Below are 68,056 nucleotides of genomic sequence, written 5' to 3' on the forward strand. Positions count from 1 at the left end.
TGATTTAGGATTAGAGGGTTAGGGTTAGGGTTAGGGTTAGAGGTTAGTGTTAGGGGTTAGGATTAGGGTTAGGGTCAATGTTAAGCTATAGGTTAGGTTTAGAGGGCTAGGGTTAGGTTTAGGATTAGGATTAGCGTTAGGGATAGGGTTAGGGTTAGGGTTAGTGGTTAGTGTTAGGGTTAGCGTTAGGTTTAGGATAAGGGTTTTATTGGTTAGGGTTAGAGTTATGGTTATTGTTATAGTTACGGCTAGGCTTAGGGTTATTGGTAAGGTTATGGTGAGTGTTACAGTTAGGGTTAGGGATAGCGTTAGGATTAGAGTTAGGGTAGAGATTAGAGTTAGTGTTAGGGTTATGTTTAGGGTTAGGGTTACAATAAGGGTTAGCTATTAGGTTTAGCATTAGGGTTAGTGTTAGGGTTAGCGTTAGTGTTAGGGTTAGTTATAGGTTAGGGTTAGGGTTAGAGTTAGAGTTAGGGTTAGGTTTAGGTTTAGGTTTAGGGGTTATGGTTAGTATTAGTGTTAGGGTTAGCGTTAGGCTTAGGGTTAGAAGATTAGGGTTAGGGTTAGGGTTAGGTTTAAAGTTAATTTTAGAGATTAGGGTTGGTGTTAGTGTTAGCATTAGGTTTAGTGTTTGGCTTAGGGTTAGGTTTAGGGTTAGGGTAAGGATCAGGTTTAGGGTTATGGTTAGTGTTATGGTTAGTTATAGGTTTAGGATTAAAGGATCTGGTTTTGGGCTATGGTTAGGTTTAGGGTTAGGGTTAGCATTAGGTTTAGTGTTTAGCTAGGGTTAGGTTTAGGGTTAGCGTTAGACAGGGTTAGGTTAGGTTTAGGGTTAGGTTTAGTGTTGGGTTTAGGCTTAAGTTTAGAGTTAGTTTTAGGTTTAGACAAGGTTAGAGTTAGGGTTAGGGTTAGGGATATGTTTTGGTTTGGGGTTAGCATTAGGGTTAGTGTTAGGATTAGGGTTAGTGTTATGGTTTTGGTTTAGGGTTTGTGTTACTTTTAGGGTTATGTTTAGTGTTAGGTTTAGGTTTAGGGTTAGTTTTACATTTAGAGCTTAGGGTTAGGGTTTTGGTTAGGGTTATGTTTAAGTTTTGGTTTAGGGTAAGTGTTGGGGATAAGGGTTAGGGTTAGGTTTAGGGTTATGGTTTGAGTTAGGCTAAGGGTTAGTGTTAGACAAGGTTAGGGTTGGGGTTAGGTTTAGGGTTAGGTTTATGGATAGGGTTATGTTTAGGATTGCGGTTTGGTTTAGGGGTTAGCGTTAGGATTAGAGTTAGATTTAGGGTTAGGACTTAGGTGTTAAGGATAGGCTAAGGGTTATACTTCAGGTTAAGTTTAGTGTTAGGGTAAGGATTAGGTTTATTCTTAGGGCAAGGTTTACGTTAGGTCTAGGATTAGGGTTAGAGTTTGTGTTCGGTTTACTGTTAGGTTTAGGAATTAGGTATTAGGGATAGGGTTAGGGTTAGTGTTAGGGTTAAGTTTAGTGTTAGTGTTAGTTTTCATGTTAGGGTTAGGGTTAATTTTAAGGTTTTGTGTTAGGGTTAGCCTTAGAGTTAGGTTTAGGTTTAGGGTTCGCGTTAGGTTTAGGGTTAGAGGTTAGGCTTAGTTTTAGTTTTAGGTTTAGTGTTTGGGTTAGGGTTATGTTAGAGTTTAGGGATAGGTTTGGGTTTAGGGTTAGTTATAGGTTTAGGACTAAAGTTAGGGTTAGGTTTAGGGTTAGGTGTTAGGCTTTGGGTTAGTGTTAGGATTAGGGATAGGGTTAGGTTTAGGGGTAAAATTAGAGGGTTAGGGCTAGGGTTAGGGTAAGTGGTAGGATTAGGGTTAGACATTAGGGTTAACGTTAGGGATATTGTTAGGGTTAGGTTTAGTGTTAGGGTTAGGTGTTAGTGTTACGATTAGGATTAGTGTTAGGGTTACAGTTATGGTTAGGCTTAGGGTTAGGAATAGGTTAAGGGTTAGGATTATGGTTAGAGTTTTAGGTTAGGGTTAGTGATATTGTTAGGGTTAGGTCTAGGGTTAGTGTTAGGGTATGGGTTAGTTGTAGAGGGTTAGGGTTATGGTTAGGATTAGGTTTAGGGTTAGTTTAAGGTTAGGGTTAGTGTTAGGTTTAGTGTTAGAATTAGTTTTAGGGTTAGGGTTAGGTTTCGGTTGAGGGTTATTGTTAGGGTATTGGTTAGGTTTAGATGTTTAAGTTTATGGTTAGGAATAGGTTTAGGGTTAGCATTAAGGTTGGGGTTAGGGTTAGGTTTAGTTTTAGGATTAGTGTTAGGGTTAGGGTTAGGGCTAGGTTCAGATTTAGGTTTAGGGTTAGGGTAAGGTTTAACATTAGACGTTAGTTTTAGGGTCAGGGTTAGTGTTAATTTTAGGGTTAGTGTTAGGTTTAGAGGTTAGGATTAGGGTTAGTGTCAGGGGTAGGGTTCCAATTAGTGTTTATATTTAGGGTTAGGTTTAGGTTTACTGTTAGGGTTAGGGTTAGGATTCTGCTTAGAGGGTAGTTTTTGGTTTAGGGTGACAGTTAGGGTTAAGATTAGAGGGTTAGGGTTAGAGTTATGTTTAAGGTTAGCATTTGGCTGAGGTTTAGAAGTTAGCGTTAGAGTTAGAGTTAGGGTTATGTTTAGCAGTAGGTTTAGTGTTAGTGTTAAAGTTAGGTTTAGTGTTGGGGTTAGTGTTAGATGTATGGGTTAGGGTTTGGGTTATGTTTCGGTGAGTTTTAGATTTAGGTTTAGGTATAGGGTTAGTGTTAGAGGTATGCATTAGGGTTAGGGTAGGGTTAGGATGAGGGAAAGGATTAGGGTTAAGGTTAGTGGTACAAATTTGGGTTAGTGCTAGGTTTAGGGTTAAGGTCAGGGTCAGTGTTAGGGCGAAGTTTACCATTAGGTTAGGGTTAGGGTTACGGTTATGTTTAGGGAGAGGTTTAAGTTTAGCGTTAGGGTTAGGGTTAGGGTTAGGGTTCTGGTTAGTGTTAGACAAGGTTAGGGTTAGGGTAGGGTTCGGGATGGGGTTAGGGTTAGGGTTAGGTTTAAGGTTAGTGTTACGGTTAGGTTTACGGTTAGTGTTAGTGTTATGGTTAGGGTTACGGTAGGGTTAGGGTTAGGGTTGGTTTTGGGTTAGGGTTCGGGTTTTGGTTTAGGGTTAGGGTTCTTGTATAGAGTTAGGGTTAGGGTTAGGGTTAGATTTAGGTTTAGTATTAGGTTTAGGGGCAGGGTTACAGTTAGGGTTGTGTTTAGCGTTGGGGATTGGAGTTAGGTTTAGTTTTATGGTTAGGGTGAGGATTTTTGTGTTAGGGATAGGGTTAGGGTTGGGTTAGGGTTGTTGTTAGGTTTAGGTTTAGGGTTAGGGTTTGATTTAGTGTAAGGGTTAGGGTTAGGGTTTAGCGGTAGGGATTGTGTTAGGGTTATGTTTATGGTTATGTTCAGGGTTAAGTTGAGGTTTAGAGTTAGGGTTAGTGTTAGGGTTAGGGTTAGGTTTAGGGATAGAGGTTAGAGTTAGGGTTCTGTTTAGGGTTAAAGTTAGGGTAGGGTTAGGATTAGCTTTAGAATTAGTGGATTAGGGTTAGGGTTAGTGTTAGGGTTAGAGGTTAGGTTTAGTTTTAGCGTTAGGTGTTAGGAATAGGGTTAGGGTTAAGTGTAGGGATAGTTTTAGGTTATGGGTTAGTTCTAGGTTTAGGGTTAGGGTTAAGATTAGGGTTAGGTTTAGCCTTAGGGATAGGGTTAGGGTTAGTGGTTAGGGATTCGGTTAGCGTTAGGTTTAGGGTTAGGGTTATTGGTTAGGGTTAGGGTTATGCTTATGGTTAGGATTACGTTAAGTGTTAGGGTTATGGTTAAGGTTATGGTGAGTGTTACAGTTCGGGTTAGGGATAGCGTTAATTTTAGGGTTAGGGTAGGGATTAGGGTTAGTGTTAAGGTTATTTTTAGGGTTAGGGTTACGATTATGTTTAGGGTTAGGGTTAGGGTTAGTGTTAGTTTTAGGCTTAGTTATGGGTTAGTGTTAGTTTTAGGGTTAGGGTTAGTGGTTAAGGTTAGGGTTAGTGTTAGCCTTAGGGTTAGGTTTAGAGGATTGGGGTTAGGTTTAGTGTTAGCGTTAGACAGGGTTAGGTTTAGGTTTAGGGTTAGGGTTAGGGTTAGGGTTAGGGTTAGACTTAGTGTTGGGGTTAGGCTTAAGGTTAGGTTTAGTTTTAGGTTTAGACAATGTTAGAGTTAGGGTTAGGGTTAGGGATATGGTTTGGTTTGGTGTTAGCATTAGGCTTAGTGTTACGATTAGGGTTAGTTTTAGGATTTGGGTTTTGGATGTGTGTTACTGTTAGGGTTAGGTTTAGTGTTAAGTTTAGGTTTAGGGTTAGGATTAGTTTTACATTTAGAGGTTAGGGTTAGGGTTTTGGTTAGGTTTATGTTTAGGGTTTGGGTTAGTGTTAGAGTAAGGGTTAGGGAAAAGGGTTAGGGTTAGTTTTAGGGTTATGTTTTGGGTTAGGCTAAGGGTTAGGTTTAGACAAGGTTAGGGTTGAGGTTAGGGTTAGGGTTAGGTTTATGGATAGGGTTACGTTTAGGGTTGTGGTTTGGGTTTAGGGGTTAGGGTTAGAGTTAGATTTTGGGTTACGGCTTAAGTGTTATGGATAGGCTTAGGGTTATACTTCAGGTTAAGGTTAGGGTTAGGGTAAGGATTCGGTTTATTCTTAGGGTAAGGTTTATGTTATGTCTAGGATTAGGTTTAGGTTTAGTGTTCGGTTTACTGTTAGGTTTAGGAATTAGGTATTAGGGATAGGGTTAGGGTTAGTGTTAGGGATAAGTTTAGGGTTAGTGTTAGGTTTCGTGTTAGGGTTAGTGTTAATTTTAGGGTTTAGTGTTAGGGTTAGCATTAGAGTTAGGTTTAGGTTTAGGGTTAGAGGTTATGCTTAGTTTTACTGTAAGATTTATTGTTTGGGTTAGGGTTATGGTTAGAGTTTAGGGTTAGTTTTAGGATTAGGGTTAGGGTCAGGTTTAGGGTTATGGTTAGGGTTAGGGTTAGTTATAGGTTTAGGATTAAAGTTAGGGTTAGATTTAGGGTTAGGTGTTAGGCTTTGGTTTAGTGTTAGGATTAGGGATAGGATTAGGTTTAGTGGTAGAGTTAAAGGGTTAGAGCTAGGATTAGGGTAATTGGTAGGATTAGGGTTAGAGATTAGTGTTAATGTTAGGGATATTGTTAGGGTTAGGTTTAGTGATAGGGTTAGGTGTTAGTGTTACGTTTAGGATTAGTGTTAGGGTTACAGTTATGGTTAGGCTTAGGGTTAGGAATAGGTTAAGGGTTAGGATTATAGTTAGAAGTTAAGGTTAGGGTTAGTGATATTGTTAGGGTTAGGTTTAGGGTTAGTGTTAGAGTATGGGTTAGCTGTAGAGGGTTAGGGTTATGGTTAGGATTAGGTTTAGGGTTAGTTTAAGGTTGGGGTTAGTGTTAGGTTTAGTGTTAGGATTAGTTTTAGGGTTAGGGTTAGGGATATGTTTAGGTTGAGGGTTAGTGTTAGGGTATGGGTTAGGTTTAGAGGGTTAAGTTTATGGTTAGGATTAGGTTTAGGGTTAGAATTAAGGTTGGGGTTAGGGTTAGGTTTAGTTTTAGGATTAGTGTTAGGGTTAGGGTTAGGGCTAGGTTCAGATTTAGGTTTAGGGTTAGGGTAAGGTTTAACATTAGACATTAGTTTTAGCATCAGTGTTAGTGTTAGTGTTAGGGTTAGTGTTAGGTTTAGAGGTTAGGATTAGGGTTAGTGTCAGGGGTAGGGTTCCAATTAGTGTTTATATTTAGAGTTAGGTTTAGGTTTAGGTTTATGGTTAGGGTTAGGGTTAGGATTCTGCTTAGAGGGTAGTTTTAGGTTTAGGGTGACAGTTAGGGTTAGGATTAGAGGGTTATGGTTAGAGTTATGTTTAAGTTTAGGGTTTGGGTTAGGTTTAGAAGTTAGCATTAGGCTTAGAGTTAGGGTTATGGTAAGAAGTAGGTTTACTGTTAGTGTTAAGGTTAGGTTTTGGGTTAGGGTTAGTGTTAGATGTATGGGTTAGGGTTTGCTTTAGGTTTTGGTGAGGTTTACGATTAGATATAGGGTTAGTGTTAGAGGGTTAGGGTTAGGGTTTAGGATAGGGTTAGGGTGAGGGATAGGATTAGGGTTAAGCTTAGTTGTACAAATTTGTGTTAGTGCTAGGGTTAGGGTTAGGTTAGGGTCTGGTTTAGGGTGTAGTTTACCGTTAGGTCAGGTTAGGGTTAGGGTTAGGGTTAGTGTTAGTGTTACGGTTATGTTTAGGGATAACTTTAAGGTTAGGTTTAGGTTTAGGGTTAGGGTTAGGGTTCTGGTTAGTGTTAGACAAGGTTAGGGTTAGGGAAGGGTTCGGGATGGGGTTAGGGTTATGGTTAGGTTTAAAGTTAGGGTTACGGTTAGGTTTACGGTTAGTGTTAGTGTTTTGGTTAGGGTTACGGTAGTTTTAGGGTTAGGGATGGTTTTGGGTTAGGGTTAGGGTTTAGCTTTAGGGTTAGGGTTCTTGTATTGGGTTAGGGTTAGAGTTAGGTTTAGTATTAGGTTTAGGGTGAGGGTTACGGTTAGGGTTGTGTTTAGCTTTGGTGATTGGGGTTAGGGTTAGTTTTAGGGTTAGTGTGAGGGTTTAGGTGTTAGGGATAGGGTTAGGAGTTGTGTTAGGGTTGTTGTTAGGTTTAGGTTTAGGGTTAGGGTTTGATTTAGTGTAAGTGTTAGGGTTAGGATTTACCATTAGGGATTGTATTAATGTTATGGTTATGGTTATGTTCAGGTTTAGGTTGAGGTTTAGTGTTAAGGTTAGTGTTAGGGTTAGTGTTAGTTTAGGGTTAGAGGTTAGCGTTAGGGTTCTGTTTAGGGTTACAGTTAGAGCTAGGGTTAGGTTTAGGATTAGAATATTAGGGTTAGGGTTATGGTTAGAGGTTAGGTTTTGAGTTAGTGGTTAGGTATTAGGAATAGGGATAGGGTTAGGTTTAATTATAGTTTTAGGGTATGGTTTACTTTTAGGTTTAGGGTTAGGGTTAGGGTTAGGGTTAGGGTCAGTGTTAGGGTTAGGGTTAGGTTTAGCGTTAGGGATAGGTTTAGGGTTAGTGGTTAGGCATACTGTTAACGTTAGGATTAGGGTTAGGGTTATTGGTTAGTGTTAGGTTTATGGTTATGCTTCGGGTTACTGCTAGTGTTAGAGTTACGGTTAAGGTTACGTTGAGTATTACAGTTCGGGTTAGGGTTAGCATTAGGTTTAGGGTTAGGGTAGGGATTTGGGTTAGGGTTAGGGTTAGGATTAGGGTTAGAGTTAGGGTGAGTGTTCGGAGTTAGGATTAGTTTTAGGGATAGGGTTAGGTTTAGGGGTTGGTTTAGAAGATTATGGTTAGGGTTAGGGTAAGGGTAAGCATTAGTGTTAGGGGTCAGTGTTAGGGTTAGGGATATTGTTAGGGTTAGGTTTAGTGTTAGGGCATGGTGTTAGTGTTACTGTTAGGATTAGGGTTAGGATTACAGTTATGGTTGCGGTTCATGTTAGGAATAGGGTAAGGGTTAGAATTAGGGTTAGAGGTTAGGTTTAGGGTTAGGGATATTTTTAGGGTTAGGGTTAGTGTCAGGGTATGGGTTAATTTTAGAGTGTTAAGATCAGGGTTCGGATTAGGTTTAGAGTTAGGGTTAAGGTCAGTGTTAGGGTTAGGTTTAGTGTTTGGATTAGGGTTAGATTCAGGGGTTGGTTTACAGTTAGTGTTTATATTTAGTGTTAGGCTTAGGGTTAGGTTTACAATTAGGGTTAGTGTTAGGGTTCTGGTTAGAGGGTTTCGTTAGAATTAGGGTTACAGTTAGGGTTAGGGTTAGAGGTTTTGGTTAGGGTTATGTTTAGGGTTAGGTTTTGGGTTAGGGTTAGAAGTTAGCGTTAGGGCTAGAGTTTGGGTTATGGTTAGCAGTAGGGTTAGTGTTAGTGTTAAGGTTAGGTTTAGGGTTAGGGTTAGTGTTAGAGGTAAGGGTTAGAGTATGGGTTAGTATTAGGGTTAGGTTTAGGGTTAGTGTTAGAAGTATGCGTTACGGTTAGTGATAGGGTTAAGATGAGGAATAAGATTAGTTTTAAGGTTAGTGGTACAGGTTAGGGTTAGGGTTAGGGTTAGGGTTAGGGTCAGAGATAGTGTGAAGGTTAACATTAGGTCAGGTTTAGGGTTAGGTTTAGGGTTACGGTTATGGTTAGGGATTGGTTTAGGGTTAGGGTTAGGGTTAGGATTGGAGATAGTGTTTGGGTTATTGTTAGACAGGGTTAGGGTTAGGGTATGGTTCGGGAAGCGGTTAGGGTTATGTTTAGGGTTAGGGTTAGGGTTAGCCCTGGGGTTATGGTTAGTGTTAGATTTAGGGTAAGGGCTTAAATGTTAGGGATATCATTAGCGGTCGGGTTAGGGTTAGGGTTATTGTTAGGTTTAGTTTTAGGTTTAGGGTTTGAGTTAGTATAAGTGTTAGGTTTAGGGTTAGGGTTTAGCGTTAGGGCTTATGTTAGGGTTAGGGTTATGGTTAGGTTTAGGCTTAGGTTGAGGTTTAGGGTTAGATTTTGGGTTATGCCTAGTGTTAGTGTTACTGTTAGGATTAGGTTTAGTGTTAGGGTTAGTGTTAAGGTTAGGGTTAGGGTTAGGATTAATGTTTAGGGTTAAGATTTAGGTTTAGTTTTAGTGCTAGTGTTAGGGTTAAGTTTATGTTTACAGTTAGTGTTAGTGTTAATGTTACTGTGAGGGTTACAGTTAGGGTTAGTTTTAGGTTTACGGTAGGGATTTTGTTTAGGGTTAGGGTGAGTGTTAGGGTTCAGATTAGGATTTTTGCTTAGGGTTAGGGTTAGGGATTAGGGTTAGAGTTAGCATTAGGTTTAAGGTTAGGTTTAGTGTTTGTGTTAGGTTTAGGGTTAGGGTTAGTGTTTCTGGTTAGGGTTAGTGTTAGTGTTAGGGATTAGGGATTGGCTTAGGTTTAGTGTTAGCGTTAGGTTTAGGATTAGCGTTAGGGATTATGGTTAGGGATGGGTTAGGGCTATGTTTGGGTGTAGGTTTCGTGTTAGGGTTAGAGCTAGAGATATGGTTAGGGATAGTGTTAGGGTTCGGGTTAGGTTTAAGGATTAGTGTTAGGGTTAAGGTTAGTGTTAGGGCTCAGTGTTAGCATTAGGGTTAGCATTAGGCTTAGCATTAGGGTTAGCTTTAGAGTTAGGGTTCTGGTTAGGGTTACAGGTAAGGGTTATGTTTAATGATAGTGTTAGGGTTAGGGTAGGGTTAGGTTTAAGGCTCGGTTTGGGATACGGTTAGGGTGTAAGGTTAGAGTTAGGGTTATGGTTAGTGTTAGGGTTAGTATTAGGTTTTGGTTAAGGTTAGGGTTAGGGTTAGCATTGTGGTTTAGGGTTAGGGTTAGGTTTATATTTGGTGTTAGGTTTAGGGTAAGGGGTTAGGTTTTATGGATGCGGTTATGGGTAGGGTTAGTGATAGGGTTATTGTTAGGTGTTGGTTTAGGGTTAGGGTTTGATTTAGGGTAAGGGTTCGGGTTAATGTTAGGGTTTATTGTTAGGGTTTGGGTTAGGATTAGCGTTATGGTTAGGTTTAGGGTTAGGTTGAGGTTTAGGTTGAGTGTTAGGGTTAGTGTTAGTGTTAGAGGTTAGAGTTAGGATTCTGTTTAGGTTTACGTTTAGGGTTAGTGTTATGTTTAGGATTAGAGTGTTAGGGTTAGGTTTAGAATTAGAGGTTAGGGTTAGGTTTAGGTTTTGGGTTAGGTTTATGTTTTGGTTTACGGATAGGGATAGCCTTAGGTTTAGGGTTACAGTTAGGTTTAGAGGTTAGGGTTAATTTTGAGTTAGTGTTAGGCTTAGGTTTATGTTAGTGATAGGGTTAGAGTTACTGATAGCGTTAGGGTTAGGGGTAGGTTTAGTATTAGGTTTAGTTTTAGGGTTAGAGTTAGAGGTATGGTTTAGGGTTAAGGATAGGGTTAGGTTTATAGGTTAGTGTTAGGGTTAGGGTTAGTGTTAGGGTTAGGGTTAGGCTTAGGATTACGGTAGGGGTTGGCGTTCGGTTTAGGTTTAGTGTTAGTGTTAGGGTTAGGATCAGGGTTTGGCATTAGGGGTTAGGATTAGAGTTATGGTTAGGTTTATGGTAAGGGTTAGTGTTCGGATTAGGATTAGGATTATGGTTAGGTTTACGGTAGGGTTAGAGGGTTAGGGTTAGGGTTAAGGTTAGGGTTAGGGTTAGGTTTAGGTTTAAGGTTTGTGTAGGGTTAGCCTTAGCCTTAGTGTTATGGTTAGGTTTCAGGTTCGGGTTAGGGTTAGGGTTAGTCTTAGTGTTAGCATTAGTTTTAGGATTAGGATTATGGTTTGGGTTTAGGTGATAGGGTTTAGGGTTAGGGTTAAGTTTAGGGTTTAGTGTTATGGTTAGGTTTTAAGTTAATGTTAGTATTATTGATAGGGTTACTGTTTAGGTTTAGTGTTAGGTTTAAGGTTAGAGGGTTAGGGTAAGGCTTAGGTTTAGGGTTGGCGTTTAGGGTTAGGATTAGTGTTAGGGTAAGGGGTTAGGTGTTAGAGATAGTGTTAGGGGTAGTGTTGGGTTAGGGTTATTGTTAGGTTTAGCTTTAGGGTTAGGGCTTGAGTTAGTATGTTAGGGTTAGGATTAGGGTTTTTTGTTCGGGTTTGGGTTAGGGTTAGTGTTAGGATTATGGTTATGGTTATGTTTAGGTTTAGGATGAGGTTTAGGGTTAGTGTTATGGTTATGGTTAGGGTTAGGGTTAGGTTTAGAAGTTAGATTTAGTGTTAGGTTTAGGTTAATAGAGTTAGTGTTAAGGTTAGGGTTAAAGGTTAGAGTTAATGTTTGGTTTAGGTTTATGGTTAGGGTTATCGTTAGGTTAAGGATTAGAGGCTTAGGGTTACGGTTAGAGGTAAGGGTTAGGGTTAGGGGCTAGGTTTTAGGGATAGGGTTATGCTTAGGGTTATGGTTAGGGTTAGGGTTAAGTTTAGGGTTACTGATAGGGTTAGCGTTAGGGAACGGGTTTATGTTAGGGTTAGAGATTAGGGTTAGGTTTAGGGTTATATTTCAGGATTCGATTAAGGGGTTAGCATTAGGGTTAGGGATAGGTTTGTGGTTAGGAATTAGAGTTAGGATTAGGCTCAGGTTTATGGTAAGGGTTAGGGTTAGAGTTAGCTTTAGGGTTAAGATTAGCGGTAGGTTTAGTGTTAGGTTTACTTTTAGGTTTAGAGTTAGAGGTATGGGTTAGGGTTAGTATTAGGGTTAGAGGTTACTGTTAGGGTTAGGGTTAGTGTTAGGGTTGGTTTTAGACAGGGTTAGTGTTAGGGTTAGGGTTGCGGTTGGGGTTGGGGTTAGGATTAGGGTTAGTGTTAGTTTTAGTGTTAGGATTAGGGTTTGGTGTTAGTGGTTAGGATTAGAGTTAGGGCTAGGGTTAGGGTTAGTGTTAGGGTTGGGATTAGTGTTAGGGTTAGGGTTCTGGTTTTTGTTAGAGGGTTAGGGTTAAGGTTAGGGTTAGGATTAGGGTTAGGGGTCAGGTTACGGTTAGCCTGAGGGTTATGATTAGGGTTGTGGTTCGAGTTAGGTTTAGGGTTAGAGGTTCGGCTTATGTTTTGGGTGTGGGTTAGGGTTAGGGTTAGGGTTAGAGTTTAGAGATAGTGTTAGGTTTTGTGTAAGGTTTAGGTTTAGTGTTAGGGTTAGGATTAGGGTTAGACAAGTTTAGGTTTAGGGTTGGGGTTACTGTTAGGGTTAGGGTCAGGGTTAGAGTTAAGCATACCTTTAGGTTTAGGGTTAGGGTTAGGGTTAGGTTTAGGTTTACACGGTTAGGGTTAGTGTTAGGGTTAGAATTTGACGTTAGAGTTAGGTTTAGGGTTAGTGTTCAAGTTAGGGTTAGGGGTTAGGTTTTAGGGATAGGGTTAGTTTTACGGTTACGTTTATGGTTAGGTTTACATTTAGGCTTATGGATAGGGTTAGGGATAGGCTTAGGGTTAGAGTTAGGGTTAAGGAAAAGGGTTAGGTTGAGAGGTTTCAGGTTACTATTAGGGGTTAGGGTTGGGGTTAGGTTCAGGGTTAGGGTTAAGTTTATGGTTAGGGTTAGGGTTAGGATTAGGGTTAATGTTAGTCTTATGTTTAGGGTTAGGTTTAGGGTTAGGGTTAGGTTCGGGTTAGAGGTTAGCTTAAGATTTATGATTAAGGTTATGGTTAGGTTTAGGGACAGTGTAAAGTTTAGGATTAGAGTTAGGGATAGGCTTAGGTTAAGTGTTAGGTTTAGGGTTAGGGTTAGGTTTATGGTTAGACGTTAGCATTAGATTTAGGGTAAGGGTTAGAGGTTAGCATTAGTGTTAAGGTTAGAGTTAGTGTTAGGGTTAGTGTTAGGGTTAGAGGTTAGCGTTAGTGTTAGGGTTAGGGTGAATTTTATGGTTAGGGTTAAGTTTAGGGTTAGGTTTAGTTTTAGGGTTTGGGTTATGGTTAGGTTTAGTATTAGTGTTAGGGTTAGGCTTTGGATTAGGATTAGGTTTTGTGGTTAGGTGTTAGGGTTTAGGGTTAGGGTTAAGGTTAGTGTTTAGTGTTAGGGTTAGGTTTAGTTAGGGTTAGGGTTATGCTTAGGTGTAGTGTTTAAGGTTACGGTCAGCTTTAGGGTTAGAGAGTTAGAGTTAGGTTTAGTGCTGGGGTTTAGTGTTAGGGTTAGGGTTAGTGTTAAGTTTAGGGTAAGGTGTTAGGTGTTAGTGATAGGGTTGTGTAGGTTTATTGTTAGGGTTATTGTTAGGTTAAGTTTAGGTTTAGGGTTTGAATTAGTGTAAGTGTTAGTTTTAGGGTTAGGGTTTAGTGTTCAGGTTTGGGTTAGGGTTAAGGTTATGGTTAAGTTTCGGGTTAGGTTGAGATTTAGGGTTAGGGTAAGGGTTAAGGTTAGGTTTAGTGTTAGACGTTACATTTAATGTTAGGGTTAGGGTAAGGGTTAGAGTTAGTGTTAGGGTTAGGGTTAGAGGTTAGTGTTAATGTTCGAATTAGCGTTACGGTTAGGGTTAGAGTTAGGTTTAGGATTAGAAGTTTGGGTTTAGGATTAGGGTTAGAGGATAGGGTTAGTGTTTGGGCTTAGTTGTTAGGGATAGGTTTAGGGTTAGGGTTAGGGTTTGTGTTATGGTTAGGTTTATGTTTAGGGTTATGGATGGGGTTAGCGTTGGGGTTGTTAGGTTTAGGGTTAGGGTTAGGGTTAGGGTTAGGTTTAGGTTTAGGTATAGAGGTTAGCATTAGGGTTAGGTTTAGGGTTATGCTTAGGGTTAGGTATAGAGGTTACTGTTAGTGTTAAAGTTAGGGTTAGGGTTAGGTTTAGTGTTAGAGTTAGAGGTTAGCGTTAGTGTTAGGGTTAGTGTTAAGTTTAGGGTTGTGGTTAGGGTTAGGTTTAGGTTTAGGATTAGATTTAGTATTAGGGTTAGGATTAGGATTAGAATTATGGTTTGGGGTTTGGTGTTAGGGTTTAGGGTTATGGTTAAGGTTAAGATTTAGTGTTAGGTTTAGGTTTAGGGTTAGGGTTAGGGTTATGGTTAGGGTTAGTGTTTAGATTTTAGGGTTAGAGGGTGACAGTTAGGTTAGGGTTAGGGTTAGGGTTAGGTATAGAGTTAGGGTTAGGGTTAGTGTTAGTGTTAGGATTAGGGTTCTGTTTATGGTTCTGGTTAGGGTTCGGTTTAGTGTTAGGGATAGGGTAAGGGTTTGTGTTTGGTTAAGGGTTAGCTTTAGTTTTAGGGTTAGAGTTAGTGTTATGGGTTGGGGTTAGAGTTAGGTTTAGGGTTACGGTTAGGGCTTATGGTTAGGGTTAGTGTGAGGGTTACGGTTAGTGGCAGAGTTAGGAGTTAGTGTTAAGCTTAGAGTTAGGGTTAGGTTTAGGGATAGAGTTAGAGGTTAGTGTTAGGGTTAGGGTTAGAGTTAGGGTTGGGGTTAGAGTTAGGGTTAGTATTAGGGTAAGGGTTAGGATTAGGGCTAGGTTTAGGTTTAGGGTTAGGGTTAGACATTTGTTTTAAGTTTGTGTTAGTTTTAGGGTTAGGATTAGGTTTAGGTTTAGAGGTTAAAATTAGGGTTAGGTTCAGGTGTAAGGTTACAATTAGTGTTTATATTTAGGGTTATGGTTAGCGTTAGGTTTAGGGTTAGGTTTAGGTTTAGGTTTCTGGTTAGAGGTTAGCGTTAGGTTTAGGATTACGGCTAGGTTTAGGGTTCGATGATTAGGGTTAAGGTTATGCTTAGGGTTAGGGTTTGGGTTACGGCTAGAGGTTAGCATTAGGGTTAGTGTTAGGGTTATGCTTCCATTAAGATTAGAGGTTAGTGTTAGGGTTGGGGTTAGGGTTAGAGTTACGGTTAGAGGTTAGCGTTAGGGTTATGGTTATGGTTAGGGTTAGGGTTAGAGGTTAGGGCTAGGGTTAGGTATAGGATTAGGGTTTGAGTTAGGGTTAGGTTTAGGCTTAGTGTTAGACAGGGTTAGGGTTCGGGTTAGTTTTAGGGTCACTGTTTGGTTTAGAATTAGGTTTAGTGTTAGGGTTAAGGTTAGGGTTAGGATTAGGCTTTGGGTTAGGGTTAGGGTTAGGGTTAGGTATAGTATTAGGGTTAAGGTTAGTGATACACGTTAGGGTTAGGGTTAGGTTTAGGATTACGGTAGCCATTAGTTTTATGGTCAGGGTTAGGTTTAATTTTACTGTACGTTTAGGTTTAGGTTTAGGGTTAGGGTTAGGTATAGGTTTAGAGTTAGTGTTAGGGTTAGGGCTAGTTTTAGAAGGGTTAGGGTTAGCGTAGTGTTTAGGCTTGTGGTTAGGGTTAGGGTTAATTTTAGTGTTAGGTTTATGCTTAGTGTTAGGGTTATTGTTAGACAGTGTTACCGTTAGGGTAGGGTTAGGTTTAGATTTGGGTTTGGGTTAGGGTTAGCGTTAGGCTTTAGGATTAGGATTAGGGCTAGGGTATAATCTTAGGGTTAGGGTTAGGGTTAGGGCTAGGTTTAGTGTTACGGTAAGTACTAGGTTAAGTTTAATTTTAGGGTTAGTGTTAGGTTTGGGGTTTAGGGTTAGGGTTGGGTTAGTGTCAGGTATGGGTAAGGGGTTAGGTGTTAGGGATAGGATTAGTGGTATTGTTAGGGTTAGGGTTATTATTAGGCTTAGCTTTATTGTTAGGGTTAGATTTAGTGTAAGTGTTAGTGTTAGGGTTAGTGTTTAGCATTAGGGTTTGGGTTATGGTTAGTGTTATGGTTAGGTTTAGGTTTATTTTGAGGTTTAGGGTTAGGGTTAGGGTTAGGGTTAAGGTTAGAATTTAGATTTAACGTTACGATTAGGTTAATGTTAGAGTTAGGGTTAGAGGTTAGGATTAGGTTTCGGTTTAGGGTTAGGGTTACATTTCGGGTTAGAGGGTCAGGGTTAGGGTTATGATTACTTTTAAGTTTACAGTTAGGGTTAGGGTTACGGTTAGAGGTTAGGGTTTGGGTTATGGTTAGGTTTGAGGTTAGGGGTTAGGGATTGTGTTAGGGTTAGGGTTACGATTATGGTTAGGTTTATGTGTAGGGTTATGGATAGGGTTAGGGTTAGTGTTTGGGTTAGAGTTATGCTTATGGAATAGGGTTTGGTTTAGGGTTAAGATTCGGGTTACGATTAGGGGTTAGGGTTAGGGTTAGTGTTAGGTTTATGGTTAGGTTTACGGTTAGGATTATGGTTAGGTTTAGGGTTAGGTATAGTGTTAGACAAGGTTAGGTTTTGGGTTACGGTTAAGCCTATGTTTAGGGATAGGCTTAATCTTTAGGGTTAGTGTTAGATTTAGGGTAAGTGTTTGTGTTATGTTTGGGGTTAGGTTTAAGGTTAGGTTTAGGGTTAGTGTTAGATGATTAGGGTTACAGTTATGGTTAGGCTTAGGTTTAGGGTTAGGGTTAAGGTTAGGTTTAGATGTTAGGGTTAGGCTTAAGGTTAGCATTAGGGTTACTGTTAGAATGAGGGTTAGGTTTACATTTTAGTGTTTGTGTTATGGTTAGTTTTAGTGTTAGCCTTAGGGTTGGTTTAGGGTTAGATCTTAAGGTTAGATTTAGTTTTACGTTCAGGGTTAGGTTTAGGTTTAGGGTTAGGGTTAGAGGTTAGAATTAAAGTTATGATTAAGGTTATGGTTAGGGTTAGGGATAGTGTAACGGTTAGGATTAGGGATAGGGTCAGTGTTAGTGTTAGGTTAAGGATTAGGTTTAGGTTTAGGGTTAGGTTTATGGTTAGAGGTTAGCGTTAGGTTTAGGGTTAGGGTTACTGTTAGGGTTTGAGGGTTAGGGTTCTGGTTAGCCTTAGAGTTAGGTTTAGGGTTAGGGTTAGAGTTTAGCATTCGGGTTAGGATTAGGTTTATGCTTAGGATTAGGGTTAGAGGTTAGTGTTAGTGTTAGGGTTAGGGTTAGCGTTATGGTTAGAGGTTAGGGTTAGTGTTAAGGTCAGGGTTAAATTTAGAGTTAGTGTTATGGTTAGAATTATGTTTGGGGATAATGTTAGTATTAGGGTTTGGCTTAGGAATAGCATTAGGGTTTGGGGTTAGGTGGTAGCGTTTAGGGTTAGGTTTAGGTTTAGGGTTTAGTGTTAGGTTTAGGTTTAGTGTTAGTGTTAGTGTTAGGGTTAGTGGTAAGTTTATGGTTAGGGTTAGGATTAGGCTTAGGGTTAGGGTTAGTGTTTAGGTTTAGCGTTAGGGTTAGAGTTAGGGTTCGGGTTAGGGTTAGGGTAAGGGTTAGATTTAGGGTTAGGGTCAGGTTTAAGGTTAGCATTAGGGTTTAGCATTAGGTTTTGGTTTAGTGTTAGTGTGATGTTTAAGGTTAAGGTTCAGTTGAAGTTTAGGTTTAGGGTTTGGGTTAGTGGTAGAAGATATGTTTAATGTTATGGATAGTGTTAGAGTTAGATTTAGGGCTAGGGTTATGGTTAGAGGTTAGGTTTAGTGTTCGGTTTATGGTTAGGGTTAGGTTTAGGGTAAGAGGGTTAGATTTTAGTTAGAGTTAGAGGTTAGGGTTAGTGTTATGTTTAGGTGTTAGTTGTTAGGGATAGGGTTAGTGTTACGGTTACTGTAAGGGCTAGGGTTAAGTTTAGGGTTATGGATAGGGTTAGGGTTAGGGTTAGGGTTAGCGTTAGGGTCAGGGTAGTGTTAATGTTAGGGTTAGGGTTAGGGTTAGTGTTAAGATTAGGTTTAGATATATGGTTCTTGTTAGGGTTCGGTTTAGGGTTAGGTGTAGAGAGGTTTAGCGATAGCCTTAGGGTTAGTGTTATGTTTAGGGTTAAAGTTAGGGTTAGAGGTTAGGTTTAGGGATTGGGTTATGGTTACGGTTAGACAGGGTTAGATTAAGGGTTAGGGTTTGGGTTAGGGTTAGGTTTGGGGTTAGGGTTAGTATTAGGCTTGGGGTTAATGTTAGGATTAGGGTTTTGGCATTAGGGGTTAGGAATAGTGTTAGGGTTAGGAATAGAACTAGGAATAGTGTTAGGGTTAGGCTTAGTGATAGTTTTAGGTAAGGGTTAGGGTTAGTGGTTAGGATTAGGGTTAGAGTCAGGGTTAGGTTTACAGTTAGAGTTTAGTGTTAGGGTCAGTGTTAGTTTTCGGGTTAGATTTAGGGTTAGTCTAGGTGTAGGTTTAGTTTTATACAAGGTTAGTGTTTGGGATCGAGTTATGGTTAAGGTTAGAGGTTAGGTGTTAGGAGTAGGGTTATACTTAGGGTTAGGTTTAGGGTAAGTTTTAGGGTAAGGGTTAGGTTTTATCATTATGGTTTGGGTTACAGTTGGGGTGATGTTTAGGTTTAGTGTTAGGTTGGGGTTTATGTTTAGGTTTAGGGTTAGGTTTAGAAGTTAGGTTTAGTGTTAGTGTTATGGTTAGTGTTAGAGTTAGCGTTAGGTTTAGGGTTAGAGGTTAGTGTTAGGGTTAGGGTTAGGCGTAGGTTTAGGGTTAGGGTTAGGGTTAGGTTTAGTGTTAGAGGTTTAGGTTTAGGGTTAGAGATTAGTGGTAGTGTTAGGGTTAGGGTTTAGGTGTTAGCGATAGGGTTTGTGTTACGGTTAGGGTTAGGGTTACGTTTAGGTTTACCGATAGGTTTAGAGTTAGGGTTAGGGTTAGGATTAGGTTTAGGGTTAGTGTTAGGGTTAGAGTTAAGTTTAGCTTTATGGTTAGGGTTAGGTTTAGAGTTAGGGTTAGAGGTTGGTGTTAAGCTTAGGGTTACATGTTAGTGTTAGGGATAGATTTATGGTTAGCGTTATGGTTAGTGTTAGACGTTAGGTTTAGGGTTAGGGTTAGTGTTAGGGTTAAGGTTAGGGTTAGGGTTAGGTTTAGAGGTTAGAATTAGGGTGAGGTTCAGAGTTAGTGTTAGAGTTTAGATTTAGGGTTAGAATTAGGGTTAGGTTTGGTTAGGTTTAGAGTTTAGGATTAGGGTTAGGGTCGGTGTTAGGGTTACAGTCAGAGTTTAGATTCAGGTTTACAGTTAGGCTTAGTGTTAATGTTAGGATTCTGGTTAGATGGTAGCATTAAGTTTTGATTTATGGTTATGGTTATGGTTAGTGTTAGGTTTAATTTATTGGTTTAGGTTTAGTGTTAGGGTTAGGATTAAGGAAACGGTTAGGCTTAGGTTTCACGTTAGTGTTAGTGTTAGTGTCAGTGTTAGGGTTTAGAGTTCGGGTTAGGGTTAGGAAAAGTGTTAGGCTTAGGGTTTGAGTTAGGGTTTAGGCTTAGAGCATGAAGGTTAGGGGTATGCTTAGGGTTAGTGTTAGGATTTGGGTTAAAGTTAGAGGTTAGTGTTAGGGTTACGGTTAGATTTAGGGTTAGCTTTGGGTTAGGGTTAGGCTTACTGTTAGTGTTCCGGTTAGAGTTTGGAGTTAGGGTTAGTTTTAGGGTTAGAATTAGGGTTAGTAGGAGTTAGAGGTTAGAGTTAGGGTTAGTGTTAGGGTTAAGGATAGGGTAAGCTTTAGGATTTGGGTTAGAGGTTAGGTTTAGGGTTAGAGTTAGGGTTATTGTTAGGGTTAGGGTTAGGTTTAGAGGTTAGTGTTAGGGTTAGGTTTAGTGTTATGGTTAAGGTTAGGGTTAGAGTTAGAGTTAGGTTAAGTGTTAGGTTTAGGATTAGGGTTAGGGTTAGGGTTAGGTTTAGAGGTTAGGGACAGGGTTAGTGTTAGGCTTGCAGTTAGGGTTAGGGTTAGGTTTAGTTTTAGGTGTTAGGCGTTAGGGATAGGGTTAGGTTAGGGTTAGTTTTACCCTAGGTTTAGGGTTAGGTTTACTTTTAGGGTTATGGTTAAGGTAAGGGTTAGGGTTAGATGTTAGATTTAGGTTTAGGGTAAGGCTTAGAGATAAGGTTAGGGTTAGGGTGACGCTTAGAGGTTAGGATTAGCTTTAGGGTCAGAGTTAGTGTTACAGTTAGAGTTTAGTGTTAAGGTTAGTGTTAGTGTTTTGGTTAGGGTTAGGGTTAGGTTTATGTTGATTGTTTAGCGTTAGGTTTTGTGTTAGGGTTAGGGTTAGGTTAGGGTTAGTGTTAGGGTTAGGGTTAGGGTAAGTGTTAGGTTTAGAGATTATGTTTAGGGTTAGGCTTAGTGTTAGGGTTAGGGTTAGGTTTATAAGTTAGTATTAGGGTTAGGGTCAGGGGTAGGGTTACAGTTTTAGTTTACATTTAGGATTAGGGTTAATGTTAGGTTTAGGTTTAGGGTTAGGGTTAGGGTTCTGCTTAGAGGTTAGCATTAGGGTTAGGTTTACAGTTAGGGTTAGGGTTGGAGGATTAGGGTTAGGGTTATGTTTAGGGTAAGGGTTAGGGTTAGGGTTAGGATTAGGGTTTGGGGTTAGGGTTAGGGTGAGGGTTAGGGTTAATTTTAGGATTAGGATTAGGGATTGGTTTAGGCTTAGTGGTATGGTTAGAGGGTAAGGATTAGGGTTTGGGTTAGGGTAAGGTTTACGGTTAGTGTTAGATTTGGGTTAGGGTTAGTGTTAGGTGTATGGGTTAGGGTTTGTGTTAGGGTTTCAGATAGCTTTAGGGTTAGGATTAGGTTTAGTGTTAGAGGTATGGATTAGGGTTAGGGTTAGGATTAGGGTTAGGAATAGGATTAGGTTTAAGTTTTGGGATTAAATTTAGGGTTTCGGTTAGGGTTAGTGTTAGGATTAGGTTCAGGGTTAGGTTGAAGTTTACCGTTAGGTTAGGGTTAGGGTTAGGGTTAGGTTTAGTGTTAGGGTTAGGTTTAGCATTAGGGTTAGGGATAGGTTTAATTTTAGGGTTAGGTTTAATGTTAGGTTTAGTGTTAAACCAGGTTAGGGTTAGAGTAAGCAGGATTAGGGTTGGGATTATTGTTAGGTTTCAGGTTAGGGTTTTGGTTAGCGTTAATATTATGCATAGGTTTAGGGTTAGGGTTACTGTTAGTGTAAGGGTTAGGATTAGGGTTCGTGTTTAGCATTTGGGTTTGAGTTAAGGTTAGGTTTATGGTTAGGTTTAGGGGTAGATTGAGGTTTAGGGTTTGATTTTAGTATTAGGGTTATGTTTAGTGTTAGGCTTAGCTTTAGGGATCGTTTTTGGGTTAGAGTTTAGGGTTAGGGTTAGGTTTATGGTTAGAGTTTAGGGTTAGGCTTAGGGTTAGATTTAGAGTTATGTTTATAGTTAGGGTGAGAGGTTAGCGTTAGAGTTAGGGTTAGGGTTAGGTTACGGATAGCGTGAGGGTTAGGATTAGGGTTAGAGGTTAGGTTTAGTGTTAGGGTTAGGTTTCTTGTTACGGTTAAGGTTAGGGTTAGGTTTAGAGGTTGGTGTTAGAGTTAGTGTTAGCATTAGTGTTAGGGTTAGTTTTAAGGTTAGTTGTAGGTTTAGGAATAGGGTTTAGGGTTAGGGTTTATGTTCGGGTTAGGGTTAGGGTTAGGGTTAGTGTTAGGGTCAGTGTTAGGTTTAGGATTAGGGTTTAGAGTTATGGTTAGTGTTTGGGTTCGAGTTAGAGTTAGGTTTAGGTTTAGCGTTATGGTTAGGTTTAGTATTAGTTTTATGTTTACGGATAGTGATTCGGGTTAGGGTAAGTGTCAGAGTTAGGAATGGTGTTCGGGTTGGATGGTAAGGTTAGTGTTAAGGTTAAGGATAGGTTATGGTACGGTTACATTTAGAGTTAGGGTTGTGCTTAGGGTTAGGGTTAGGGTTAGGTTTAGCATTAGGGTTAGGGTTAGAGGGTTATGGTTAGGTTTAGCATTAGGTTTAGGTTTAGGGTTAGGGTTAGAGGTTATGGTTAGGATTAGGGTTAGTGTAAGGGCTAGGATTAGGGTTAGAGTTTTATTTAGGTTTAGAGTTACAGTTTGGTTAGGGTTAGAGATTAGGGTTAGGGTTAATGTTAGGATAAGGGTTAGATTTAGGGTTAGCGTTATGTTTCGGGTTAGGGTTAAGATTAAGATTAGGGTTAGGTTTAGGGTTAGAGTTAGTGTTTTGGTAGGGTTATGGTGAGGGTTAGGGTTAGAGTTAGGGTTAGGTATATGGGTTAGGTTTAATGTTAAGGATAGCTTTAGGGTTTGGGGTTGGGATTAGGGATAGTTTTAGGGTTAGGTTTATGCTTCGGGTTAGTTTTAGGGATTAGGGTTAATGTTAGTGATAGTGTAAGGGTTAGGGTTAGTGTTAGGCTTAGGGTTAGGGTTAGGGATAGGGTTAGGTTTAGGGGTAGGGTTAATGTTAGTGTTAGGGTTACGGTTAGGGATTAGGGTTAGGTTAAATGTTAAGGTTATGGATAGGTTTAGGGTTAGGGTTTAGTGTTAGGGTTACGGTTATGGTTAGAGTTAGAGTTAGGGTTAGGTTTAGTGGTTTAGCCTGAGGGATAGCGTTAGGGTTATGTTTAGGCTTAGGGTTGGGGTTGGGGTTTTGGTTAGGGTTATGGTTAGAGTTTAGGGTTAGGGTTAGGGTTAAGTTTAGCGTTAGGGTTAGTGTTAGGGTTAGGGTTAGGGGTTAGGTATAGGGGTTAGGTTTTGGTTAGGGTTCAAGTTCGTGTTACGTTTACAGATAGGATTAGCATTACCGTAAGGGTTACAGCTAGGTTTAGGTTTAGGTTTACTATTAGTGTACGATTAGAGTGTTAGGGTTAGGGTTAGATTTAGAGTTAGGTTAATGTTAGGCTTATGATAGGTTTAGGGTTAGACTTTATGGTTAGTGTTATTGTTATGGTAAGGCCAAGGGTTACGGTTATGGATAGGGTTAGGTTACAGTTATGGTTAGAGATTAGCATTAGTGTTAGGGCTAGGTTTAATGTCAGGTTTAGGTTTAGGTGTTAGGGTTAGGGTTAGGTTTAGGATTAGGGTTAGGTTTAGGGTTAGCGTTAGGGTTAGGGTTGGGCTTTAGGGTTATTATTAGGGTTCAGGTTAGGGTTAGGGTTAATCTTAGGGTTAGCTTTAGGGTTAGGGATAGTGTTCGGGTTAGAGGTTAGGGTTAGGGTTAGGATGAGGGTTAGGGTTATATTTAGGGTTAGAAATTAGTGTTAGAATTAGGGTTACGATTAGTGTTAGGGCTTAAGGTTAGTGGTTACCCTTAGGGTTATGGCTTAGGGATTGGAGTTAGGTTTAGGAGTTAGTATTACAGTTAGGGTTATGGTTAGTGTTAGGTTTAGGTTTACGGTTAAGGTAAGGGTTACGATTAGGGTTAGAGATTATGGTTACAGTTACAGTTAGGGTTAGGGTTGGGGGTTAGGTTGACGGTTACGTTAGGGTGAAGGTTAGGCTTAGGTTTAGATTTAGGGTTAGGGTTAGATGTTAGGGTTAGGTTTCCGGTTTGTGATAGGGTTATCTTTAGGGTTCGGTTTTAGTGTTAGGATTAATGTTAGTGTCAGTGTTAGGGTTATGGCTTTGGTTATGGTTAGGGTTAGACTTAGATTTAGGGTTAGGGATGTGTGTAAAGTTTAAGGTTAGGGTGAGGGTTAGAGTTAGGTGTTAGAGTTAGGGATAATGTAAGGTTTATGTTTATGTTTAGGGTTAGGGTTAGAGATTAGGGTTAGGTTTACGGTTAGTGTTACGGAAAGGGTTAGTTTTAGGTTTAGGGTTAGGGATTAGGGTTAGGACTAGGGTTAGTGTTAGGGTTAGGGTTAGGGTTAGGGTTAGGCTTAGGTTTAGGGTTAGGGTTAGAATTGGGGTTAGTGTTAGGCTTAGTGTTAGGGATATAGTTAGAGTTATGGTTAAAGTTATAGGTTTAGGTTGAGAGTTATGGTTAGGTTGACAGGGTTAGGGTTATGGTTATGTTAGAGGGTGGGGTTAGAGTTAGGGTTAGGGTTATGGTTATGGTTAGGGTTAGTGTTAAATTTAGCGTTAGTGTTAGAGTTTAGGGTTAGGGTTAGGGTTAGGGTTAGGGTTAGAGTTAGAGTTAGGGTTAGGTGTTAGGGTTAGGGTTAGGGTTTGGGTTCGGGTTCATGTTAGGATTACAGTTAGGGTTAGTGTTACCGTTATGGTTAGGGCTAGGGTTAGGGTTAGGGTTACGGTTAGGGTTAGGGTTAGAGGGCTAGGGTTAGGGTTAGGCTTAGGTTTCGTGTTTGGGTTACTGTTATGGTTTTGGTAGGTTTAGGATTAGGCTTTGGGTTAGGCTTAGGGATAGCGTTCGGGTTAGTGTTTAGGGTTAGGGTTAGGGGTAGGGTTAAGGTTACATTAAGGGTTAGATTATAGGGTTAGGTGTATGGTTAGTGTTAGTGTTAGGGTTATGGTTAGGTTTATAGGGTTAGGGTTAGTATTATGGTTTAGGGAAGGGTTAGAGGTTCGGGTTAAAGTTAGGGTTAGGCTTACTGTTATGGTTAGTGTTAGGGTTGGGGTTAGGGGTTAGGGTTAGTTTTCGGGTTAGCGTTAGGATTAGTGCTAAGTTTAGGGATAGTCATTCGGGTTAGGGTTAGGGTTAGAGTTAGGGACAGTGTTCAGATGAGATGGTAGGGTTAGGGTTCGATTTACGGTTAGGTTTAGAGTTAGGGTTACCCTTAGGGTTAGAGATTAGGGTTAGGTTTAGGGTTAGGTTTAGAGTTAGGGTAAGGTTACAGTGTTAGGGTTAGGGTTAGCGTTAGCGTAAGTTTTAGGGTTAGGGTTACAGTTAGAGTTAGTGTTAGGATTCGGGTTAGAGTTAGAGTTAGAATTAGGGTTAGGATTAGAGGTTTAGGGTGAGGGTTTGTGTTAGTCTTATGGTTAGGTTTAGGGTTATAGTGAGAGGTTAGGGTTAAGGTTAAGGTTAGGGTTATGGTCAGTGTTAGGGTTAGGGTTATTGGTTTGATTTAGGCTTGTGTTCAAGTTAGTGTTAAGGTTATCGTTAGAGTTAGTATTATCATAAGGTTTACAGCTACCTTTCGATTTAGGCTTATGGTTAGCGATAGGGTTAGAGTGTTAGGTTTACATTCAAGTTAGGTTTACTGTTAGGCTTATGGTAGGGTTCGCGTTAGACTTTAGTGTTAGAGTTATTGTTATGGTATTGGTTAGGGTTAGGGTTAGTGTTAGGTTTAGTGTTACCATTTGGTTTAGGTGTTAGGGTTAGGTTTAGGTTTAGGGTTAGGGTTAGGATTTAGTGTTAGGGTTAGTTTTAGTGTTATGGTTATGGTTAGGGTTAGGTTAGTCTTAGGGATAGGGTTATGTTTAGGGTTAGTGATAGCATCCGGGTTAGAGTTAGTGTTAGAGTTGGGGTTAAGGTTAAGGTTATGGTTAGGGTTAGAGTTTGGGGTTAGGATTAGGCTTAGTATTAGTGTTAGGGCTTCAGGTTAGGGGTTACGCTTAGGGTTATGGCTTAGGTTTTGGGGTTAGATTTAGGGGTTAGTGTTATGGTTTGGGCTAGGGTTAATGTTAGGGTTCAGGTTAAGGTAAGGCTTAGGGTTAGGCTTAGGTTTAGGGTTAGGGATAGGGTTAGGTTTAGTGTTAGTGTTAGGGTTAGTGTTAGCATTACGATTAGGGGTTAGGGTTAGGGTTAGGATTAGGGTTAGGGTTAGGGTTAGATTTCGGGGTTAGTTTTAGGGATACGGTTAGGGTTAGAGTTACAGTTATGGTTAGGGTTGGAGGGTTAGGTTGTGCGTTAGGGTTAGGGTTATGGTTATGGTTAGTGTTAGTGTTAGGTTTAGGGTTAGGGTTACAGTTAGGGATACAGTAAGGATTAGTCTTAGGGTTAGGGTTAGGGTTAGGATTTGGTTTAGGATTCGGGTTCGTGTTAGGGTTACAGTTAGGGTCAGCGTTTCCATGAGGGTTACGGCTAGGGTTAGGGCTGGGTTACAGTTAGGGTTAAAGTTAGACAGCTAGGGTTAGAGTTAGGCTTAGGTTTTGGTGTAGGGTTAGTGTTAGTGTTTTGGTAGGGTTAGGATTAGGCTTACGGTTAGGCTTAATGATAGCGTTCGAGTTAGAGGTTAGGGTTAGTGTTAGGGGTAGTGTTAGGGTTACATTTAGGGTTAGATGTTAGGGTTAGAGGTAGGGTTAGTTTTAGTGTTAGGGTTAGGGTTAGGTTTAGAGGGTTAGGGTTAGTGTTACAGTTTGGGTTAGGGTTAGCGGTTCTGGTTAGTGTTAGGGTTAGGCTTAGAGTTGTGGTTAGTGTTAGGGTTAGGGGTTTGGGTTAGGGCTAGGCTTAGGTTTAGGATTAGGGCTACAGTCAGTGTTAGGGTTATGGTTAGGTTTAGGGATAGTGTTAGGGATAGTGTTCGGGTTAGAGTTTAGGATTATGCTTAAGGTTAGCATTATGGTTAGGTTTAGAGGTTAATGTTAGCGTTAGGATTATGCTTAGAGCTTATAGTTAGGGGTTAGGTCTCAGGTTAGTGGTTCAGTTTAGGGGTTAGGTGTAGGGGTTAGGGTTATCGTTAGGATTACCATTAGGGTTAGGGTTAGGGTTACAGTTGGGGTTAGAGATTAAGGTTATTGTTAGCGATAGAGTTAGGGTTACGGTTAGGGTTATTGTTAGGTTTAGGTGTTAGTGTTACAGTTAGTGTTAGGTTTATGGTTAGGGATAGGGATTAGGGTCAGTGTTAGGGTTAGTGTTAGTGTTAAGGGTTTGGGTTAATGATAGGGTTAGGGCCAGGCTTAGGATTAGGGTTAGGGTTAAGGTTACGGTTAGGGTTATTGTTAGGGTTAGGTTTAGGGTTATCTTTAGTATCAGTGTTATGACTTAAGGTTAGCAGTTAGGCTTAGGATTATGGCTTAGGTGTAGGGGTTAGGCTTAGGGGTTAGGATTATGGTTAGGTTTAGGGTTTCAGTTAGGTTTAAGGTTAGGGTTATGGTTAGGTTTAGAGATTAGGGTTAGATTTAGGGTTAGGGTTAGACAGTTAAGGTTAGGGTTTGTGTTAGCTTTTGGGTTAGGGTTAAAGTTTAGGGTTAGGGTTAGGGTTAGTGATAGGGTTATCATTAGGGTTAGGGTTTAGGTTTAGGGATAGGGATAGTGTTAGGTTTAGGGTTAGGGTTATTGTTAGGGGTCAGTGTTAGGGTTAGTGTTCGGGTTCGTATTAGGGTTAGGTTTAGGGTTAGGATAAGGTTGGGTTAGAGGGTTAGGGTTAGGTTTGGATTTAGGTTTAGGTTTAGGGTTAGGGTTAGGGTTAGGGATATGTTTCGGGTTGGAGGTGAGGGTTTGAGTTAGGGTTAGCATTATGGTTCAGGTTAGAGATTAGAGTTAGTGTTAGACTTAGAATTAGGGTTAGATATTATGGTTAGGTATTAGGGTTAGGTTTAGGGCTTAGGGTTAGGGTTAGGGCTTAAGGTTAGTGTTAGGATTAGGGTTTAGGGTTAGGGTTAGGATTCGGTTTAGGGTTAGGGTTAGGCTTAGGGTTATGGATTTGGTTAGAGTTAGTGAAAACTTTCGGGTTAGAGGTAATATTTAGTGTTAGCTTTAGTGTTACATTTAGTGTTAGAGGTTAGTTCAGTGTTAGGTTTAGGATTAGTGTTAGGAATTAAGGTTAGGGGTTAGGCTTAGGGTTATGGCTTGGGGATAGGGGTTAGGTTTAGAAGTTAGGATTATGGTTTGGTTACGTTTAGGGTTAGGGTTATGGTTAGGTTTAGGGTTAGGGTTACGTTTTGGGTTAGAGGTTAGTGTTAGGGTTACAGTTAACGTTAAGGTTAGGGTTACGGTTAGTGTTATGTTTAGGGCTTAATGTTAGGTGTCAGTGTTTGGGATAGGGTTATGATTAGGGATAGGATTAGGGTTAGAGTAGGGTGAGGGTTAGGTTTAGTGTTAGGGTTAGGGCTAGGCTTAAGGGTTAAGGTTATTGCTAGGTTTAGTGTTAGAGTTAGAGTTTCGCATTAGAGTTAGGGTTAGGGTTAGTGTTTTGGTTAGGTTTAGGATTAGGGGTTAGGTTTAGTGTTCGTGTTAGGGTTAGTGTTAGGTTTTGGGTTACGGTTAGGTTGGGGTTCATGTTTAGGTTTAGGGTTATTATTAGGGTTAGTGTTAGGGTTAGGGTTACAGTTAGGGATAGAGTTTAGAGTTAGTGTTAGGGTTAATTTAGTGTTAGGGTGCGGCTTAGGGTTAGGGTTACGGTTACGGTTAGGTTTAGATTTAAGGTTACGTTTAGGGTTAGAGATTAAGGTTAGGGTTAGGTTTAGGGTTAGGGTTTGAGGGTTAGCATTAGGGTTAGCATTAGCTTTAAGTTTAGGGTTACAATTTAGGGTTAGAGTTAGGGTTAGCGATATGATTATCATTAGGTTTAGGGTTTAGTGTTAGGGATAGGGTTAGTGTTAGTGTTAGGATTAAGGTTAGTGTTACAGTTCGGGTCAGGGTTAGAGTTAGGGTTAGGGATTTGTGTTAGTGTTCATGTTAGGCGATCCGGCCTGCAGATCAACAAGTTCAGAATTCCTGGAGGGGAAACGGGGATTAAATAAAAGACATGGGGGAGACAAAAAGAGACGAAAGCAAGACGAAATAATCCGATCAAGCTTCCAGTTTATTCAGAAAATAATCACACCTTTTATAGGCTGAGGGCGGGAGCTGGGACAGGAAGAGGTTAAACAGATGAATACAACAGGGTCACCATCACATCCGGATACGTGACGTAAGCAGAAGAGGATTATGGTTAATATAGGCAGACGCAGTGCCCATAGGAGAGAGAGAGAGAGACATCGAGGCAGCAATGCCTGTCACTCGGCTCCCTACATCTCCTCCCTTTTTATATTATTTAATTAAGAGTATGGCAGGTCCTGTGAGGACAGCGTCTGTCTTAGGTCAAGGACCTCATTGCATGAACCCAACCACGCCTTACCCGTCATGGGCTTGCAGAACAGCAGTTGGTCCTGTGCCTGTCTTAGGTGGCCGTTGGAATTAACATGCATGTCCTAGTTGCCCGTCTCTGACTGCCTGTCCATTGCCCCAGGGCAGTCAGGCCACTTCATCATATGGGCCACTCATGGGAATTCCTTCCCTGTAGGTTTGTTGATCTGTCATCTCCAGCTGATGATAGTGTACCTGCATGGGCTTTGCCATAGATGCATCTATCCGGTTATTAATGAACATCATAATCCTCTGAAAACTACAAGAACTCACAGAAATGAGAAACAATAGGTCAGCTAGGGGACCCAAAAGGGGCATTAGGTAAGGGAAAATCCCCCCCCAAAATCAAGGAGAAGGGTTTGACAGCCATTTGTTGGTGTCTCTGTATGAAGTCATTCTCCTGTGTCTTGGAGCATGCCTTGTATAACACTGGATGCAGTCTATTTGGCTGGTGCATGTTCCTCCAGACCAAGAAGGGCCTCTTCTGCAGTGATGGGGTTCTGTGCATAGCTGTCAGCAGTTGTAGTATGTTTGGCAGGGGTCAAAATCCACCATGGGTGTGGTGTGGCTCAAGAAGGCTGGCTAAGCAGCATAAGGCTCCAGGGAGATGTGTCACCTGTAAGAGAACACAGGGGATTGTGCCTCAGGAAATAACATTATTCCTGGGCGTTACATGGGGTCTTTGAAGAACTGTCTACTTGCTTTACGAGGCGTTCAGGTAGCCATCTAGCTTCTCTATCTTGTTGAGAGTAAACACACACTGAACCTCGTCCCCAGATCTGGATCAGGGCCATTCCACACATTGGTTAGTGGGTCTCTCCATAAAACAGATGCAAACCATGTTTGAGTCTGAGTATGCCAAAACCGAGATGCTGTGGAGCAGCCTGAAGCATCCAGGGTCAGAAAATTTAAAATAAAAAGAGCATGTGAAAGGACATTTCTAGGGGACCCCTGGGTGGGGTACTATGTCTCCCTTTTTATTTTATATATGGTGAATTTAAGAGAACGATGCGCACGTTCAACAATGCCTTGTCCCTGAGGATTATAAGGTATACCTGTAGTGTGGAGGATATTAAGGCTTTTACAAAATTGAGCAAAGGAGGTACTGGTATAGCCAGGGCCATTTTCGGTCTTGAGCTGTTGAGGACATCCCAGAACTGAGAAGGCTGACAGCATATGGGCTATAATGTGTTTAGCAGCTTCTCCAGTCTGGAGAGTGGCAAAAATGAAGCCACTATAAGTGTCAATAATGACATGTACATATTTTAGATTGCCAAACTCATTGAAATGGGTAACATCCATTTGCCATAAGACGTTAGGAATTAAACCTCTAGGGTTGACTCCTAGGTGTTGAACAGGTGAGTGGATAGCACAAGATGGACAATTTTTTACAATTTGTATGGCTTGCTCATGGGTAATTTTGTAGAGAAGGCAGAGGGTGTGAGCATTGAGGTGGTGTAGCTGATGGGCTTGTTGGGCCTCAGACAACTTGGAGTCCTGAGCCATAAAAACCTGTGCTCGTACAGCAACATCAGCCAAATGATTTCCTTGGGCAAGAGGCCCTGGGAGGTTGGAATGAGCTCGCAGATGACCGATAAAGAACTTATGATGGCGAAGCCATATGAAGCATTGTAATTGTTTGAACAGATTTGCAGCTGGGGAAGCATGACATATAGTAGCAACAGTCTCTAATAACGGAACAGACTGGGCAAGATAAGCACTGTCAGTATACAAATTAAATTGTTGGTCAGAGTAAGCAGCAAAAGCTGCTAGAATAGCTTCTAACTCTGCTAATTGTGCAGAGGAAGTATCTGCCTGGAGGGTAGAAACATTGTCATGAGATACATAAGCAGCCCTTCTGGAGGATGAGCCATCAGTGAATAAAACCAGGGCACCTGGAAGGGGTTGTGAAGCTGTGACTTTAGGGAATATAAATGAGTGACGATTAGCAAAGTCAACCAGCTTATTTGGAGGGTAATGATTGTCAATAGTCCCTGAATAGGAAGCTAAGGCAATAGGCCACACTTCCATACTCTGAAGTAGCCAATCTATTTGGTCTTTTGTAAAAGGTTGAATGATAATGTCTGGTTCTTTGCCAAAGTAACATTTTCCTTGTTTTCTACCCTGGATTATTAGGTCTGAGACAGCTTGGAAATGAGGCAAAAGTGTTCTTTTTGGAGAGACTGATAAATGGACCCACATGAGGGGAGCTTGTTGCCAGAACACTGCTGTGGGGCAAGGCTTTGTATTAAAAATGAGAAACTGTAAAGGCTCATTGCAGTCCATAAAGGAAACAGTTTGTTGAGCAATAGCCTCTTCTACTTTACTGAGCACTCTCCTGGCATCAGGTGTAAGCTCTCGGGGGGAAGTTGGATCTATGTCTCCCCGAAGCAGCGCATAAAGGGGCTGTAAATCATGTTTAGTTAGTTTTAAAAATGGTATGAGCCAATTAATGTCTCCCAATAGTTTTTGGAAATCATGAAGTGTTAAGGAATAGAGAAAAGGCAATCTTTAAGATCTATGACAATTTAAAAAAATCCCAAAGGAATGGCACTGGGTGAGGGGAGGCCTGGCTGTAGGGGCCCCATTAAGACCATTGTCTTATTTATCACCCTAAGGTCTTGTAGCAGCCTCCACATCCCTGACCTTTTCCGGATAACAAAGATAGGTGTGTTCCAAGGGGAATTACTAGGAACAATGTGGCCTGCATCTAACTGGTCCTGCACCAGCTGCTGTGCGGCTGCAAGCTTTTCAGAGTTAAGGTTGTTTCTAAAGGCTTATATGAATCCCCAATTTGCCATGGAGGCACAGGGAGTGGCGGGCTGCCATCCTGGGACCTGCTGATCATGTCAACAGGTGGAAGTGGTGGCAGATCACCATGTATGAGGACCTCTAACAGGCCATCATTCTCTGCATCTGAGAAATTAGAGGCTTCAGATTTTTCTGAGGATGGTTTTGAGGTAGATTTAACGGAGTCACGCAAGGCAGCCTCACCTAGTGTAACTGTCTCCTCAACCTGAGGGTTTGCATGCCTGTGGGCAAGCAGCTCAGAGATTAAATTTCAATATGTAAAGGTGGTCACAGGAACCTTTTCTGGACCGAAAACTCTATAATAATCTTTTAAAGCATCTCTTACTGTATTCCACCTCTTGCTATCTATAGAACCCTCTAGGGGGAACCAAGGGCAAACCTTATGAATAAATTGAAAATACTGTAATAATTTTTGTTCCAACCCTTATCTCTCTTGTCTTTCATGCCTTTATAAGGCCTCCGACGAACACTTCGTGTTCGCTCAATACTTGACCCATGTCGGGGAAGGGAAATGGGGTTGCCGTTCACTCACCGTGACTCGGGCAGGATGTCGGGTAGTCGTCTGCGCAGGTCTGGGCACTTGATTTAATGTCCTGTTGCTTTAAGCTTTAATCCTTGATTCAGTTTACTCATTCCTCGGCCGAGGTCTCTGGTTCAATTTGCTTTCACTTTCAGTTTAAGCCGGCTGTCTCTCGAACGGGCCCCTCGTTAACTTCTCCGTGCCAGGAGCCCCCACTCTGGGCGCCACTTGATCCGGTCTGCAGATCAACAAGTTGGGGATTATATAAAAGACATAGGGGAGGCAAAAAGAGAAGAAAGCAAGACGAAATAATCCAATCAAGCTTCTGGTTTATTCAGAAAATAATCACACCTTTTATAGGCTGAGGGCGGGAGCTGGGACAGGAAGAGGTTAAACAGATGAATACAACAGGGTCACCATCACATCCGGATACGTAACGTAAGCAGAAGAGGATTATGGTTAATGTAGGCAGACGCAGTGCCCATAGGAGAGAGAGAGAGAGACATCGAGGCAGCAAAGCCTGTCACTCGGCTCCCTACAGTTAGGCTTAGGGTTAGGATTAGGATTTGGTGTTAGGGATAGTGTTAGTGTTAGATTTATGGTTAGGGATTGGGTTAGGGATTGTTTAGTGTTAGGAATAGTGTTAGTGATATGGTTAGTGTTAGGTTTAGGAAGAGGTATTTGGTTTAGGGTAAGGGTTATTGTTAGGGGTAGGTTTAGGGTTAGGCTTAGGGTTAGGTTTAAGGATAGGGTTAGGTTCATGTTTAGGGTTAGTGTTAGGGTTAGGATTACAGTTAGGGTTAGGGTTAGGATTAGGGTTAGTTTTAGGGTTAGGTTTAGGGGTTAGTTTTAGGGTTAGGTTTAGGGGTTAGTGTTAGGGTTAGAGTTATGTTAGACCTAGAGTTAGGGTTAGTGTTAGAGGGTTTGGGTGAGGGTTAGGTTTACGGTTACGGTTAGGGTTAGGGTTATTGTTAGAGGTTAGGGTTAGAGTTAGGGTTAGGGTTATGTTTAGGGTTAGGGTTAGGGTTATGTTTAGAGTTTGCGTTAGGGTTCTTGTTCGTGTTAGGGTTACAGTTAGCCTTATCGTTATGGTTATGGCTAGGTTTATGGTTAGGGTTAGGGTTAGGGTTACAGAGCTAGAGTTAGAGTTAGAGTTAGATTTAGGGTTACGGTTAGTGTTAGGTTTGTGGTAGGTTTAGGATTAGGCTTACATTTAGGCTTAGGAATATTGTTCTGTTTAGAGCTTAGGGTTAGGGTTAGGGGTAGAGTTAGGGTTATGTTTAGGTTTAGAGGTTAGGGTTAAGTTTAGGGTTGGGTTAGGGTTAAGGTTAGAGGATAGGGTTAGGTTTAGGGTTGGGTTAGGGTTAGGTTTAGGGTTAGAGGTTGGGGTTAAAGTTAGGGTTAGTCTTAGTGTTATGGTTAGTATTAGGGTTAGGGTTTTGCCTTAGGGTTAGTGTTAGTATTAGGGTTATTGTTAGTGTTAGGCTTATAGTGAGTTTTAGGTTTAGGATTAGGGTGTTAGGGATAGTTTTTGGGTTAGAGGTTAGGGTTAGGGTTAGAGGTTAGGGTTAGAGTTAGGGTTAGGTTTCAAGGTTAGTGTTAGTGTTAGCGTTAGGATTAAGCTTAGAGCTTATGGCTAGGGGTTAGGTTTCGGGTAACAGCTTAGGGGTAGGGGTTATGGTTAGGGGTTAGTGTTATGGTTATAGTTATGTTTAGGGTTACGGTTAGGGTTACAGTTAGGGTTAGAAATTAGAATTCGGGTGAGGTTTAAGGTTAGGGTTATGGTTAGGGTTAAGGTTAAGTTTAGGTGTTAGCATTAGGGTTAGGGATAGGGATTAGGGTTAGGGTTTGGGTTAGGCGTATGGATTAGGGTTAGGGATAGGGTTAGGTTAAATTTAGGATTAGTTTTAGGGTTTGGGGTAGCGTTCGGGTTAGAGGTTAGGATTAGGGTTAAGGTTTAGGTTACGGTTAGGTTTAGGTTTATGTTTAGGATTACTTTTAGGGCTTAAGCTTAGGGTTGGGGTTAGGGTTAGCTTTAGGGTTAGTGGGTTAGGGTTAGGGTTAGCGTTAGCTTTAGGCTTAGAGTTAAAGCTTAGTGTTAGGGATAGGTTTGGTCATATGGTTATCGTTAGGGTTAGGGTTTAGGGTTAGAGATAGGGTTACTGTCAAGAGTAGTGTTAGAGTTAGGATTACATTTAGGATCAGGGTTAGAGTGAGGTTTAGGGATTTGTGTTAGGGTTAAGGTTAGGGTTAGGGTAAGGATAAGGTTTGGGATTAGGGGCAGAGTTATGGTTAGTTTTATGGGTAGGGTATAGGGTTAGGGATTAGGGTTAGGGCTAGGATTAGGGTTAGGGATAGGATTAGTGTTAGATTGAGTGTGAGAGATTAGGTATAAGGATAGGGTTATTGTTTGGGTTAGGCTTAGGTTTAAGTTCAAGGATAAATTTAGGTTTAGGATTAGGATTAGGGTTAGTGTTAGGTTTAGGGTTACATTTTGGTGTTCGCTTTAGGGTTAGGATTAGGTTTAGGTTTAGGGTTAGTGTTAGGGGTTAGTGTTTGTGTTAGGGATAGGTTAAGTTACAGTTAGGGTTAGGGTTAGAGTTTTAGGGTGAGGGTTAGGTTCAGGGTTTCGGTTAGCATTAGGTTAAATGTTAGGTTTAGTTGTTAAGGTTAGGGTTAATGTTAGAGTTAGGGTTATGGTTAGGGTTAGGGTTACAGTTAAGGTTAGGGATTAGGATTATTGTTAGGGTTAAGTTTAAGTTTAGGTATTAGGGTTACGGTTAGTGTTTAGGTTAGTGTTAGGGATAGAGATTAGGTTTAATGTTAGTGTTAGGATTAGGCTTATGGGTTAGGGTTAAGGTTATGGTTAGGGTTAGGATTTGTGTTAGGATTATGGATAGTGATTCAGGTTAGGGTTAGTGTTAGAGTTAGGGGTGGCGTTCAGGTTAGATGGTAGGGTTAGTGTTAGGGTTAGTGTTATGGTTATGGTTATGGTTATGGTTATGGTTATGGTTATGGTTAGGCTTACAGTTAGTGTTAGAGATTAGGGTTATTGTTAGCCTTAGAGTAAGGATTAGGGTTAGGGTTAGGTATAGGTGTTAGTGTTATGGTAATGTTAGGGATATGGATTAGGCTTAGTGTGAGGGTTAGTGTTCGGGTTATGGGTTAGGGTTAGATTTAGGGTTAGTGTTAGGGTTAGAGATAGCATTTGGGTTAGAGGTCCGGATTAGTTTTAGGGTTAACGTTAGCGTTAGGTTTAAGTTTAGGGTTAGGATTAGTGTTAGGGCTTAAGCTTAGAGTTAGTGTTAGATTTAGAGTTAGGTATAGTAATAGGGTTAGGGTTAGGGTTAGCGTTAGGATTAGATTTAGCATTAGATTTAGTTTTAGAGTTAAAAGTTAGTGTTAGGGTTAAGGTTGGTGATAGCGTTATCATTAGGGTTAGGGTTTAGGGTTAGAGATAGGGTTTGTGTTAGGATTAGGTTTAGAATTAGTGTTACATTTAGGATCAGGGTCAGAGTGAGGGTTAGGGATTTGTGTTAGGGTTAAGGTTAGGGTTAGGTTTAGGGTAAGGTTTGGGGTTAGGGATAGTGTTAGGGTTAGTTTTATTGGTAGGGTTAGCATTATGGATTAGTGTTAGGGTTAGTATTAAGGTTAGCGATAGGGTTAGTGTTAGGTTTAGTGTGAGTGATTTTGTTTAGAGATAGGGTTATTGTTAGGGTTAAGGTTAGGGTTAGGCTTAGGTTTAGGTTTAAGGATAGGGTTAGGTTTAGGATTAGGTTTAGTGTTAGGATTAAGGTTACCTTTAGGGGTTAGGCTTAGGGTTAGGATTAGGTTTAGTTTTAGGGTTATTGTTAGGTGTTAGTGTTAGTGTTAGGGTTAGGTTAGAGTTAGAGTTAGAGTTAGGGTTAGGGTTAGAGGGTTAGGGTGAGGGTTAGGTTTAGGGTTACGGTTAGGGTTAGGGCTGGGTTAGGGTTATGGTTAGTGGTTAAGGTTAGGGTTTGTGTTACTGTTAGGGTTATGTTTAGGATTAGGGTTAGGGTTACGGTTAGGGTTAGAGATTAGGGTTATTTTTAGGGTTAATGTTAAGTTTACGTGTTAGGGTTACAGTTAGTGTTAGGGTTAGGGTTATAGACAGAGATTAGGGTTAGGGTTAGTGTTAGGATTAGGCTTATTGGTTAAGGTTAGAGTTATGGTTAGGGTTAGGATTAGTGTTAGGATTACGGATAGTGATTTGTGTTAGGGTTAGTGTTAGAGTTAGGGATGTTGTTCGGGTTAGATGGTAGGTTTAGGGTTAGGTTTAGTGTTAGGGTTACGGTTAGGGTTAGAGATTAGGGTGAGTGTTCGGTTTAGCATTAGAGTTAGTTTTAGAGGGTTAGTTTTAGTGTTAGGATTAGCATCAGGTTTAAGGTTAGGGTTAGGGTTAAGGTTAAGGTTAGAAGTTAGGGTTTGGGTTTGGGTTAGGGTTAGGGTTACAGTTCGGTATAGTGTTAGGGTTACAGTTGGGGTTAGAGATTAGGGTTAGGGTTAGGTTTAGGTTTAGGGTTAGTGGTAGAGTTAGGGTTACTGTTAAGTTTAAGGTCGCGTTTAAGGTTAAGTTTAGGGTTTAGGGTTAGGGTTAGTCTTTTGGTTAGGGTTAGGGTTACAAATAGGATGAGGGATATTGGTTACGGTTAATGTTAGGGATAGGTTTATTGTTAGGGGTTTGGGTTAGGGATAGTGTTAATGTTAGGTTTGTGCTTCAGGTTAGTTTTTGGGATTAGGGTTAGTGTTAGTGTTAGGGATAGGGTTAGACATAAGAATATGGTTAGGGATTAGGTCTAGTGCTAGGGTTATTATTAGGGTTAGGGTTAGGGTTAGGGTTAGGCTTAAGGTTAGGGTTAGGGATAGGGTTCAGTACAGGGATATGGTTAGTGTTAGGGTTAGGGTTACGGTTAGGGATTAAGTTTAAGTTAAATATTAGGGTTATGGTTAGGGGTTAGTGTAATGGTTACAGTTATTGTTAGAATTAGGTTTAGCGATTTAGGGTGAGGGATATGCTTAGGGTTATGGTTATGGTTAGGGTTAGGGTTATGGTTAGAGGTTAGGGTTAGTGTTAGTGTCAGGGTTATGGTTAGTGTTAGGGTTAAGTTTAGCTTTAGGGTTAGAGGTTAGGATTAGGGTTAGGGTTAGGGTTAGGGTTAGGGTTATGGTTAGAGGTTAGGGTTAGTGTTAGTGTCAGGGTTATGGTTAGTGTTAGGGTTAAGTTTAGCTTTAGGGTTAGAGGTTAGGATTAGGGTTAGGGTTAGGGTTAGGGTTAGGGATAGAGGATTAGGGTTAGGTCAGGGTTAGGTTTATGGTTAGGGTTAGAGATTAGGTTTAGTGTTAGGATTAGGGTTAGTGTTAGGGTTAGGGTTTAGTGTTTGTGTTATTGTTAGGGTTAGGGTTAAGTTTGGGTTTCGGTTTCGGTTTAGATTTAGGGATAGTTTTAGATTCAGAGTTTAGGGTTAGGGTTTGGCTTAGGTTTATGTTTAGGGTTTGGGTTAGTGTTAGGGTAAGGGTTAGGGATAAGGGTTAGGGTTAGGGTTAGGTTTAGGTTTATGGTTCGGATTAGGCTAAGGGTTAGGGTTAGACAAGGTTAGGTTTGAGGTTTGGGTTAGGGTTAGGTTTATGTATAGGGTTACGTTCAGGGCTTTGGTTTGGGTTTTGGGTTTAGGGTTAGGGTTAGAGTTAGGTTTAGTGTTAAGGCTTAGGTGTTAGGGATAGGGTTAGGGTTAGACTTCAGGTTACGGTTAGGTTTAGGGTAGGATTAGGTTTATTGTTAGTTTAAGTGTTACGTTAGGCTTAGAATTAGGGTTAGAGTTAGTGTTCGGTTTAGTGTTAGGTTTAGGAATTAGGTTTTAGGGATAGGGTTAGTGTTAGTGTTAGGGTTTAGTTTAGGGTTAGTGTTAGGCTTCAGGTTAGGGTTAGGGTTAATGATAGGGTTTAGTGTTAAGGTTAGCGTTAGGGTTAGGTTTAGGATTTGTATTAGCATTAGGTTTAGGTTTAGAGTTTAGGCTTAGTTTTAGGGTTAGCTTTAGTGTTCGGGTTAGGGTTGTGCTTAGAATTTAGGTTTATGGTTAGGGTTAAGGTTAGGATGAGGTTTAGGGTTATGGTTAGGTTTAGGGTTAGTTATAGGTTTAGGATTAATGTTAGGGTTAGGCTTAGGGTTAGGAGTAAGGTTTAGGGTTAGGGTTAGGATTAGGGATGTGATTAGGTTTATTGGTAGGTTTAGAGGATTAGGGCTAGGGCTAGGGTAAGTGTTTGGATTAGGGTTAGAGATTAGGGTTAATGTTAGGGATATTGTTAAGGTTAGGTTTAGTGTTAGGGTTAGGTGTTTGTGTTATGGTTAAGATTAGTGTTAGGGTTACAGTTATGGTTAGTGTTAGGATTAGGAATAGGTAAGGATTAGGATGAGGTTTAAATGTTAAGGTTAGTTTTAGGGATACTTTTAGGTTTAGGTTTAGGGTTAGATTTAGCATTAGGGACAGTGTTAGTTTTAGTGGTTAGGGTCAGGGTTAGCGTTAGGTTTAGTGTTAGGGGTTTTTGGTTAGGGTTAGGGTTATGGTTATGTTTAGGGTTACAGCTAGTGTTAGGGTTACGGTTAGAGTTATGGTGAGTGTTATGGTTAGGGTTAGGGTTAGCATTAGGGTTAGGGTTAGGGTAAGGATCAGGGATAGGATTAGGTTTTGGGTTATGGTTAGTTTTAGGGTTTGGGATTGTCTTAGTTTTAGGGTTAGGGTTAGTGTTAGTGTTAGGGTTATGGTCAGGGTTAGGGTTAGGGATAGGTTTAGCGTTAGGGATAGTGGTAGGTTTAGTGGTTAGGGTTAGGGTTAGCGTTAGGTTTAGGGTTAGGGGTTATTGGTTATGGTTAGGGATATGGTTATGTTTAGGGTTACAGCTAGTGTTAGGGTTACTGTTAAGGTTACGGTGAGTGTTACGGTTAGGGTTAGGGTTAGCTTTAGGGTTAGGGTTAGGGTAAGGATTAGGGTTAGGTTTAGAGTTAGGGTTATGTATTAGGGTTAGGTTTAGCATTAGCATTATTGTTAGGCTTAGTTATAGGTTAGGGTTAGGGTTATGGTTAGTGTTAGGGGTTAAGTTTAGGGTTATTGTTAGGGTTAGGGTTAGCGTTAGAGAATTAGGGTTAGGTCAGGGTTAGGTTTAGGGTTAGGGTTAGAGATTAGGGTTAGTGTTAGGGTTAGTGATATGGTTATGGTTAGGTCTAGGTTTAGGTTTAGCGTTAGGTTTAGTATTTGGTTTATGGTTAGGTTTAGGGCTAGCGTTAGGCAGGGTTAGGGTTATGGATAGGGTTAATTTTAGTGTTGTGGTTAGGTTTAAGGTTAGGGTTAGGTTTAAGGTTAGACATGTTTAGGTTAGACATGTTTAGGGTGAGGGTTAGAGATATGGTTTGGCTTGGGATTAGCATTAGGGTTAGTGTTAGGTTTCAGGTTAGTTTAGGGTTAGGGTTAGGGTTAGAGATTAGGGTTAGTGTGTGGTTTAGGGGTAGGGTTATGGTTAGATTTAGGGTTAGGTTTAGTGTTAGGTTTAGTATGTGGGTTAGGGTTAGGTTTAGGTTTAGTATTAGACAGGGTTAGGATTAGGGTTATGCTTAGGGTTGGGGTTAGTGTTGGGGTTAGTTTTAATTTTAGGGTCAGGTTTAGGATTAGACAAGGTTCGGGTTAGGGATATGGTTTTGTTTGGTGTTAGCATTAGGGTTAGTGTTAGGATTAGGGTTCGTGTTAGGGTAAGGGTTTAGTGTTTGTGTTACTGTTAAGATTAGGGTTGTGGTTTGAGTTTTGGGGTTAGGGTTAGGGTTAGAGTTAGGTTTAGGTTTAAGGCTCAGGTGTTAGGGATACGGTTAGGGTTAGACTTCAGGTTACGGTTAGGTGGGTATGGATTAGGTTTATTGTTAGGTTAAGGGTTACGTTAAGCTTAGGATTAGGGTTAGAGTTAGTGTTCGGTTTAGTGTTAGGTTTAGAAATTAGGTTTTAGGGATAGGGTTGGTGTTAGTGTTAGGGTTTAGTTTACGGTTAGTGTTAGGATTTGGGTTAAGGTTAGATTTAATTATACGGTTTAGTGTTAAGGTTAGCGTTAGGGTTAGGTTTAGGATTAGTATTAGCATTAGATTTAGGGTAGGTGTTTAGGCTTAGTTTTAGGGTTTGGTTTAGTGTTCAGGTTAGGGTTATACTTAGAGTTTAGTGTTGGGTTTAGTGTTAGGGTTAGGATCAGGTTTAGAGTTATGGTTATGGTTAGGGTTAGTTATAGGTTTAGGATTAAGGTTAGGGTTAGGTTTAGGGTTAGGGGTCAGGTTTAGGGTTAGGTTTAGAATTAGGGATAGGATTAGGTTTAGGGGTAGGTTTCGAGGGTTAGGACTAGGGTTAGGGTAACTGTTTGGATTAGGGTTAGAGATTAGGGTTAAATTTAGCGATATTGTTAGTGTTAGGTTTAGTGTTAGGGTTAGGTATCTGTGTTACGGTTAGGGTTAGGGTTAGGGTTACAGTTATGGTTAGGGTTAGGGTTAGGAATAGGGCAAGGTTTAGGATTAGGGTTAGACGTTAAGGTTAGTGTTAGGGATATTTTTAGGGTTAGGTTTAGGTTTAGCATTAGGGATAGTGTTAGTTTTATTGGTTAGGATTATGGTTAGCGTTAGGTTTAGGGTTAGGGGTTTTTAGTTAGGGTTGTGGTTATGTTTATGTTTAGGGTTACAGCTAGTGTTAGGGTTACGGTTAACATTACGGTGAGTGTTATGGTTAGGGTTAGGGTTAGCATTAGGGTTAGGGTTAGGGTAAGAATTAGGGATAGTGTTAGGGTTATTGTTAGTTTTAGGGTATGGATTAGTTTTAGGTTTGGGGTTAGGGTTAGGTTTAGTGTTAGGTTTAGGGTCAGGGTTAGGTTAGGGTTAGGTTTAACGTTAGGGATGGTGTTAGGGTTAGTGTTCAGGGTTTGGGTTAGCGTTAGGTTTAGTGTTAGGGGTTATTGGTTATGGTTAGGGTTATGGTTGTGATTAGGGTTACAGGTAGTGTTTGGGTTACGGTTAAAGTTACAGTGAGTGTTACGGTTAGGGTTAGGGTTAGCTTTAGGGTTAGGGTTAGGGTATGGATTAGGATTAGGTTAAGCTTAGGGTTATATTTAGGGTTAGGGTTACGCTTATGGTTATGTATTAGGGTTAGGGTTAGGTTTAGCATTAGTGTTAGGCTTAGTTGTAGGTTAGGTTTAGGGTTAGGGTTAGTGTTGGGTTAGGTGTAGCGTTATGGTTAGATTTAGGGTTAGGGTTATTGTTAGTTTTAGTATTTGGGTTAGGGCTAGTTTTAGGGTTAGCAATAAAGTTAGGGTTAATGTTAGGCTTAGCGTTAGTGTTAGGGTTAGGTTTAAGTTTAGGGTCAGGTTTAGGATTAGACAAGGTTAGGGTTAGGTTTAGGGGTATGGTTTGGTTTAAGGTTAGCATTAGGGTTAGTGTAAGGATTAGGGTACGGTTAGGGTTATTGTTAGTTTTAGGTTTTGGGTTAGTGTTTGAGTTAGTGTAAGCGTTAGATTTAGGGTTAGGATTTACTGCTAGGGTATGGTTGAGGTTTAGGTTTTGGTTAAGTTTAGGGTTAGGTTGAGGTTTACGGCTAGGGTTATGGTTATTGTTAGGGTTAGTGTTAGGTTTAGAGGTTAGAGTTAGTGTTCTGTTTAGGGTTATAGTTAGGTTTAGTGTTTGGTTTAGGATTAGAGTGTTAGGCTTAGGGTTAGTTTAGGGTTAGAGGTTAGGGATAGGGTTAGGGATTAATGTTTGGGATAGGTTTAGGATTAGTGTTAGGGTTAGTGTTAGGATATAGGTTAAGTGTAGAGGGCTAGAGTTAGGTTTAGGTTTAGGATTAGCATGAGGGATAGGGTTAGGGTTAGTGGTTAGTGTTAGGGTTAGCATTAGGTTTAGGGATAGGGGTTATTGGTTAGTGTTAGAGTTATGGTTATGGTTAAAGTTACGGCTAGGGTTAGGGTTATGATTAAAGTTACGGTGCGTGTTATGGTTAGGGTTAGGTTTATGGTTAGGGTAGGAATTAGTGTTAGGGTTAGTGTTAGTGTTATGTCTAGGGTTATGTTTACACTAAGGGTTAGGTATTAGGGTTAGTGTTAGGGTTAGGTTTAGATTTAGCATAAGCGTTAGTGTTAGGTTTAGTTATAGGTTAGAGTTAGGGTTAGGGTTAGGATTAGGGTTAAGGTTTATGGTTAGTGTTAGTGTTAGGGTTTGCATTAGGGTTAGGGTTAGAGGATTATTGTGAGGGTTAGGGTTAGGGTTATGTTTAGGTTAGGGTTAGCTTTAGGTTTAGTATTTGGGTTAGGGTTAGGTTTAGGGTTAGCTTTAGGGCTAGGGTAGTTTTAGGATTAGGTTTAGGGTTAATGTTGGTTTTAGGTTTAAGGTTAGCGTCAGGTTTAGGATTAGACAAGCTTAGGGTTAGGGTTAGGGTTAGGGATATGGTTTGGTTTGGAGTTAGTATTAGGGTTAGTGTTAGGATTAGGGTTAGTGTTAGTGTTAGGGTTTAGGGTTTGTGTTACTGTTAGGGTTAGGTTTAGGTTTAGGTTTAGGTTTAGGGTTAGGTTTAGTATTAGATTTAGAATTTAGTGTTAGGGTTTGGCTTAGTTTTATGTATAGCGTTTGGGTTAGTGTTAGGGTAAGGATCAGGGATAAACGTTAGGGTTAGGTTTAGGGTTATGTTTCGGGTTAGGCTAAGGGTTAGGGTTAGACAAGGTTTTGGTTTTTTTTTTTTTTTTTTTGTTAGTTATAGGTTTAGGTTTATGGATAGGGTTATGTTTAGGGTTGTGGTTTGGGTTTTGGGTTTAGGGTTAGGGTTCGAGTTAGGTTTAGGGTTAAGCCTTAGGTGTTAGTGATAGGGTTAGGTTTAGGGTTAGACTTCAACTTACAGTTAAGTTTAGGTTATGGATTAGGATTATTGTTAGGTTAAGCGTTACGTTAGGCTTAGGATTAGGGTTAGAGTTAGTGTTCGGTTTAGTTTTAGGTTTAGGAATTAGGTTTTAGGGATAAGGTTTGTGTTAGTGTTAGGGTTAAGTTTAGGGTTAGTTTTAGGTTTCGGGTTAGGGTTAGGGTTAATGATAGGGTTTAGTGTTAAGGTTAGCGTTAGGGTTAGGTTTTGGATTAGTATTATCATTAGGTTTAGGGTTAGTATTTAGGCTTAGTATTAGGGTTAGGTTTAGTGTTCGGGTTAGGGTTATGCTTAGAGTTTAGGGTTAGGGTTAGGGTTAGGGTAAGCATTAGGTTTAGGGATAGGGGTTATTGGTTAGGCTTAGGGTTATGGTTATGTTTAAGGTTACCGCTAGTGTTAGGGTTACGGTTAAGGTTACGGTGAGTGTTACGTTTAGGGTTAGTGTTAGCTTTAGGGTTAGGTTGAGGGTAAGCATTAGGGTTAGGGTTAGGGCTAGGGTTATGATTAGGGTTAGGGTTATGCTTACGGTTATGTATTAGGGTTAGTGTTAGGGTTAGCATTAGTATTAGGCTTAGTTATATGTTAGGGTTAGGGTTACAGTTAGTGTTAGGGGTTAAGTTTAGGGTTAGTGTTAGGGTTAGCGTTAGGGTTAGGGTTAGATTATTAGGGTTAAGTCAGGGTTAGGTTTAGGGTTAGGGTTAGAGATTAGGTTTAGTGTTTGGGTTAGGGGTATTGTTATGGTTAGGTCTAGGTTTAGGTCTAGCGTTAGGTTTAGTATTTGGTTTACGGTTAGGTTTAGGGTTATCGTTAGACAGGGTTAGGTTAATGGATCTGGTTTGTGTTAGTTTTGTTGTTCAGTTTAAGGTTAGGGTTTGGTTTAGGGTTAGACATGTTTAGGGTGTGGGTTAGAGATGTGGTTTGGCTTAGGGTTTACATTAGGTTTAGTGTTACGGTTAGTGTTATGTTTCAGGTTAGGGTTAGGTTTAGGGTCAGGGCTAGAGATATGATTTAGTGTTAGGTTTAGGGGTAGGGTTATGGTTAGATTTAGGGGTAGGGTTAGTGGTGCTTTAGTATTTCGGTTAGGGTTAGGTTTATGGTTAGCAATAGGGTTAGGGTTAGGCTTAGGGTTAGAGTTAGTGTTGGGGTTAGGTTTAAGTTTAGGGTCAGGTTTAGGATTAGACAAGGTTAGGGTTAGGGTTAGGGATATGGTTTGGTTTTGGGTGAGCATTAGGGTTAGTGTTAGGATTAGGGTTAGTGTTATGGTTAGGGTTTAGTGTTTGTGTTACTGTTAGGGTTAGGGTTAAGTTTAGGTTTAGGGTTAATTTTAGATTCAACACTTAGGGTTAGGGTTTGGCTTAGTTTTATGTTTAGGGTTTGGGTTAGTGTTAGGGTAAGGGTAAGGGTTAGGTGTGAGGGATATTGCTAGGGGTAGGGGTACGTTTAGGGTTATTGTTAGTTTTAGGTTTAGGGTTAGGGTTTGAGTTAGTGTAAGCATTATATTTAGGGTTAGCGTTTACCGTTAGGGTATGGTTGAGGTTTAGGTTTTTGTTATGTTTAGGGTTAGGTTGAGCTTTACGGTTAGGGTTATGGTTATTGTTAGGGTTAGGATTAGGGATAGAGGTTAGAGTTAGAGTTCTGTTTAGGGTTACAGTTAGGTTTAGGGTTTGGTTTAGGAATAGAGAGTTAGGGTTAGGGTTAGGGTTAGGGTTAGGGTTAGAGTTTTAGGGTTAGGGTTAGGGATTAGATGTTTGGGATACAGGTTAGTATTAGTGTGTTAGTGTTAGTGTATAGTTTAAGTGTAGAGTGCTAGGGTTAGGTTTAGGATTATGATTAGCGTTAGGGATAGGGTTTCTGTTAGTGGTTAGTGTTAGGGTTAGCGTTAGGTTTAGGGATAGGGGTTATTAGTTAGGTTTAGAGTTATGGTTATGGTTAAAGTTACGGCTAGGGTTAGGGTTATGGTTATGGTTATAAGGTGACTGTTACGTTTAGGGTTAGGGTAAATGTTAGGTGTAGGGTTAGGTTTAGGCTTAATGTTGGGGTTAGGTTTAAGGTTAGGGTCAACTTTATGATTATACAAGGTTAGGGGTAGGGTTAGGGATATGGTTTGGTTTGAGGTTACCATTAGGGTTAGTGTTAGGATTAGGGTTAGTGTTAGGGTTAGGGTTTAGGGTTTGTGTTACTGTTAGCGTTAGCTTTAGTGTTAGGGTTAGGTTTAGGTTTAGGGTTAGGGTTAGTATTAGATTTAGATGTTAGGGTTAGAGTTTGGCTTAGGTTTATTTTTAGGGTTTGGGTCAGTGTTAGGGTAAGTGTTAGGGATAAGCGTTAGGGTTAGGTTTAGGCTTATGGTTTGGGTTAGGCTAAGGGTTAGGGTTAGACAAGGTTAGGTTTGTTGTTATTTTTAGGTTTAGATTTATGTATAGGATTGTGTTTAGGGTTGCGGTTTGGGTTTTGGGGTTAGGGTTAGGGTTCGAGTTAGGTTTAAGGTTTAGCCTTAGGTGTTAGTGATAGGGTTATGGTTAGACTTCAGGTTATGGTTAGGTTTAGGGTATGGATTAAGTTTATTGTTAGGTTAAGGATTACGTTAGACTTAGGATTAGGGTTAGAGTTGGTGTTTGGTTTAGTGTTAGGTTTAGGAATTAGGTTTTAGGGATAAGGTTAGTGTTAGTGTTAGGGTTAAGTTTAGGGTTAGTATTAGCTTTTGGGTTAGGGTTAGGGTTAATGATAGGGTTTAGTGTTAAGGATAGCGTTAGGGTTAGGTTTAGGTTTAGGATTAGCGTTAGGTTTAGGGTTAGAGTTTAGGCTTAGTTTTAGGGTTAGGTTTAGAGTTCGGGTTAGGGTTATGCTTAGAGTTTAGTGTTAGGGTTAGGGTTAAGGTTAGGATCAGGTTTAGGGCTATGGTTAGGGTTAGGGTTAGTTATAGGTTTAGGATTAAGGTTAGTGTTAGTGTTAGGTTTAGGGTTTAGGTTTAAGGTTAGGTTTAGGTTTAGGGATAAGTTTAGATATAGGGTAGGTTTAGAGGGTTAGTGCTAGGTTTACGGTAAGTGTTTGGAATAGGGTAAGAGATTAGGTTTAATGTTAGGGAAATTGTTAGGTTTAGTTTGAGTGTTAGGGTTAGGTGTTAGTGTTATGGTTAGGATTATGGTCAGTGTAACAGTTATGGTTAGGGTAAGGGTTAGGAATAGGATAAGGGTTAGGATTAGGGTTAGATGTTAAGGTTAGGGTTACGGATATTGTTAGGTTTAGGGTTAAGTTTAGGGTTACGGTTAGGGTTAGTGTTAGGGTATGGGTTACTTTTAGAGAGTTAGGGTTATGGTTAGGATTAGGTTTAGTGTTAATGTTAATGTTAGGTTTAGGGTTAGAGTTAGGGTTAGGGTTAGGGTGAGAGTTTAGGGTTAGGGTTAAGGTTAGTGTTAGGGTTAGACATTAGGTTTTAGGGATAGTGTTAGGGGTAATGTTAAGATTAGGGTTATGGTTACATTTAAGATTACAGATAGGGTCAGGTTTAGGGTTACAGTTAGGGTTACGGATTAGGGTTAGGATTAGGCTTAGGTTCATGGTTAGGGTTAGGGGTAAGTTAAGGGTTAGACAAGGTTAGGGTTGGGGATAGGGATAGGGTTAGGGATAGTTTTAGGGTTAGGCTTAGGGTTAGGTTTAGGGTTAGGGTTAGTGTTAGAGAATGGCGTTAAGCTTAGGGAATGGGGTTAGTTGTTATGGATATGGCTACAGATAGAGTAAGGGTTAGGTTTAGACGTTAGGTTTATGGTTACGGTTAGGTTTAGCATTAGAGTATTAGTGTTAGGGTTATTTTTAGGGATAGGGTTTGGGTTAGGTTTAGAGGTTAGTGTTAGGGTTAGAGTTAGGGTTATGGTTAGCAGTAGGGTTATTGTTATAGATAAGTTTAGATTTAGGGTTACTGTTAGTGTTAGAAGTATGTGTTAGGGTTAGGGTTAGGTTTAGCGTTTACTGTTAGGGTTAGCGTTAGGGTTAAGTTTCGGTTTAGTGTTATGTTTAGTTTTAGAGTTAGAGGATAGTATTAATTTTAGGATTAGGTTTAGTGTTAGGGTTAGGGTTACGGTTAAATTTAGGGTTAGGTTTAGGGTTAGGGTTAAGGTTTTGGTTAGGTTTAGGGATAGGGTTGGGGTTAGGGTTAGGTTTATGTTTAGAGTTAGAGTTAGGGTTAGAGTTTAGGTTTAGGGGTAGTGTTAGGTTAAAGTTAGGGGTTCATGTTAGGTTTATGTTTAGGGTTAGAGTTAGGGATAGGGTTAACGGTTATTGTGAGGTTTAGTGTTAGTGTTACGGTTGGGGTTAGGCTTATTTTAAGGATTAGAGTTTAGTGTTCTTGTTATGGTTATTTTTAGGGTTACAGTTAGGTTTAGGGTTTGGTTTAGAGGTTAGGATTAGTGTTAGGGTTAGGGTTAGGTTAGGGAGAGTGTTAGAGGATAGTGTTAAGGGTAGTGTTAGGTTTAGTGTTAGGGTTAGGTTTAGGCTTAGGGTTAAGTTTGGGGTTAGGTTTAGGTTTAGTGTTAGGTTTAGGGTTAGCGTTTGGGCTAGGTTTAGGTTTACGGTTAGAGTTGGCTAAAGGTTAGCGTTAGACGCTAGGTTTAGGGTCAGGGTTAGTATTAGTGTTAGGGTTAGGGTTAGGTTTAGATGTTAGGGTTAGGTTTAGTGTCAGGTGTAGTGTTACAGTTGGTGTTTATATTTAAGGTTAGGGTTAGGGTTAGGTTTACGGTTAGGGTTAGGTTTAGGTTTAAAGTTCTGCTTAGAGGTTAGAGTTAAGTTTAGGGTTACATTTAGGGTTCGGGTTAGATGTTAGGATTAGGGTTATGTTTAAGATTAGTGTTTGGGTTAGGGTTAGAGGTTAGCATTAGGGTTAGGATTAGGGTTATGGTTAGCGGTAGGGTTAGTGTTAGTGTTAAGATTAGGGTTTGTGTTAGAGTTAGCATTAGAGGTTAGCGTTAAGGTTAGGATTATGGTTAGGGTTAGGTTTACAGGTTAGTGTTAGTGTTTGTGTTAGGGTTAGGATTAGGGTTTTTGGTTACAGTTAGGGTGAGGGTTAGGGTTAGTGTTAGGGTTAGGATTAGGGTTATAGGATTAGGGTGAATGATAGGAAAATTGTTAGGGTTAGTGTTAGGTTTAGGGTTAGGGTTAGTGTTAGAGGTATGGGTTAGCATTTGGGTTAGGGTTTGCTTTAGGTTTAGGTTTAGGGTTAGTTTTAGAGGTATGGCTTATGGTTAGGGTTAGGTTTAGGGTGAGGAATAGATTATGCTTAATGTTAGTGATACAGGTTATTGTTAGTGTTGGGTTTAAGGTTAGGGTCAGGGTTAGGGTGAAGTTTACCCTTAAGTTAGGGTTAGGCTTAGGGTTAGAGTTAGGGTTATGGATATGGTTAAGGAATGGTTTAGGGGTAGGGTTAGTGTTAGGGTTTTCTTAGGCCTGGTGTTAGACAGGGTTAGGGTTACGGTAGGGTTTGGGGTGGGGTTAGGGTTAGTTTTAGGTTTAGGTTAGGTTTATGGTTAGGGTTAGAGTTAGGTTTATGGTTAGGGTTAGGGTTAGTGTTAGGATTAGGTTTAGGGTAGGGTTAGCGTTACTGTTTGGTTTGGGTTAGGGTTAGGGTGTAGGGTTAGGGTTAGGGTTAATGTTAGGGTTAGTATTAGGTTTTGGTTAGGCTCAGGGTTATGTTTAGGGTTAGGTTTAGCATTGTGGTTTAGGATTAGTTTTAGGGTTATGTTTAGTGGTAGGGTTAGGTCAAGGGGTTAGGTTTTAGCGATGCAGTTATGGGTAGGGTTAGGGTTATGGTTATTGTTAGGTTTTGGTTTAGGGTTAGGGTTTGAGTTAGTGTAAGTGTTCAGGTTAATGTTAGGGTTTAGCATTAGGGTTTGGGTTAGGGTTAAGGTTATGGTTAAGTTTAGGGTTAGGTTGAGATTTAAGGTGAGGGTTAGGGTTAGTGTTAGAGGTTAGAGTTAGGGTTCTGTTTAAGGTTACATTTAGGGCTAATGTTAGTTTTAGGATTAGAGGGTTAGGGTTAGGTTTAGAATTAGAGGTTAGGGTTATTGTTAGGTTTAGGGTTAGGTTTCCGTTTAGGTTTACGGATAGGGATAGCATTAGGCTTAGGGTTACTGTTCGGGTTAGAGGTTAGGGTTAATTGTAGAGTTAGGGTTAGTGTTAGGTTTAGGGTTAGGGATATGGTTGGGGTTAGGGATTAGGGTTAAGTTTATGGTTAGGATTCGGGTTACGATTAGGGGTTAGGGTTAGTGTTAGGTTTATGGTTAGGTTTATGGTTAGGATTACGGTTAGGATTATGATTAGGTATAGTGTTAGACAAGTTTAGGCTTTGGGTTATGGTTAGGCCTATGTTTAGGGATAGTCTTAGCCTTTAGGGTTAGGGTTAGTGTTAGATTTAGGGTAAGTGTTTGTGTTATGTTTGGGGTTAGGTTTAGGTATAGGTTAGTTTTAGAGTTTTGTGTTAGGTTTATGGTTACTGTAAGTGTTAGGATTAGGGTTAGGGTTAGGGTTAGAGTGTTAGTGTTACAGATATTGTTAGGCTTAGGTTTAGGGTTAGGGTTAAGGTTAGGTTTAGATGTTAGGGTTAGACTTAGGGTTAGGGTTAGTGTTAGGTTTATGTTTAGGGTTAGTGTTAGGGTAAGTGTTAAGGTTAGATGGTAGGTTTAGGGTTAGGATTAGTGTTACGGTTAGGGTTGGGGTTAAGTTTACAGTTTAGGATTAGCGTTAGGGTCACGGACAGGGTTACAGTTAGAGTTCATGTTTAGGATTAGGTTTTTGGTTAGGGTTAGGGTTGGGGTTGGCGTTGGGGCTAGGTTTACAGTTAGGTTTATGGTTAGAGTTAGGATTAGGGTTTATTGTTAAGCGTTAGGATTAGAGATAGTTTTAGGGTTAGGGTTAGGCTTAGGTTAGGATTATTTTTAGGGTTAGAGTTAGTGTTAGGCTTAGAGTATTAGGGTTAGGGTTAGGGTTGGGTTTAGTATTAGGGTTAGGGGTAGGTTTAGGGTTAGCATTAGGGTTATGGTTAGGGTTCCGGTTCGGGTTAGGGTTAGGTTTAGAGATTCTGCTTATGGTTAGGTTTAGGTTTATGGTTAGGGTTAGGTTTATTGTTTGGGTTAGGATTAGTGAAGGTTAGGGTTGGGGTTATGGTTAGGGTTATGGTTAGGTTTAGGTTTAGGGTTAGGTTTAGGTTTTGGGTTAGCGGTTTGGGTTAGTTTTAGGTTTTGGGTTTGGGTTAGAGTTAGGGTTTAGGGTTAGTGTTAGTGTTAGTGTTTTGATTAGGGTTAGGATTTAGGTGTTAGGGATAGTGTTAGCGTTAGGGTTAGGGTTTGGATTAGGGTTAAAGTTAGTGTTAGAGGTTAGGGTTAGGTTTAGGGTTAGTTTTAGAGTTAGGGTCAGGGTTTGGGTTAAGCTTACGTTTAGGTTTAGTGTTAGGGTTAGGCTTAGGGTTAAGGTTAGGATTAGAGGTTAGGGTTAGGGTTAGGGTCTGGGTTCAGTTTAAGCTTATGTTTAGGTTTAGTGTTAGGGTTAGGTTTAGGTTTAGAGGGTTTGGGTAAAGGTTAAGGTTAGGGTTAGAGGTTAGGGTTAGGGTTAGAGTTATGGTTATGGTTAGGGTTTAGGGATAGGGTTAGGGTTACTGTTATGGTTAGGTTTACGTTTAAGTTTATGTATAGGGTTATGTTTAGGGTTATGTTTAGAGTTAGTGTTAGGGATTAGGTTTAAGTTTATTGTTAGGTTTCGGGTTATGATTAGGGGTTAGGGTTATAGTTAGGCTTAAGATTATGTTTATGGTTATGTTTACGGTTACGATTAGGATTATTGTTAGGGTTAGGTTTAGTGTTAGACAAGGTTAGGGTTTGGGTTATGGTTAGGCTTAGGTTTTGGGATAGGGTTAGAGTTTAGGGTTAGTGTTAGAGTTAGGGTAAGGTTTTGTGTTAGGTTTAGTTTTAGGTTAATTTAGAAGTTATGGGATAGGTTTATGGTTATTGTTAGGGTTAGGGTGAGGGTTACAGTTAGGGTTAGTATTAGGTTTTGGTTAGGCTTAGGGTTAGGTTTAGGGTTAGGTTTCGCATTGTGGTTTAGAGTTAGGGTTAGGGTTATGTTTAGTGGTAGGGTTAGGTTAAGGGGTTAGGTTTTAGCGATGTAGTTATGGGTAGGGTTAGGGTTACGGTTATTGTTAGGTTTTGGTTTAGGATTAGGGTTTGAGTTAGTGTAAGAGTTCGGGTTAATGTTAGGATTTAGCATTAGGGTTTGGGTTAGGGTTAAGGTTATGGTTAGGTTTAGGGTTAGGCTGAGGTTTAAGGTGAGGTTTAGTGTTAGTGTTAGAGGTTAGAGTTAGGGTTCTCTTTAGGGTTACATTTAGGGCTAATGTTAGGTTTAGGATTAGAGGGTTAGGGTTCGCTTTAGAGTTAGAGGTTAGGGTTAGGATTAGGGTTAAGTTTCCTCTAGGTTTACGGATAGGGATAAAATTAGGCTTAGAGTTACAGTTCCGGTTAGAGGTTAGGGTTAATTTTAGAGTTAGGGTTAGTGTTTGGTTTAGGGTTAGGGGTATGTTTGGGGTTAGGGATTAGGGTTAGGTTTATGGTTAGGATTCGGTTTATGATTAGGGGTTAGGCTTAGGGTTAGTGTTAGGTTTATGGTTAGGTTTATGGTTATAATTATGGTTAGGTTTATGGTTAGGTATAGCTTTAGACAAGGTTAGGCTTTGGGTTATGGTTAGGCCTATGTTTAGGGATAGTCTTAGCCTTTAGGGTTAGGGTTAGTGTTAGATTTAGGGTAAGGTTTTGTGTTATGTTTGGGGTTAGGTTTAGGTATAGGTCAGTTTTAGAGTTTTGTGTTAGGTTTATATTTATTGTTAGGGTTAGGTTTAGGGTTAGAGTGTTAGGGTTACAGATATGGTTTGGCTTAGGTTTAGGGTTAGGTTTAAGGTTAGATTTAGATGTTAGGGTTAGGGTTAGGGTTAGGGTTGGGTTAGGGTTGGACTTAGAGGTTAGTGTTAGTGTTAGGTATAGGATGAGGGTTAGAGTTAGATTTTAGTGTTTGTGTTACAGTTAGTTTTAGTGTTAACCTTAGGGTTGGTTTAGGGTTAGATTTTAGGGTTAGGGTTAGGGTTAGTTTTACGTTTAGGGTTAGGTTTAGGCTTAGAGGTTAGAATTAAAGTTATTCTTAGGGTTATGTTTAGGGTTAGGGATAGTGTAACAGGGTTAGGTTAGGGTTAGGGTTAGTGTTAGGTTAAGGGTTAGGTTTAGGGTTAGGGTTATGGTTAGAGGTTAGTGTTAGGTTTAGGGTTAGTGTTTGAGGGTTAGGGTTCTGGTTAGGTTTAGGGTTAGGTTTAGGATTAGGGTTAGAGTTTAGCATTAGGGTTAGTGTTAGGAGTATGCTTAGGATTAGGGTTAGAGGTTAGGGTTAGTGTTAGGGTTAGGATTAAATTTAGCGTTAGGGTTACAGTTAGGTTTAGGTTTAGGGTTAATGTTAATGTTAGGGTAGGCTTAGAATTAGGATTAGTGTTTGTGGTTAGGTGTTAGCATTTAGGGTTACGGTTAGGGTTAGGATTTAGTGTTAGGGTTAGGTTTAGTGTTAGGGATACTGTTAATCTTAGGGTTAGGGTTAGTGTTTAGGGTTAGGGTTAGAGTTAGTGTTAGGTTTACGGTAAGGGTTAGGTTTAGGGTTAGGGTCAGGTTTAGGGTTAGCATTAGGGTTTAGGGTTAGGTTTTATTTTAGTCTTAATGTGAGGTTTTGTGTTAAGTTTCTGTTGAGGTTTAGGTTTAGGGTTTGGGTTGGAGTTAGAAGTTATGTTTAGTGTTACGAATAGTTTTAGGGTTAGATTTAGGGTTAGGGTTAAGTTTAGAGGTTAGGTTTAGAGTTAGGTTTATGGTTAGGGTTAGTTTTAGGGTTAGTGCGTTAGGTTAAGGTTAAGGTTAAAGGTTAGGGTTAGTGTTAGGTTAGGGGTTAGTTTTTAGGGATAGGGTTAGGGCTACAGTTACAGTTAAGATTAGGGTAAAGCTTAGGGTTATGGATAGGGTTAGGGTTAGGGTTAGCTTTACAGTTAACATTATGGTAGTGTTAGTGTTGTTGTTATGGTTAGGGTTAGGATTAGGTTTAGAGGGTTAGGGTAAGGGTTAAGGTTAGGGTTAGAGGTAGGGTTAGGGTTAGAGTTATGGTTATGGTTAGGGGTTAGGGATAGGGTTAGGTTTAGGGTTAGTGTTATAGGGTTAGGTTTCGGGAAAGTTTTAGGCATAGGGTTAGGGTTAGGGTTTCATTTAGAGGTTAGTGTTAGGATTAGTGTTAGGGTTAGGATTAGGGATAGAGTTAGGGTTAGGATTAGGTTTAGGGTTGGAGTTAGGCTTAGGCTTAGGGTTAGGGTTAGTGTTAGGTTTATGTTTAGGGTTAGTGTTAGGCTAAGTGTTAAGTTTAGTTGGTAGGTTTAGGGTTTGGATTAGTGTTTCGGTTAGGGTTGGGGTTAAGTTTAGAGTTTAGGATTAGCATTAGGGTCAGGGACAGGGTTACAGTTAGAGTTCATGTTTAGGATTAGGCTTTTGGTTAGGGTTAGGGTTGGGGTTGGGGTTAGGGCTAGGTTTAGGATTATGTTAATGGTTAGAGTTAGGATTAGGGTTTATCGTTAAGCATTAGGATTAGAGATAGTTTTAGTTTTAGTGTTAGGGTTAGGTTAGGATTATTGTTAGGGTTAGAGTTAGTGTTAGGCTTAGAGTATTAGGGTTAGGGTTAAGGTTGGGTTTAGTATTAGGGTTAGGGGTAGGTTTAGGGTTAGCATTAGGGTTATGGTTAGGGTTCGGGTTTGGGTTAGGGTTAGGTTTAGAGGTTCTGCTTATGGTTAGGTTTAGGTTTAGTGTTAGGGTTAGGTTTATGGTTAGGGTTAGGGTTAGAGAAGGTTAGGGTTGGGGTTATGGTTAGGGTTATGTTTAGGGCTAGGTTTAGGGTTAGGTTTAGGTTTTGGGTTTGGGTTAGAGTTAGGGTTTAGGGTTAGTGTTGATTAGGGTTAGGATTTAGGTGTTAGGGATAGTGTTAGCGTTAGGGTTAGGGTTTGGATTAGGGTTAAAGTTAGTGTTAGAGGTTAGGGTTAGGTTTAGGGTTAGTTTTAGGGTTAGGGTCAGTGTTCGCGTTAAGCTTATGTTTAGGTTTAGGGTTAAGGTTAGGGTTAGAGGTTAGGGTTAAGGTTAGTGTTATGGTTAGGGTTAGGGTTACGGTTAGGGTCAGGGTTCGTGTTAAGCTTATGTTTAGATTTAGTGTTAGTGTTAGGTTTAGGTTTAGAGGGTTAGGGTAAGGGTTACGGTTAGGGTTAGAGGTTAGGGTTAGGGTTAGTTATGGTTATGGTTAGGGGTTAGGGATAGGGTTAGGGTTAGGGTTACTGTTATGGTTAGGTTTAAGTTTAAGTTTATGTATAGGGTTATGTTTAGGGTTATGTTTAGAGTTAGTGTTAGGGATTAGGGTTAAGTTTATTGTTAGGCTTCGGGTTATGATTAGGGGTTAGGATTATGGTTAGTGTTAAGTTTAGTGTTAGACAAGGTGAGGGTTTGGGTTAGGGTTAGGCTTAGGTTTTGGGATAGGGTTAGAGTTTAGGGTTAGTGTTAGAGTTAGGGTAAGGGTTTGTGTTAGGTTTAGTTTTAGGTTAGTTTAGGAGTGATGGGATAGGTTTATGGTTATTGTTAGGGTTAGGGTTAGAGTTACGGTTAGGGTTAGATGGTTAGGGTTATGGATAGGGTTAGGCTTAGTTTTAGGGTTAGGGTTAAGGTTTGGTTTAGTTGTTTGGTTTAGGCTTAGGGTTAGGATTAGGTTAGAGTTAGAGGTTAGTGTTAGTGTTAGGGTTAGGAGGAGTGTTAAGGTTAGAGCTTAGGGTCAGTCTTATGGTTAGTATTAGCATTATGTTAGTTTTAGGTTTAGAGTTTAGGGATAGGGTTAGGTTTAGGTTTAATGTTATGTTTAGCATTGGGGTTTGGTTTAGGGTTAGAGTTTAGAGTTAGGGTTATGATCAGGGTTATGGTTAGGGTTATGGATAGTGTAAGTGTTAGGTTTAGGTTTAGGGTTAGGTTCAGGGTTAATGTTAATGTTTGGTTTAGTGTTAGAGTTAGGGTTAGGGTTAGGGTTAGAGTTTGGATTAGGGTTATGGTTAGGGTTAGTGTTAGGGTTAGTGTTATGGTTAGGCATTAGGTTTTAGGGATAAGGTTAGGGGTAATGTTAAGATTAGGGTTATGGTTACATAAGATTACAGATAGGGTCAGGTTTAGGGTTACAGTTAGGGTTACGGATTAGGGTTAGGATTAGGCTTTGGTTTATGTTTAGGGTTAGGTTTATGGTTAGGGTTAGGGGTAAGTTAAGGGTTAGACAAGGTTAGGGTTGTGGATAGGGTTAGGGGTAGGGGTAGTTTTAGGGTTAGGCTTAGGGTTAGGTTTAGGGTTAAGGTTAGTGTTAGCGGATGGCGTTAAGCTTATGGAATGGGGTTAGTTCTTAGGGATATGGCTAAGGACAGAGTAAGGGTTAGGGTTACACATTAGGTTTAGGGTTACAGTTAGGTTTAGGATTAGAGTGTTAGGGTTAGGTTTATTTTTAGGGATAGTGTTTGGGTTAGGTTTAGAGGTTAGTGTTAGGGTTAGAGTTAGGGTTATGGTTAGCAGTAGGGTTATTGTTATAGTTAAGGTTAGATTTAGGGTTACGGTTAGTGTTAGAGGTATTGGTTAGGGTTAGGGTTAGGTTTAGCGTTTTTGTTAGGGTTAGCGTTAGGGTTAAGTTTAGATTTAGTGTTAGGTTTAGTTTTAGGGTTAGAGAATAGTTTTAGTTTTAGGGTTAGGTTTAGTGTTAGGGTTATGTTTATGGTTAAATTTAGGGTTAGGTTTAGGGTGAGGTTTTGGGTTAGGGTTAGAGTTTTAGTTAGGTTTAGGGATAGGGTTGGGGTTAGTTTTAGGTTTATGTTTTGAGTTAGCGTTAGGGTTAGAGTTTAGGTTAAGGGGTAGTGTTAGGTTAAAGTTAGGGGTTCAGTTTAGTTTTATGTTTAGGGTTAGAGTTAGGGATAGGGTTAGAGGTTATTGTTAGGGTTAGTGTTAGTGTTACGGTTGGGGTTAAGCTTATTTTGAGGATTAAAGTTTAGTGTTCATGTTATGGTTATTTTTAGGGTTACAGTTAGGTTTAGAGTTTGGTTGAGAGTTTAGGATTAGTGTTAGGTTTAGGTTTAGGTTAGGGAGTGTTAGAGGATAGTGTTAAGGGTAGTGTTAGGTTTAGTGTTAGGGTTAGGTTTAGGCTTAGGGTTAAGTTTGGGGTTAGGTTTAGGTTTAGTGTTAGTGTTAGTGTTAGTGTTAGTGTTAGTGTTAGGGTTAGGGTTAGTGTTAGGGTTAGGTCTAGGTTAGGTTTATGGTTAGGGTTGGCTAAAGGTTAGCGTTAGACGCTAGGTTTAGGGTCAGGGTTAGTATTAGTGTTAGGGTTAGGGTTAGGTTTAGATGTTTGTGTTAGGGTTAGTGTCAGGAATAGGGTTACAGTTAGTGTTTATATTTAAGGTTTAGGGTTAGGTTTATGGTTAGGGTTAGGGTTAGGTTTAAGGTTCTGCTTAGAGGTTAGCGTTAGGTTTAGGGTTACATTTAGGGTTAGGTTTAGGGTTATGTTTAAGATTAGTGTTTGGGTTAGGGTTAGAGGTTAGCATTAGGGTTAGGATTAGGGTTATGTTTAGCGGTAGGGTTAGTGTTAGTGTTAAGTTTAGGGTTTGTGTTAGGGTTAGCATTAGAGGTTAATGTTAGGGTTAGGATTAGGGTTAGGGTTAGGTTTATAGGTTAGTGTTAGTGTTTGTGTTAGGGTTAGGATTAGGATTTTTGGTGATGGTTTGGGTGAGGGTTAGGATTAGTGTTAGGGTTAGGATTATGGTTATAGGGTTAAGGTAAGTGTTAGGAAATTTGTTAGGGTTAGTGTTAGGTTTATGGTTAGGGTTAGTGTTAGAGGTATGGGTTAGCGTTTGGGTTAGGGTTTGGTTTAGGTTTAGGTTTAGGGTTAGTTTTAGAGGTATGGCTTAGGATTAGGGTTAAGTTTAGGGTGAGGAATAGATTATGCTTAATGTTAGTGATATAGGTTATGGTTAGTGTTAGGTTTAGGGTTAGGGTCAGGGTTAGGGTGAAGTTTACCGTTAGGTTAGGATTAGGCTTAGGGTTAGGGTTTAGGGTTACAGTTATGGTTAAGGAATGGTTTAGGGCTAGGGTTAGTGTTAGGGTTTTTTTTAGGGCTAGTGTTAGACAGGGTTAGGGATAGGGTAGGTTTTGGGGTGGGGTTAGGGTTAGGGTTAGGTTTAGGGTTAGGTTTATGGTTAGGTTTAGGGTTAGGTTTATGGTTAGGGTTAGGGTTACGTTTATGGTTAGGGTTAGGGTTAGGGTTAGTGTTAGGGTTAGGTTTAGGGTAGGGTTAGCGATATGGTTGGGTTAGGGTTAGGGTTAGGGTGTAGGGTTAGGGTTAGTGTTAGTGTTAGCATTAGGTTTTGGTTAGGCTTAGGTTTTGGGGTGGGGTTAGGGTTAGGGTTAGGTTTAGGGTTAGGTTTACGGTTAGGGTTAGGGTTACGTTTATGTTTAGGGTTAGGGTTAGGGTTAGTGTTAGGGTTAGGTTTAGGGTAGGGTTAGCGATATGGTTGGGTTAGGGTTATTATTAGGGTGTAGGGTTAGGGTTAGTGTTAGTGTTAGTATTAGGTTTTGGTGAGGCTTAGGGTTAGGTTTAGGATTAGGTTTAGCATTGTGGTTTAGGGTTAGGGTTAGGGTTATGTTTAGTGGTAGGGTTGGGTTAAGGGGTTAGGTTTTAGCGATGCAGTTATGGGTATGGTTAAGGTTATGGTTATTGCTAGGTTTTGGTTTAGCTTTAGGGTTGAAGTTAGTGTAAGAGTTCGTGTTAATGTTAGGGTTTAGCATTAGGGTTTGGGTTAGGGTTAAGGTTATGGTTAGGTTTAGGGTTAGGTTGAGGTTTAAGGTGAGGGTTGGGGTTGGTGTTAGAGGTTAGAGTTAGGGTTCTCTTTAGGGTTACGTTTAGGGCTAATGTTAGGTTTAGGATTAGAGGGTTAGGGTTAGGTTTGGAATTAGAGGTTAGGGTTAGGGTTAAGTTTCCGTTTAGCTTTACGTATAGTGATAGGTTTAGGCTTAGGGTTACAGTTCAGGGTTAGAGGTTAGGGTTAATTTTAGAGTTAGGGTTAGTTTTAGGTTTAGGGTTAGGGATATGGTTGGGTTTAGGGATTAGGGTTAGCTTTACAGTTAGCGTTAGATGGTTAGGGTTATGGATAGGGTTAGGCTTAGGTTTAGGGTTACGGTTAAGGTTTGGTTTAGTTGTTTGGTTTAGGCTTAGGGTTAGGATTAGGGTTAGAGTTAGCAGTTAGTGTTAGTGTTACGGTTAGTGGTAGGGTTGGGGTTAGGTTTAGAGATAGTGTTAGGGTTAATGCTATTGTTTAGGGTTAGGATTACTGTTAGGGTTATGTTTAGGTTTAGGTTTAGAGTTAGTGTCAGTGTAAGGGTTAGGTTTAGAAGTTAGGTTTAGGGTTAGGCTTAGTGTTAGGATTAGGTTACGGTTAGTGTTAGAGTTTAGGATTAGGGTTAGATTCAGGGTTAGATTTACAGTTAGAGTTTAGTGTTAGGTTCATTGTTAGTTTTCAGGTTAGATTTAGGGTTAGGGGTAAGTTTAGGGTTACACAAGGTTAGTGATTGGGATAGAGTTAGGGTTAAGTTTAGAGGATAGGCGTTAGGTTTAGGGATAGGGTTAGGAGTAGGGATATGCTTAGGATTATTGTTAGGGTTAGCTTTAGGTTTAGGGTTAGGGTTAGGGTTAGGGTTAGGGTTAGGTTTAGGCTTAGGGTCAGTGTTAGGGTTAGTGTTAGGGTTGAGCATTATGGTTTGGGTTAAAGTTACGGTGATGTTTAGGTTTAGGGTTAGATTGAGGTTTAGGTTTAGGGTTAAGTTTAGAAGTTAAGTTTAGCATTAGTGTTAGGGTTATGGTTAGAGTTAGCGTTAGGGTTAGAGATTACTGTTAGGGTTAGGTTTAGGCTTAGGTTTAGGGTTAGGTTAAGAGTTATATTTAGTGTTATAGGTTTAGCGTTAGGGTTAGGGTTACAGGTTAGTGTTAGGTTTAGGGTTAGTGTTTAGGTTTTAGCGATAGGGTTTTTGTTACTGTTAGGGTGAGGTTTACGTTTAGGGTTACTGATAGTGTTAGATTTAGGGTTAGGTTTAGGGTTAGGGTTAGAGTTAGGGTTAGGGGTATGGTTAGGGTTAGGGTTACAGTAAGGGATAGAGGTTGGGGTTAAGATTAGGGTTACATGTTAGGTGTTAGGGATAGGTTTATGGTTAGCATAAGGCTTAGGGTTAGATGTTTTGTTTATGGTTAAGGTTAGTGTTAGGGTTAGGCTTAGGATTAGGGTTAGGTTTAGAGGTTTGGATTAGTGTTAGGGTAAGAGTTAGTGTTACAGTTAGACTTTAGACTTAGTGTTAGTTTTAGGTTCAGGGTTAGGTTTACAGTTTGGAATTAGTGTTAGGGTTACCGTCAAAGTTTAGATTTAGGTTTAGTGTTAGGCTAAGTGTTAATGTTAGGGTTCTGGTTAGATGTTAGCGTTTGGTTTTGAGTTATGTTTAGGGTTAATGTTAGGGTTAGGGTTAGGATTAGGGTATTGGTTTAAGTTTAGTGTTAGTGTTAGGGTTGGGGTTAGGGTTAGGATTACGGAAATGGTTAGGCTTAGGGTTAGTGTTAGTGTTAGGTGTTAGGGTTAGCGTAAGGGTTAGGTTTAGAAAAAAGGTTAGGCTTAGGGTTCACCTTAGTGTTAGTGTTAGGGTTTGGTTTAGAGGATTAGAGTTAAGGTTACAGTTAGAGTTAGTGTTAGGGTTAGGGTTTGAGTTAGAGGTTAGTGTTAGGGTTAAGGTTAGATTTAGGTTTAGGGTTAGGATAGGATTAGGGTTATGGTTAGGGTTAGGGTTACAGTTAGAGTTTAGGGTTAGGGTTAGGTTTAGGCTTAGCATTAGGGTTAGGGTTAGAGTTAGAGGTTAGTGTTAGGTTTAAGGATAGGGTATAGGTTAGGATTTGGGTTAGAGGTTAGGTTTAGGGTTAGGTTTATGTTTATTGTTAGGGTTAGTGTTAGGTTTAGAAGTTAGTGTTAGGGTTAGATTTAGGGTTAGGATTAGTGTCATGGTTAAGGTTCGGATAGAGTTCGGGTTAGATTAAGGGTTAGGGTTAGGATTAGGGTTAGGGTTAGGGTTAGGTTTAGAGGTTAGGGATAGGGTTAGTGTTAGTGTTGGCGTTAGAGTTAGGGTTAGGATTATGTTTAGGTATTAGGCATTAGGGATAGTGTTAGGGTAATGTTAGTGTTAGGTTTAGGGTTAATTTTAGGTTAATGGTTACTGTTAAGATAAGTGTTAGGGTTAGACGTTTGGTTTTGGGTTAGGCTTAGTGTTAAGGTTAGGGTTAGGGTGACATTTAGAGGTTAGGATTAGGGTTAGCATCAGAGTTAGTGTTACAGTTAGAGTTTAGTGTTAAGGTTAGTGTTAGTGTTTGGGTTAGGATTAGGGTTAGGTATTAGAGTTTAGCGTTAGGTTTTGTGTTAGTGTTAGGGTTAGGTTAGGGTAAGGGTTAGGTTTACGGTTAGGGTTAGGGTAAGTGTTAGGGTTAGACTTTAGTTTTAGGGTTAGGCTTAGTGTTAGGGTTAGGGTTAGGGTTAGGGTTAGGGTTAGGGTTTGGTTAGAGATTAGCATTAGGTTTAGGTTTACCGTTAGTGTTAGTGTTAGAGGGTTATGGTTATGTTTAGGATTAGAGGTTAGGGTTTGTGCTAGGGTTAGGGATAGGTTTCGGGTTTGAGTTAGGGTTAGGGTTAGTGTTAGACAGGGTTAGGTTTCGGTTTAGGGTTTGATTTAGTATTAGGGCTAGGGTTAGGGTTAGGATTAGGATTTGGGTTTTGGGTTAGAATGAGGGTTAGGGTTAGCTTTAGGGTTAGGATTAGGGATAGGTTTAGGCTTGGGGGGGTTAGAGGGTAAGTATTATGGTAAGGGTTAGGGTTGGTGTTAGGTTTGGGTTAGGGTTAGTGTTACAGGTATGGGTTAGGGTTTTTGTTATGGTTTCGGTGAGGTTTAGGGTTAGCTTTAAGTTTAATGTTAGAGGTATGGGTTAGGATTAGGTTTAGAATTAGGGTTAGGAATAGGATTAGGTTTAAGGTTAGAATTAGGGTTAAGAATAGGATTAGGGTTAAGGTTTGTGATAAAGGTTAGGGTTTCGGTTAGGGTTAATGTTAGGGTTAGTTTCAGGGTGAGGTTGAAGGTTACCATTAGGTTAGGGTTAGGGTTAGGTTTAGGGTTAGGGTTAGGTTTAGAGTTAGGGTTAGGGATAGGTTTAAGTTTAGGGTTAGGGTTAAGGTTAGGGTTAGGTTAGTGTAGGGTCAGGTTTGGGATTAGGGTTAAGTTTAGAGTTAGGGTTTTGGTTAGCATTAATATTAGGCATAGGTTTATTGTTAGGGTTAGCGTTAGTGTAAGGGTAAGGTTTAGGTTTCGGGTTTAGCATTAGGATTTCGGTTAGGGTTAGTTTTATGGTTAGGTTTAGGCATAGGTTGAGGATTAGTGTTTGATTTTAGAACTAGGGTTATGGTTAGTGTTAGGCTTAGCTTTAGGGTTCATTTTAGGGTTAGAGTTTAGGGTAAGGGTTAGTTTTATATTTAGAGTTAGGGTTAGGGTTACGGTTAAGTTTATAGTTAGAGTTTAGGATTAGGCTTAGGGTTAGGTTTAGCATTATGGTTATTGTTAGGGTGAGAGCTTAGCGTTAGTGTTAGGGTAAGTGGTAGGGTTAGGTTAGTGATAGCTTGAGCATTAGGATTAGGGTTAGAGGTTAGGTTTATTGTTAGGGTTTGTTTTATTGTTAGGGTTAGACTTAGGGTTAAGGTTAGAAGTTGGTGTTAGTGTTAGGGTTAGGGTTACTTAGTTTTAAGGTTAGTTTTAGTTTCAGGATTAGGGTTTAGGTTTAGGCTTAGGGTTCGGGTTAGGGTAAGGGTTAGGGTTAGTGTTACGGTTAGTGTTAGGTTTAGGATTAGGGTTTAGGATTATGGTTTGGGTTTGGTTTCAGGTTAGGGTTAGGGTTAGATTTAGGGTTAGGTTTAGGGTTAGGGTTAGGATTACTGTTAGGGTTACCGATAGTGATTGTGATTGGGGTTAGTGTTAGAGTTAGGGATGGTTTTCGGTTTAGATGGTAGTGTTAGGTTTAGGGTTAGGATTATGGTTAGAGCTTAGGGTTAGGGTTAGGGTTAGGGTTAAGTTTAGCGTTAGGGTTAGAGGTTAGTGTTAGTGTTAGGGTTATATTTAGGGGTTAGGTTTAGGGTTACGGTTCGAGTTCATGTTAGGTTTACGGATAGGATTAGCGTTACCTGAAGTGTTACAGCTAGGTTTAGATTTAGTTTTACGATTAGCATAGGATTAGAGTCTTAGGGTTACGGTTAGGGTTAGATTTAGGATTAGGTTTAGTGTTGGGCTTATGATAGGTTTAGGGTTAGACTTTATGGTTAGTGTTATTGTTGCGGTAAGGGTTAGGGTTACAGTTATGGTTAGGTTACAGCTAGGGTTAGAGACTAGGGTTACTGTTAGGGCTAGGTTTAGTGTTAGGTTTAGGTTTAGCTGTTAGGATTAGGGTTAGGTTTAGGGTTAGTGTTAGGCTTAGGGTTATTTTTAGGGTTAGGATTTAGGGTTAGGATTAGAGTTAAGGTTAGTGTTAGGGTTAATCTTAGGGTTAGCGTTATTGTTAGGGATAGTGTTCGGGTTAGAGGTTAGAGTTAGTGTTAGGATGAGTTTTAGGGTTACGGTTAGGGTTATAACTTAGGGTTAGGGTTAGGGTTAAGTTAGGGTTAGGTTTGGGATTAGGGTTGGGGTTAGGTTTAGGGTAGGGTTACGATTAGGTTTAGATTTAGGGTTACATTTAGGGTTAGAGATTAGGGTTAGCGTTAGGTTTAGAGTTAGGGTTAGATGGTTAAGTCTAGCATTTCCGTTAGCTTTAGGGTTAGGGTTAAAGTTTAGGGTTAGGGTTAGGGTTAGTGATAGGGTTATCTTTAGGGTAGGGATAGTGTTAGTGTTAGGGTTAGGGTTAGTGTTAGGGTTTATGATTAGGCTTAGTGTTCGCTTTCATATTAGGGTTAGGGTTATGTTTAGGATAAGGTTAGGGATAGGGAGTTAGGGTTAGGGCTTCATGATAGGAGTCAGTGTTTGGTATAGGGTTATGGTTAGGGTTAGGATTAGGATAAGTGTTAGAGTTAGGGTTAAGGGTTAAGGTTATTGTTAGAGTTAGTGTTAGGGTTAGTGTTTTTGTTAGTTTTAGGATTAGGTGTTAGGATTAGGGTTAGCATTCATGTTAGGGTTAGGGTTAGGTTTTGGGTTACGGTTAGGTTTGGGTTTATGGTTAGGTTTAGGGTTATGGTTAGGGGTAGTGTTAGGGTAAGGGTTAGGGTTACGGTTACAGATAGAGTTTAGAGTTAGGGTTATGGTTAATTTAGTGTTAGGGTGTGTGTTAGGGTTAGGGTTAAGTTTATGTTTAGATTTAGGGTTACGTTTAGGGTTAAAGATTAGGGTTAGAATTAGGTTTAGGGTTATGCTTAGGGTTAGTGTTAGAGGGATATGGTTAGGGTTAGCATTAGCTTTAGGGTTTGCATTAAAGGTTAATGTTAGGGTTAGGGTTAGTGATATGGTTATCGTTAAGTTTAGGGTTTAGGGTTAGGGTTAGGGTTAGTGTTAGGGCTAGAATTAGGGTTAATGTTACTGTTTGGTTCAGGGTTAGATTTAGGGTTAGGTATTTGTGTTAGTGTTAATGTTAGGATTAGGGTTAGGATAAGGGTTTGGTGTTAGGGATAATGTTAGTGTTAGGTTTATGGTTAGAGTTTGGGTTAGGGATTGGTTAGTGTTAGGATTAGTGTTAGTTATATGGTTAGTGTTAGGTTTAGGGAGAAGGATTTGGTTTAGTGTTAGGGTTATTGTTAGAGGTAGGGTTAGGGTTAGCCTTAGGGTTTGGTTTAAGGATAGGGTTAGGTTTTGGGTTAGGGTTAGTGTTAGGGTTAGGATTACGGTTAGAGGATACACTTAGTGTTACGATTAGGGTTAGGTTTAGGGGTTAGTGTTAGGGTTAGTGTTATGTAAGACTTAGAGTTAGGGTGAATTTTAGAGAGTTAGGTTGAGGGTTAGGGTTATGGTTAGATTTATGGTTAGGGTTAGGTTTAAGGTTAGGTTTACATTTACAGTTAGGGTTAGGGTTAGGGTTAGGGTTAGAAGTTATGGTTAGAGTTAGGGTTAGAGTAATGGTTAGGGTTTGGGTTAGGGTTAGGGTTAGAGTTAGGGTTAGGGTTCGTGTTCGTGTTAGGGTTACAGTTAGACTTAGCCTTATCATTAGGGTTACGGCTAGGTTTATGGTTAGGATTAGGTTTAGGGTTAGGATTACAGAGCTAGAGTTAGAGTTAGGGTTAGATTTAGGGTTATGGTTAGTGTTAGGGTTTTCATAGGTTTAGGATTAGGCTTATGTTTAGGCTTAAGAATGTTGGTCTGTTTAGAGCTTAGGGTTAGGGTTTGGGGTAGAATTAGGGTTACGTTTAGGTTTAGAGGTTAGGGTTAAGTTTAGGGTTGGTTAGGGTTAGGGTTAGAGGATAGTGTTAGGTTTAGGGTTGGGTTAAGGTTAGGTTTGGGGTTAGATGTTAGGTTTAGAGTTAGGGTTAGTCTTAGCGTTATGGTTAGTTTTAGGGTTAGAGGTTAGGGTTAGAGTTAGGGTTAGGATGAGTGTTACAGTTAGGGTTCAAAGTTAGTGTTAGTGTTAGGGTTAGGATTTAGTTTAGAGCTTATGGCTAGTGGTTAGGGTTCAGGTATGGCTTAGGGTTAGGGGTTAAGGTTAGGTGTTAGTGTTATGGTTATAGTTATGGTTAGGGTTATGTTTAGGGTTATGGTTAGGGTTAGAAATTAAGATTATTTTTAGCGTTAGAGTTAGGGTTATGGTTAGGTTTAGGTGTTAGTGTTACGGTTAGTTTTAGTGTTAGGGTTAGGGATAGGGATTAGGGTTAGGGTTAGGGTTATGGTTGTGGGTTAAGGTTAGGGTTATGGGTAAGGGTTAGGTTTAGGTTAGATTTAGGGTTAGTTTTAGGGGTAGTGGTAGCGTTTGTGTTAGAGGTTAGGGTTAGGGTTAGGGTTAAGGTTATGGTTAGGGTTAGGTTTGGGTTTAGGATTAGTGTTAGGGCTTAGGGATAGTGTAAGGGTTAGGTTTAGGGTTAGGGTTATATTTAGGATTAGAGGGTTAGGGTTATAGTTAGCTTTAGCTTTAGGGTTAGAGTTAAAGCTTAGGTTAGCATTAGGCTTGGTGATAGGGTTATCTTTAGGGTTAGGGTTTTAGAGTTAGAGATAGGGTTAGTGTCAAGATTAGGGTTAGTGTTAGGGTTACAATTAGGACCATAGTTTGAGTGAGGGTTAGGGACTTGGGTTAGGGTTAAGGTTAGAGTTAGTGTTAGGGTAAGTTTTGGGGTTTGGGATAGTGTTAGGGTTAGTTTTATGGGTAGGGTTATGGTTAGGGATTAGGGTTAGGGTCAGAATTAGGGTTAGAGATATGGTTAGTGTTAAGTTTAGTGTGAGGGTTTAGGTTTAGGGATAGGGTTATTGTTAGGGTTAAGGTTATGCTTAGGTTTAAGTTTAAGGATATGTTTAGGTTTAGGATTAGGGTTAGTGTTAGAGTTAGGGTTACATTTAGGGGTTAGTCTTAGTGTTAGGATTAGGTTTAGGTGTAGGGTTATTGTTAGGTGTTAGCATTTGGGTTAGGGATAGGTTAGAGTTACAGTTAGGGTTAGGGTTAGAGGGCTAGGGTGAGGGTTAGGGTGAGGGTTAGGTTCAGGGTTACGGTTAGGGTTAGGGTTAGGGTTATGGTTAGTGGTTAAGGTTAGGGTTAAGGTTAGAGTTAAGGTTATGGTTAGGGTTAGGGTTAGGTTTAGGATTAGATCTTAGGGTTAGTGTTAGAGTTACAGTTAGTGAAAGGGTCATCTTTAGCTTTTGGGTATAGAGTTAGGGTTAGGGTTAGTGTTGGGGTTAGGGTTACGGTTTGTGTTACAGTTAGGGTTTGGGTTATATTTAGGGTTAGGGATTTGGGTTAGCTCAAAGGTTAGAGTCAGGGTTAGGATTAAGTTTAGAGATTGGGGTTAGGGATATTGATAGCATTAGTGTTAGGGTTAGATTTAGGGTTAGGGTTAGCTTTAGGGGTAGTGTTAAAGATTAGTGTTAGGGTTAGGTTTAGGGTTAGAGATAGGATTAGTGTTAGGATTAGCGTTAGGTATAGGGTTACGTTAGGTTCAGGGTTAGAGTTAGGGTTACGGATTTGGGTTAGGGCTAAGTTTAGGGTTAGCGTTAGGATTGGGGGTTGGGTATAGGGATAGTGTTAGTGTTAGGTTTATGGTTAGGTTTATGGTTAGGGTAGGGTTAGGGTTAGGGATATGGTTAGTGTTAGGTTTAGGGTGAGGGATTAGGTTTAGCATTAGTGTTATTGTTAGGGGTAGGGTTAGTATTAGGCTTAGCTTTAGCTTTAAGAATACTGTTAAGTTTAGGTTTAGGGTTATTGTTAGCGTTAGGGTTACCTTTAGGGGTTAGGTTTAGCGTTTGGATTAGGTTTAGGTTTAGGTTTAGTGTTAGGGTTACCTTTAGGGGTTAGGCTTAGAATTTGGATTAGGTTTAGGTTTAGGTTTAGTGTTAGGGCTAGTGTTATTGTTAGGGTTAGGTTGGAATTAGAGTTAGGGTTAGGGTTAGACGTTTAGGGTTAGGGTTAGTGTTAGGGTTATATTAAGGGTTAGGCTTAGGTTTAGGCTTAGGTTTCATGGTTAGGGTTAGAGTTAGGGTTTGTGTTAGGGTTAGGGTTAGGGTTACGGATAGGTTTAGATTTATGATTATGGTTAAGTTAGAGATTAGGGTTAGGTTAGGGTTAGGTTTAGGGTTAGGGTTAGGGTTAGAGGGTTAGGTTTAGGGTTAGGGTTACAGGTAGGGTTAGTGTTAGAATTCGGGTTAGGGTTAGAGTTAAGAGTTAGGGTTACCTTTAGAGCTTTAGGGTGAGGTTTAGGGTTAAGGTTATGTTTAGGGTTAGGGTTATGGTTAGCGGTTAGGGTTAGGGTTAGGGTTATGGTCAGTGTTAGGGTTAGGGTTAGGGCTTAGGTTTAGTGTTAGTGTTCGAGTTAGTGTTAGAGTTACGTTTAGGGTTAGCCTTCCTGTAAGCATTACAGTTAATTTTAGGTTTAGGATTACCATTAGCGTTCGGATTAGAGTGTTAGGATTAGGGTTAGTGTTAGGCTTATGGTAGGGTTCAGATTAGACTTTTGGGTTAGTGTTATTGTTACAGTAAGGGATAGGGTTACGTTTAGTTTAGGCTTAGGGTTAGCGTTATGGTCAATGTTATGGTTAGGTTTAGTGTTAGTGTTTGAGTTAGTGTTAGAGTTATGGTTAGGGTTAGCCTTTCTGTAAGGGTTACAGTTAGGTTTAGGTTTAGGATTACCATTAGCATTAGGGTTAGAGTGTTAGGATTAGGGTTAGCGTTAGATTTAGGATTAGGGTTAGTGTTAGGCTTATGATAGGGTTCGGATTAGACTGTAGGGTTAGTGTTATTGTTAAAGTAAGGGCTATGTTTACGGTTAGGATTAGGGTAATGATTCGGGTTAGAGATTATCGTTACGGTTATGTTTAGGGTTAAGGATAGGGTTAGGGTTAGGCGTTAAGGTGAGGGTTATGTTAGGGTTAGGGATAGGGTTAGGGTTAGAGGTTAGGGTTAAGTTTACTGTTAGTGATATGGTTATCATTAGGTTTCGGACTTAGAGTTAGGGTTAGGGTTATTGTTAGGGTTAGGGTTAAGGTTGGGGTTATATTTAGGGCTAGGGTTAGATCTAGTGTTAGGGATTTGGGTTAGGTTTAAAGTTAGGGTTAGGGTTAGGGGTTGGGGTTAGGGATAGTGTTTGGTTTAGGTTTATGGTAAAGGTTAGGGTTAGAGATTAGGGTTAGGTTTAGTATTACATTTAGGGTTAGGGTTAGTTTTAGGTTTATGGTTAGGGATTAGGGTTAGGATTAGGGTTATTGTTAGGGTTAGGGTTAGGGTGAGGCCTAGGGTTCGGGTTAGGGATAGGGATAGTTTTAGTGTTCGGGTTAGGGTTAGGGTTAGGGTTATGTTTAGGGGTTAGGGATAGAGTTAGGATTAGGGATAGGGTTAGAGTTTAGTGTTAGGGTTAGATTTAGAATTATGTTTAGGGTTAGAGGGTTAGGGTGAGAGTTAGGGCTAGGGATACCGTTAGGGTTATCATTTTGATTATGTTAGAGGTTGGGTTTAGAGTTAGTGTTAGCGTTATTGTTAGGGTTAGGGTTAAATTTAGCGTTATTTTGAGACGTTATAGTTAGTGTTCGGATTAGGGTTAGGTTTAGGCTTAGGGTTCGGGTTCATGTTAGGGTTACAGTTAGGCTTAGCTTTACCGTTAGGGTTAGGGTTAGGCTTAGGGTTACGGTTAGGGTTAGGGTTAGCGTTAGGTTTAGGCTTAGGTTTATGTTAGAGTTTAGGGTTAAAATTTGGGTTTGGGTTATGATTAGGATTAGGGTTAGGGTTAGAGTTAGGGTTAGGTGTTAGGGTTAGTGTTAGAGTTAGGTTTTGGGTTCAAGTTAGGGTTACAGTTAAGATTAGTGTTACCGTTATGGTTATGGCTAGGGTTAGGATTAGGGTTAGTGTTAGATGACTAGGGTAAGGGTTGGG

Source organism: Cavia porcellus, unplaced genomic scaffold, assembly GCF_034190915.1.
Source record: "Cavia porcellus strain 051 isolate PalLab524CR breed Dunkin Hartley unplaced genomic scaffold, mCavPor4.1 scaffold_2, whole genome shotgun sequence".
In the NCBI taxonomy this organism is placed as follows: domain Eukaryota; kingdom Metazoa; phylum Chordata; class Mammalia; order Rodentia; family Caviidae; genus Cavia; species Cavia porcellus.